The sequence below is a fragment of the Heterodontus francisci genome, chromosome 18 (genome assembly GCF_036365525.1).
Source record: "Heterodontus francisci isolate sHetFra1 chromosome 18, sHetFra1.hap1, whole genome shotgun sequence".
NCBI lineage: Eukaryota > Metazoa > Chordata > Chondrichthyes > Heterodontiformes > Heterodontidae > Heterodontus > Heterodontus francisci.
The window spans coordinates 47,876,713-47,932,325 of NC_090388.1; the positions used below are offsets into that span (position 1 = coordinate 47,876,713).

The following is a 55,613-nucleotide window of genomic DNA, read 5'->3' on the forward strand; positions in this document are numbered from 1 at the left end:
TGTGCTGTCTGTGGGCTTCACGTCGTACAGCCCAGCATAAAAGGATTTGCTTATCCTTAGTATGTCGGACTGCGACGACATTACCAAGCCATCCTCTTCCTTCAGGCTGCTGATCACAGAGCTCTCTCTGTGTACCCTTTGGAAGAAGTAACACGAGCACGTCTCATCCTGCTCAATGGAGCGGACTCTGGACCGGAAGATGATCTTGGAGGCCTCTGTGGCAAAGAGGCCTGCTGGCTCTTCATCTCATGGAGGTCCTCCTTGACCTCGACCCCCATCGACTGCAGCCGGAGCAGATTTTGCATTCTTTTCTGGAGTCGGGATATTTCCCTCTGTCTCTCTCTCGCCCTCTGAAACCCTTAGAAGATAAAGAACCTCTTGATGTTTTCCTTGATCATCTCCCACCAGTGAACTGGAGACTCAAAGAGGGGTTTCACGGTTCTCCAACCTTTGTAATCCCTTTTGAGTTCCTCAACGTTCTCTGGGGTTAGCAGTGTAGCATTGAGCTTCCATGTCTCCCTGCCAACCCATTGGTCATCCTGTAAGTGATAGTCGGCCAGTAAGAGGCAATGGTCGGAGAAGAACACCGGCTTGACGTCGGTGGATCTGACCGTGACAGCACGGGACACAAACAGGAAGTCAATCCTGGAATGGGCAGACCCGTCCGATCTTGACCAGGTGTATCTACGGTGCGCTCAATCTGCAGGTTTGCTGAAGACGTTGTGCAGCTTGGCATCTTTTACTGTTTCCATTAGGAATCTGGACGTAGCGTCCAGTTTGCTGTCGTCACTGCCGGATTGTCCAGCTGCATCAATGATGCAGTTGAAGTCACCACCTAGAATGACCGTCAACTGTGGGAGCTGCTGGAAGACGGTCAGCCACTCACTGCATTGAACTGGGGCATACACGTTGATTAACTGGAGCGAAGTATTGTTCTACATTACATCTGCTATGAAGAGGCAACCACCCACCACCTCCTTAACTTTGGAGATGGTGAAGTTACCTTCCCACAGCAGAATACCCAGGCCAGAGGAATGGGAATCATCACCTCCTGACCAGATCGATGGCCCGTGGGACCACCATCGCCTGCAGGTGCTGAGGTGTGGTATTCCACACTCCTGCAGAAACAGTAGATCGGCTTTGACCTTGGCGAGGTCGTTCAAGGTCGAAACACATCGCGTAGTGGATTTAATGCAACGCAAGTTAATTGAAGCAATCTTTATACCCATATTTAAGTTAGTTGGGTGCTTCCCGCTAGTCCCAGTCCTTTGGTATGTTCCTGCAATCCCATAGTGTACGCAAGCTGTTGCACATTCATTGGGCTCAGAAACCCCTCCTGGTTTCTCATGCAGGGTTTGTTCTCGGAGCTGGAGTGCGCCTGACGCTTCTCTGTTCTCGGTGTTCCGGATCCACCACCACTGCCACCATATTGTATTATCTGTGGTTAGATCAGTACAAACTCAGTCCAAGAGTCAGCGTAGACATTGTACTTGATACTTTATTGAGAACCTTCTTACATCTACCCTGCAATGTGGAAAATTGCCCTGGTAGGTCCTGTACGCAGGACAAGTCCAACCCGGCCAATTACCGCCCCATCAGCCTACTCTCTATCATCAGTAAAGTGATGGAAGGTGTCATCAACAGTGTCATTGAGTGGCAGTTGCTTAGCAATAACCTGCTCAGTGACGCTCAGTTTGGGTTCCACCAGGGCCACTCAGCTCCTGATCTCATTACAGCCTTGGTTCAAACATGGACAAAAGAGCTGAACTCAAGAGGTGAGGTGAGAGTGACTGCCCTTGACATCAAGGCAGCATTTGACAGAGTATGGCATCAAGAAGCCCTGGCAAAACTGTGGTCAGGGAATCAGGGGGAAAACCCTCCGCTGGCTGGAGTCATACCTAGTGCAAAGGAAGATGGTTGTGGTTGTTGGAGGTCAATCATCTGAGCTCCAGGACAACACTGCAGGTGTTCCTCACGGTAGTGTCCTAGGCCCAACCATCTTCAGCTGTTTCATCAATGACCTTCCTTCAATCATAAGGTCAGAAGTGGGGATGTTCACTGATGATTGCACAATGTTCAGCACCATTCATGACTCCTCAGATACTGAAGCAATCCGTGTAGAGATGCAGCAAGACCTGGACAACATCCAGGCTTGGGCTGATAAGTGGCAAGTAACATTTGCGCCACACAAGTGCCAGGCAATGACCATCTCCAACAAGAGAGAATCTAACCATCTCCCTTTGACATTCAATGGCATTACCATTGCTGAATCCCCCACTATCAACATCCTAGGGGCTACCATTGACCAGAAACTGAACTGGAGTAACCATATAAATACAAGAGCAGATTAGAGGCTAGGAATGCTGCAGCGAGTAACTCACCTCTTGACTCCCCAAAGCCTGTCCACCATCAACAAGGCACAAGGCAGAAGTGTGATGGAATACTCTCCACTTGCCTGGATGGGTGCAGCTCCAACAACACTCAAGAAGCTCGACACCATCCAGGACAAAGCAGCCCGCTTGATTGGCACAAACATTCACTACCTCCACCACCGACGCACAGTGACAGCAGTGTGTATCTTTTTTTTATTCATTCATGGGATGTGGGCGTCGCTGGGGAGGCCAGCATTTATTGCCCATCCCTACTTGTCCTTGAGAAGGTGGTGGTGAGCTGCCTTCTTGAACCGCTGCAGTCCATGTGGGGTAGGTACACCCACAGTGCTGTTAGGAAGGGAGTTCCAGGATTTTGACCCAGCGACAGTGAAGGAACGGTGATATAGTTCCAAGTCAGGATGGTGTGTGACTTGGAGGGGAACTTGCAGGTGGTGGTGTTCCCATGCATTTGTTGCCCTTCTAGTTGGTAAAGGTCGCGGGTTTGGAAGGTGCTGTCTAACGAGCCCTTGGTGCGTTGCTGCAGTGCATCTTGTAAAAAAAAATGTGCTCATAGCTGAACATCATGCCAACACCACGTAGGTGATTACATATCACTTCTAGTTATGGTGCGTACAAATGCATAAACATGTATTCAAATAGCTTAGCTTACTTCCACTATCACAACAGTCTCTAACCCAGAAACAATGTAATATCAATAACTCAATAGTAACCTCGGTGCTTCGTTAACAAAAGGGCAATATGTCCTTCCCAAGATGGCGCTGCGCTGCTGCCGCCGGCCTGACGCCATGTCCGGTTCTCTAGCTGTTTCCGGCTACGGCCAGCCGCACATCCTCGTGTGAAAACACTAAGCGAATGTTCCCGGCGCTCTGAGCCCAGTCAGGATGGCTGACCGCGCCCCGTTGCTAGAGTATGAGGAAGGTCCTGCTGTCACATTCCCTCCCTGGGATGGCTCTAACCCGGGCCCCGGGAACGGAGCCGGATCAGTGACTGGACCGCACAGCTTCTCCGGCGGTGTTGCGGAGAGCTGGAGCCCGGGCCGGGGCCCATGGGGATCGGAGACAGAGCGGGAGGCGGCGGCGGCTCAGGGAATTCGGCAGCAGCAGGAAGAGGAGGAGCAGGTGGTGGCCGTATTTGTGGTGACTTTTGACACCAGAGCAGGTGAGACCGGGCTCGCAACAACACCCCCCACCCATACAGAGTCTTCACAATTAAAATGGCTGCAGAGTCAACGGGAAGATGGCGGGGTATCCGTGGCACAGGAGGCAGTGGGAGGAGGAAGGTATCGGTGGTACTGGGGAGGGTATTGGTACTCGAGCTAGGAGGAAAGGGTTCCGAAGAAGGGTCACTGACCCGAAACGTTAACTCTGCTTCTCTTTCCACAGATGCTGCCAGACCTGCTGAGTGATTCCAGCATTTCTTGTTTTTGTTTCAGATTTCCAGCATCCGCAGTATTTTGCTTTTATTATAGGAGGAAAGGGTATTTGGTACCCGGGGGAGGGGGAGAGAAATGGTCTGCTCCTCTACTTCTGGTCGCAGTGATTGATTTTGATTTGTGGGAAAAGGATGCCGGATTGATGTGTTTTTTATGGTATTAAATTGCATTGGGATATGGTTAGATACCAGTACAAAAGTTCACTCTGGGAACCCAGTTCTTGAGTTGTTGGAGTGCTGCTTATTGTTTGTTTCTGTGAATTTGGTCACGTGAATAGCCAGCCGTACAGTATGGCATCGAAGAGGAATGATTCTTCCATTCTGGTTTAGTCAAAGCAATTCGTCAGATTAATGGGAATGAAAACCAGTTGGATTGGCTTTGATACACTTATGTTGGCAAGTGGTATCTGCTGTGTACATTCTGCTTGGATAATTGAATTAGTCTGAAGTTCACAGACTAGATGGAAAGGGAGTATTGCTGCCATCCTTTCGAGTTATGGTTGTGGTATTGGTTGACTTGGAAGTGTCAGTTTCATTATGTAACAACTACTGTTCTGCGTGCAGGAGTGAAAATACTGGAGTAAGAGGACAGTATCTCACTTGCAGCATCAGGTTAAGAATGCAAGACTAGAGGTTGTAACATTGGGCAGAAGACCAATGCTCCATCGAGTCTTCTCTTCCAAATCCACCATCAGTTTCCTTACTGTGATTCTAGGACAGTATTGCTGTATGCACTTTCCTAATAGGAATTCATCTGGACTTTTTTAAGTCTTACTGTGTTTTGCTGTTCCACTACTATTCTGCAATTCTGTCAGCATTACTTATCTTTCTTCCCTTGACACTCCAATAATTCCACATCAGTTGTGTAATAAACTGTAGGTTTATTCCCATATCTTATTGCCAACTCGAGGATAATTCTTGGAATTGGGAATCTGAGTCCTTGGAACTGTTTTCATCTGAAACACTTTTTCCTAATGAAATGTAATCCGGACCGAAATGTAATCCGGACCTTAATGTAGAGGAATGGATAAGATAGAGGTACTTTATTTAATTTTGATTAAATGGATTTAATTTAAAAACCTTGTCTACAAATTCTTCCAGCATTTCCATACCCCTTCTCTGCAACCTTCAGCCTTGTATCATCTTCTGTAACCTCAGGTCCTCTGACTCTGGCCTCCTGCGCATACCCCCCACCACCACCATCTCTACTGCATCTTCAGTGGCAGAGATTTCAACTGTCTTCTTTTGGAACACCCTTCCCATACTCTTACACTTCTAGCATTCTTCTCTCTTAATTGTCTCTAGTATCCCTCATACAAAGACTCTCTGTCTGCTCTGAGGTACTTTCAGGTATTTAATATTGAAGTTGCTGTAGAAGTGCAAATTTTTGTCAAATAACAGTCCTGAGCAGGATCTGATCAGAAGGTATTTGTGAATGTGTGGAACAGATTCTAGGACAGTGCTCTTCCAATTAAACAAAAGCAAAATACTGCGGATGCTAGAAATCTGAAACAAAAACAAAACGGAGTCTTTCCTGACAATGCAGAGCATGTGCAGAGCGATCGCCAATGTCATCAGTGCATTCGAACATTTGCCAGCTTGCTAGTATGGGTTTGCGTATGCGTGTGCAATGTCACTATGTAATGACGCAAGACGTGATGACGTCCAAATATTGCTACACCCTCAATGGCCACGTTAGCTGCCTCCCATCCCCTCTAACAGTACCTCGCTCCCTCCCACAATTGGCGCCTCAGTCGCTGCTTCTCTTCCCTGCTTCCTCACGCTATTCTCTCTCACGCCCGCCTGCTCGAGACTGCTCCTTGCCGCTCCCGACTCTTCCCGTTCCATTCCCCCGCTTGCTTCTCGCCTCGCAGCTAGCAACCTCCTCTCACCACACCTCACCCCCACCGCTTGTCTGGAGAGCACAGCGGGAGGGAATGGCGAGCAGCTGGGCGCGGTGAGAAGGCGATCGGGGGAGGGAGTAGGAAACTGAATATGGCAATTGAGGCTGCGATTGCACGAGGGAGCAGGGTACTGTTGTGGGGGGTGGGGTGGGGCGGTGTGGAGGTGACGATTGCGGCCATTGAGGAGTGAGGGGGGTTGTCTTCAATTTGTTTTTGTCAAATTGAGCAGCACCATTTTTTATTACTGGCAGCTGTCTGAGATGTTGCAGACAGTGACATTTCAGTCGATGAGGCTGCATTTGTGCAGTGCCAGTACTACACAACCAGCAGATGTGACTTATGATGAGAGGCGGAATAAATTGGGCCTATATTCTCTGGAGTTCAGAAGAATGAGAGGCAATCTCATTGAAACATACAAGATTCTGAAGGGACTTGATAGGGTAGACTTGGAGAGATTGTCTTCTCTGGCTGGGGAATCTGGAACATGGGGGGGGCACAGTCTCAGGATAAGGGATCGATCATTTAGGACTGAGATGAAGAGAAATTTCTTCACTCAGAGGGTGGTGAATCTTTGGAATTCTCTACCCCAGAGGGTTGTGGATGCTCCATCGTTGAATATATTTAAGACTGGGATAGTCAGATTTTTGGTCTTGGAATGGAGGGATATGGCAAGCGGGCGAGAAAGTGGAGTTGAAGCCTAATATCAGCCATGATCGTATTGAATGGTGGAGCAAGCTCGATGGGCCATGTGATCTACTGCTCTTATTTCTTATGTTCTTGTGCAAAGCCAAAGCCTTAAAGTCTTTGTTCTAAGTGCTTCCGTTTTTTGATTTTGTTTTGGTTTTCCAGCTTTTTTTAAGCAAATAAGATTTAAGATCTGGAGTAGGTCATTTAACCCTTAGCCTGCTCTGCCATTCATGGTTTATCTACCTCAAGTCCTTCTTCCTGCGCTATTCCCAATCTCATAATTCCTTTAGTATCCAAAAATCTATCAACCTCTGTCTTGAATATACTCAATGACTGAGTCTCCACAGCTCTCTGAGGAAGAGAATTAAAAGATTCAAAATCCTTTGAGTAAAGAAATTTCTCCTCATCTCAGTCCTAAATGGCTGGCCCCTTATTCTGAGAATGGACCCCTCGTTCTAGACTTCCCAGCCAGGGGAAACATCTTCCCAGCATTTACCCTATCATGCCTCTTAAGAATTTTGTTTTTCATTCTTTGACATTCTAGTGAATATAGGTCAAGTCTATTCAAATCTGTCCTCGTAAGACAGTCCCCCAAGGAATTAGTCTAGTGAAACTTTATTGCATTTTGTTTGTGAATAAATGTTCAGAAACAGAATTTATGGTTATGTATGTAAGTACAGACAGAAATGACCAAATGTTACTTATAATGCAATAGTTCCTGGGCTGATGGGATTATGGAATTGTCACACCTGGATGGAAGAATCAATTTACACAGATGCATTCATTTGAGCAGAGCTGTCACTTTGAATCAGGTGGTGTTCCTGATGTTTTCATAGTTGATATCAGCCTTGGGTTAGGTCTATGGATACGTGGAGCAGGACAGCTGGGGTCAGCTTCCTTTTCATTTCTGGAGGCAGACCCATGTTGGGTTTAGTGTGTAATAATGCAGTTATAGATATCACTGTGGGACTTGACCCTTTCCTGCCCCCAGTTTTCTTCCTGCCTGAAGACAGTGACAATACTGGAGTACAACACTCGTGACACTGGCACCATAGCTGTCTTAATTTGCTGCTCTCAAATCTTAGTCCATTCCTCTGTAATTCTTAAGACTCATACAACAACTGTTAATGAAACTTATTAAATTAAACTTTTAAGTTTCAGCTTGGCTGAGTTGGTGGTACTTACGCCTCTGACTCAAGGTCAGGGTTCTTTCTTCATTCTAGGTCTCAAACACATCATCTAAGTTGAGATTTCAGTACAGTACTGAGAGAATTCTACATTGGTGAAAGTGCCATCTTTTGGATAAGATATTTGTGGTATTACTTGAAGAATGAATTCTCCAACAATTGTCCCTTGTTGACTGTTTGTTAGGATCTTGCTGTGTGCAAATTGTCTACAAATCACTACAGACGCTGCTTTCAAAGCAATTCATTGGCTGTGAAGCACTTTTGAATGTTTTGAGGCTATGAAAAAAAGATTATGAATACAGATTTGCTCATTCTTTCTTGAGTCCGATTCTATTATCTACTATTTACTGCTGCGGAGATGGAAGGAAATGGTTCTTGTAATCTGCTTGTGAAATGATAGATTGTTCTTTCATACGTGTTCTTTGTTTTTTCTAAAAAAGAAAGGTACACTTTCACTTATGTTAATCCTTCATGACTAGATTTTCAACAGGGTCTTTATCAAAGGCTAGTTAACAGAATTTGCATTTATATAACATCTTTAATGTAGAAAAACTCTTGAGCTGAGTATAGCCAATTTCAGCTGGGATAACCAATGGAACATTAAATTACTGCAATTTGGTTTTCATCCCTGCCACAGCACTGAAATGGCCCTAATCAAAATCACAAATTACATCCTCTGTGACTCTGACCATGATCCACTATCTCTGCTCATTCCTCTCGACCTGTCTGCAACCTTTTCTGCTTTTAGCTATTCAGTGGTAGCCACAAAATCTCCTGCAATGGATTCTCTTCATCAGTCCTGTACCAGTACCTCTGGAGTCCCCAGGATCAATCCTAGGCCCACTCCTATTTCTCATCTACATGCTGTCCCTTGGCAACATTACTTGAAAATACAATGCCTAGTTCCACATGTATGCTGATGATGCCCACCCTATTTCACTACTGCGCCTCTCAACCCCTCAACTGTCTGTGTTGTCAGACTGCTTGTCGGACAAGCAGTCTTAGATGAGTCAGAATTTCCTCCAATTGAACATTGAGAAGTCCAGAGCCATTGGGCTGGATTTTAAAGGCTCTCCGATGCCAGGAACAGTGGTGGGGGTAGAGAGAGAGAGATGAAGACTGCAACAGATGAGACCTGCCACCAACACCAGCAGGGCCTATACCGATCTTGGCGGTGGCGAGGCCTCGTGGCAGCCACCCTGCCACTCGGCGACGGGACCCGCATTAAAAAATGCAAATAGATACTTACCTTTCGTTAACAAGCTGGCCGCAGCGATTCTGAGAGCAGGTTCCGATCTTCATTCCGGTGGCCGGCAATGCCGTGCCTTCGAATCCCCATTCGGGGAAACGAGGCAGGGGGAGGAGGAACCTTTCTCCATGTGGAAGGGGGAGGAGCGGGGTCAGACTCCTCAGATTGGTTGGGCTGGGTGATGGGAAGGGGTAAAGGACAAAAGTTCTGAACTTTGGGGGTGGGGGGGAAGGTCATATTTTCACGGTAGGTATTCTTGGAGGTGGGGTGGGGGGAAGGGCAGGAATGATGTGTAATGCCATTGGAGGGGTGGGAGAGGGCATGGAAAGATGCTTTTATTCATTTTTATTAACCGTAATGTGACTGGCCCTTTAAAAATGTAACCTGTCATTTAGGGCTCTAAGCCCTTTAAAAATGGCACCTGTGCATTGGCACCAGATGCCTTTGTTGGGGACAGCTCGCCTGCCCCCTCCACATCATCGGGGTGGAGGGGGGTGGCGCCCCTGTCATGCAAATGAGCCGGCGCATTTGGAATTGCGCTGACTCCGCGACGTGCAGGCCTCTATTTTGGCAGTGTGCTTTTAAAATGCAGCCCATTGTTTTTGGCCCTAGCTGTTAATTCCATCCCCCTCTGGGGCCACTGTCTCGGTGAACCATACAGTTCACAATCTGGAGCTGTGCTTCTGATGGTGATCTTCATCACCAAGACCACCTATTTGTACATCTGTAATATTGCCCGTTTCCACTCCTGCCTCAGTCCATCTGCTGTGGAAATCCTCATCCATGTTTTTGTTGCCTCCAGACTTGACTATTCCATTGCTGTCCTGGCTGGTCTCATCTTTCACCCTCTAAGCTTGAGCTCTTCCAAAACTGCTGCCCATATCCTAACTCGTGCAAAATCCTGTTCGCCTATCACCTTTGCTGACCTACGTTGGTTCCTGATCCAAAGTCTTGGTTTTAAAATCCTCTGCCTCATTTTCAAATCCCTTTATGACCTCACCCCTCCTTAATGCTGTAACCTCCTCCAGCCCTACAACCTGCGAACTCTCTTTCCTCTGACTCTGGCATGTTGTGTATCCCTTACTTCCTCAGCCCCACCAATGGTGGGTTTACCTTCAGCTGTCTAATCTTAAACTCTGGAAATCTGTCCCCAATCTCTGTGCTTCTCTACCCCTCCCTCCTCTTTTAAGAGGTGCTTTTTAAAATTTGCCTATTTGAGCTTTTGGTCACCTATTCTAATTCCTTGGCTCATGGTCAATTTTTATCTGATTATCCTCCTATGAAGCCCCTTGGAACATTTTGTTACATTAAATACACTTTAAGTGCAAGTTACAGGAGCATGAGAAATAGGGTCCCTCGAGCCTGCTCTGACATTCAGTGGGATCATAGCCGATTTTCAACCTCAACTTCACTTTCCTGCCCAATCCCCAGAGCCTTTAATTCCCTCAGTGTCCAAAAATATATTAAATGACTGAGCATCCACAGCCCTCTGGGGTAGAGAATTCCAAAGATTCGCAATCCTCTGAGTGAAGAAATTTCTTATCTTAATCCTAAATGGCCGACCCCTTATCCTAAGTCTATGGACCCCTAGTTCTGGACTTGCCAGGGGAAACATCATCTCAGCATCTGCCCTGTTGAGCCCTCTAAGAATTTTAAACATTTCAATGAATATCATCCCTCATTCTTCTAAACTCCAGTGAATATAGGGCCATTCTACTTAATCTCTCCTCCTTGGACAGCCCTCTCATCCCAGGATTTAATCTAGTGAACCTTCTTTGCACCCACTCCAAGGCAAGTATTGTACCAATAGTAGAACTATGGAGCCTATTTCCCCTTCTGGTTACAGCCCTGTAATTGCCTGTGAAAAACATGTGTAAGGTGGCTATTGGGTAAAGATGGAACAGAGCTTGGTGGTTGTACAATCTGTTAAAACTTGCAATGGATGCTCACACAGGTAGAATAGTGATATGGATGCAGTGCTGAAGGGTTGCTAGCAATGTTCCCACTAAGGTGCGTGATCATGCAGCAGCCTGGAAGGTACCACGCAGGCCTTGCTACATGCTAAATAACGCGTGTGTTTGGCCGCACAAAAAATTTAAAGGACCTACGCATTTAAAAACTGGCCACGCACAAGAACTAAATTTTATAAAGGGAGCATTAGTTGCCAGTAGCCTCGGACTACACCCCAGCATTATTTGCTGTCTTCTGGAGTGGAGAAAATGGGGAAGCAGAGAAAAGATTGAACTCTTTAGCCATCCATAATTCTGCATATATGTACTGTAGCTAAAGATCAATTAATGTCAGTGATTTTTTTTTTAAGAGTGCGAATGTGGCCCTAAATGAAGCTGAACTGTTGGCCTGGTTCTTAAATTAAAGTCACATTGTTGCCCCAGGGGATTTAATTCCTCTGCTAAATATCTACGAGTGAGCAAAAGGGTGGTAGTGAAGGAGCGGGGTTATGAAACAGCCCCAACAGAGAAATTCTGAAGTTCCTCACATAGATTAGTCATTCAATGTGCAAACTGTTAACCAAAAACCCTAGCACCTGAGTTAGAAATCTTTATTTATACAGGCCTCTTTGGTTAGGATTTTGACTGAATAGACAGAAAAACCATCTCTTGGAAATTGAGATGTAGCCATTGCTAGCTTGTACTTGTGTTCAATGATGTGCTGCGGAACTGCAGTATGAATTGACCAACATGCTCTGCCCAAATGATAACTGACATCCTTCTCCACAGGTAACATTGTGGAATGGTGTCTGCCACACGAAGTGGATTTAGAAGGGGTGGAATTTAAATCCATGGCCAGTGGATCTCACAGAATAAACTCTGATTTTGTGTAAGTAATTTTCTAGATTTTTATTTCAAAACTCTTCCAATACCGACCTGAATGAATGTGTATGGGACTGATTCTAACTTGTATCGTATTGGTACTTGGATTTCAAGTGTGATGATGGGGATGTAAAATGTTCTTATTGTCCAAATTTGGACTGCTAAAATGCCCCAGCAGAAAGTGTTCTGGATTTCTGCAAAAGCAAAATATTGTAAATGCTGGAAATCTGAAATACTGGATTTCTGCTGTTAACTTGGCTTGTAGCTGGAGAGAGCATTTTGGACTATATAATATTATGGTCAGTTACTGACTGTTGCTCAGGGTATGATTTGTAGTTATATTTCTGGGCTAACAGAAAACACTAATTAAAATCCCATCATGGCAGTTTGAGAATTTCAATTCAGTTTATAAAAAAGGCTGGAAATAAAAAGCTGGCATTTAAAAGTGACCTTGAAGCTGCCGGGCTGTTGTCATCACTCATCTGGTTCACTAATATCCTCCTTAAATTTGAGTTTGTACATTGAGTGTTACACAAAAAATGTGATGGCACATTGCATTGTCTGAAGTGCAGTGTTTCTTCCAGCATATTTGTACCACTACACAATAAGCCAAAACCTTCTTGGTTGTACAGCAACACCAGAATAGCTGATTAACTTACTGGCTAAATGTTATAATTGCAATTATCACTAATCTTTGCTCTTTATGCTTCTCCCCAAGGGGTTGGATCTTGTTTTATGCCATGTTTCCAACATTAAAACTGAGTAACTTGATTGAATTTTTTCAAAAAGTAACAAGAATGATTGATGAGGGTGGTGCAGTTGATTGGTCTGCATGGATTTTAGCAAGGCTTTTGACAAGGTCCCTCATGGCAGACTGGTTACAAAAATAAAAGCCTGTGGGATCCAGGGAAATGTGGCAAGGTGAATACAAAATTGACTCAGTGGCAGGAAACGCAGGGTAATTGTTGACGGGTGTTTTTATGACTGGAGGGCTGTTTCCAGTGACGTTCTGCAGGGCTCAGTACTGGGTCCCCTGCTTCTTGTGGTATAAACGATTTGGATGTAAATGTAGGGGGCATGATCAAGAAGTTTGCAGACGATGAAAAGATTGGCTGTGTGATTGATAGCGAGGAGGATAGCTGTAGGCTGCAGGAAGATATCGATGGACTGGTCAGGTGGGTAGAAAAGTGGCAAATGGAATTCAACCCAGACAAGTGTGAGGTGATGCATTTGGGGAGATCAAACAAGGCAAAGGGATACACGATTAATGGGAGAATACTGAGAGGTGTAGACGAAGTGAGGGACCTTGGAGTGAATGTCCACAGATCGCTGAAGGTAGCAGGACTGGTCGAGAAGGTGGTTAAGAAGGCAGATGGAATCCTTTCCTTTATTAACTGAGGTATAGAATCTAAGAGCAGGGAGGTTATGTGGAACTATATAACTCATTGGTTAGGCCACAGGCTTGAGTACTGTTCTGGTCACTTCATTACAGAAAGGATGCAATTACACTAGAGAGGGTACAGGGGAGATTTATGAGGATGTTGCCAGGACTGGAAAAATGCAGCTATGAGGAGAGATTGGATAGGCTGGGGTTGTTCTCCTTGGAACAGAGAAGGCTGAGGGGAAATTTGATTGAAATGTACAAATTGTGAGGCGCCTGGATAGAGTGGATGTGAAGGGCGTATTTACCTTAGCAGAGAGGTCAGTGACTAGGGGGCATAGATTTAAACCGATTGGTAGAACGATTTGAGGGGAGATGAGGAAAAATGTTTTCACCCAGGTGGTGGGGGTCTGGAACTCACTACTTGAAAGGGTGGTAGAGGCTGAAACCCTCAACTCATTTGAAAGGTGTCTGGATATGCACCTCAAGTGCTGTAATCTGCAGAGCTACGGACCAAACGCTGGAAGGTGGAATTAGACTGGGTGGCTCGTTATTCGGCTGGTGCACACGTGATGGGCCAAATGGCTTCTTTCTGTACCTTAAACTTTCTATGATTCTACAACAGTTACTACAGTTCAGAAGTCCTTGTATCTCTGTGCCTTTTGAATCATTGAATCTTAAAGCATGGAAGTAGGCCGTTTGACCCATCATGCCTGTGCTGACTCTTTAAAAGACCATTTGTGCTTCGTCCAACACCCCTGCTTTTTGTCTGTAACCCTATAAGTTCCTCACCTTCAAATATCTGTCCAACTCCCTTTCAAAATAATTTTGGAATTGGCTTCCACTACCATTTCAGTTAGAGCACTCCGGAATCCTGCCACTCTGAAAACATTTCTACTTATCTCTCCTCTAAGTCTGTGACCTCTGGTTATTGACCCTTTTGAAAGAGGGAATAGTTTTTCTCCATCAAAACCTCTCGTCATCTTGAAAACCTCTATTAGGTCATCCCTTGACTTTCTCTGTTCCAAGGAGAACGGTCCTAACTTTTCCAACCTTTCCTCATAACTGAGCTCGCTCATCCCTGGTAACATTCCAATAAAGTTCTTTACCCTTTCTAAGGCCTTGCATCTTTCCTGAAGTGCGGTGCCCAGAATTGTCCATAATCCAGCTGAGGCCTAACCAGTAATTTGTAAAGTTCTAACATGATCTCTTTGCTTTTATATTTATAAACCCAAGTAACCCATATGCTTTTTTAACCAAAGTATCAACTTGCCTTGCCACCTTCAAGGATTTGTGTATATGGACACCTAACTGTTGATCTACACTTTTCAAAATTGTCAGTTATAGTACACTGTCTTTCCATATTAGTCCTCCCAAAGTGCACTTGTCCGCATTGAGATCTGTCTGCTGGTTTTGCATCCTCTGTGTCACCCTGATGTCTATAACTAACCTCCTCACTAGCTACTACTTTGCCATGTTTCGTATGATCTGCAACCTTTATAATGCTGCTTCATACACCCAAGTCTAGGTCGTTTATAAAATTTAAAATAGTAACGAACCCAAAACTGACTCCTGGGGAGCACCACTGCAAACCACCTCCGAGCCTGAAAAACATCCATCCACCACCATCCCTTGTTTCCTGTCACTGAGCCAATTTTTATATCTGTACTGCTACTTTCCGCTTAATACCATGGGCTTCTAGCTTCTTAATAAGTTTCTTGTGTGGCACTCTGCTAAATGCCTTCCATTTATAAAACGAACAAACTACTGCGGATGCTGGAACTCTGAAATGGGAATAGAAAGTGCTGGTAATAGGTCTGGCAGCATCTGTGTAGAGAGAAACAGTTAATGTTTCAGGTCTGTGACCTTTCATCAGAACTGGCAAAAGTTAGAAATGTACCAGACCTGAAATGTTAACTCTGTTTCTCTCTGCACTGATGCTGCCAGACCTGCTGAGTATTTCCAGCACTTTCTGTTCTCATTCCATTTATATAACATTATTTTTAATGTGGATGTGTTTGTCACTGGAAAGGCTAGCATTTATTGCCCATCCCTAATTGCCTTTGACAAGGTGCTGGTGAGCTGCCTTTTTTAATACAGCTGAGTGGCTTGCTGGGCCATTTTAGAGAGCAGTTAAGAATCCACATTGCTGTGGGTCTGGAGTCACATATAGGCCAGACCGGGTATGAACGATTTCCTTCCCTAAATGACATTATGGAACCAGGTGGGTTTTTATGACAGTTGGTAGTTTCATGGTCATCATTACTGCTAGTGACTTTTTAAGTTCCAGGTTTATTTAAATTTAAATTCCCCAGCTGCCATGGTGGGATTTGAACTCGTGCCTCATTAGTCCAGGTCTCTGCATTACTAGCCCAGTAACAAAACCACTATGCTGCCATACCCTTGCATCTACTGAACTAGCTTGATCAACCTTCTCAGTTACCTCATCGAAGAATTCAATCAAGTTAGATATGATTTGCCTTTAACAAATCCATGCTGGTTTACCTTGATTAACCCATGCCTTTCCAAATGAAAGTTTTATTTGTCCCTGATAATGGATCCTGATAACACTTTCATCACTGATAGGCTGAATGGCCTGCCGTTTCCTTGCTTAAACCATTGTCCTTTCTTGAACAGTGGTTTAAGATTAGGAACCCTTCAGTCCTCTGTCACTACTCCTGTATCCAATGAGGATTGAAAGATTGTGACCAATGCCCCTGCTATTTCTACCTGTTTCTTCTTTCATTCTGTCTGGACCAGATGACTTATCAATTTTCAGTAATGCTAATCCTTTTAGTACATCTTTTTCAATACTATCCTGTCCATAATTTCCCTCTTCTCTTAGTGTAACCTTCACATCATCTTCCTTTGAGAAGATAGATGCAAAGTATGCATCTGATGCTTTAACCATGTCCAAAGCCTCCATATGAAGATTTTGTTTTGGGTCCTTAATAGGCCCAACCTTTTTCCTAGCTAATGGTTAATGCTTTATATGCTCACAAAATATTTCAGGGTGCACTTTAATGTTGCCTGCTAGTCTTTTCTCGTAACCTCTCTGCCTTCCACAGTAGCTTTCCAAATTCCCTCCTGTACTTTCCATAATCTTACTGGTTATTGACTAAATCTTGCTCCTGACATTTGGCATAAGCTGTTCTTTTCTGTTATAACTTTTATTTCCTTTGTCATCCAGGGTGTATTAGCTTTGCCTGCTCTACCTTTTCCCTTCAAAGTTTAGTTTGCCTAGTTTGTACCTGAATGGCTTCCATTGCCCTGCTAGTGCTTTATCCTGCAATCACCTTTTCCGGTCACCCTGTGTTTGGTCCCTTCTGTCACCAAAGTTATCTCTTCCCCAGTTGAGCATTTTTACATTCAATATTTTCTGGTCTCTTCCATAATTCCTCTAAACCAAATTATGTTGTCACTTAGCTGTAACATATTCTACTCGCACTACTTCATTTCTCAAGCAGATCCAACATTTCTTCCTTCCTTGTTGGACTGAATATATTGATCAAGAAGGTTTTTCTGTACATATCAGAAATTCCTCTCCTTCCTTACCCTTAGTACTATGTTTTTCCTGGTCTAGATTAGGATCATTAAAAGTCTCCTAATTTCACTGTTTTTGTTACATGGCATGTCACTGTTTGAATCTCCAGTTTAAAAAAAAATTCCAACAAAATAATAGCTCTGCCTCTGTTCATTAGCTTAAGCCAAATAGGTTCAGTCCTAGTGTCATCTAATATATTCTTTCTATTTAGAGCCATAATATCATCCTTAATCAATACAGTCATGGCCCCCCTCCTCTTCCTGCTTTATCATTACTGAGTTTTTGGCAACCAAGAATCTTAACCCATTTCTGGCCTTGTTTGAGGCTTGTTTCTGCTAATGTAACCATGTCACAATTCCATGTAGCAGCTTCTGCCCGCAGCTCACTACCTTATTAGTTATATTATGGACATTGACGCACGTTCAATCTAACACCTCTTTGTCACTTTTACTATTTTCCTCAATCTGGTCACTGCAGTTTTTCATTTTTCTTTTTTTTCTTTTTCTCTCTCCATTTTTCTCTTTTCTTTCCTCCTTCAGTATTGACTATAAGTGTTTAGTGAGAGCATCATCGATGAGTCTGATCCTTGTCTCAGCTGGTTCACATTACTGAATAGCTGTTCAGACTTGAGGTAAATAAATTTCAGGGCTCGGATAGGATGTATCCAAGGATCCTTGAGACTGAGAGGACATTATAGGAACTATAATGTTCCAGAATCACTGAATACTGGAGCAAGGCAGATGTTACTCCTATTTCACAGAATTATTACAGCACAGAAGGAGCCATTCGGCCATCGTGTCTGTACTGGCTCGTCAAAAGAGCAATTCACTTAGTGTCATTCCCCTGCCTTCTCCCTGTAACTCTGCACATTCTTCCATTTCATTTAACTGTCTAATTCCCTTTTGAATGCTTTAGTTGCACTCAGGCAGTGCATTTCAGACCTTAATCACTCGCTGCGTGGAAAAAGTTTTTCCTCATGTTGCTTTTGCTTCTCTTACCCATTACTTTAAGTCTGTGCCCTCTCGTTCTCGATCCTTTCACAAGTGGGAACGGTTTCTCCCTATCTACTCTGTCCAGACCCTTCATAATTTTGAATACGTCTATCAAATCAACACTCAGCCTTCTCTTCTCCAAGGAAAACAGTCCCAACTTCTCCAATCTATCTTCATAACTGAAGTTCTTCATCCCTGGAATCATTCTCATGAATCTTTTCTGCGCTCTCTCCAATGCCCTCACATGTTTCCTGAAGTGCGGTGTCCAGAACTGGTTGCAATATTCCAGCTGAGGCCGAGCTAGTGTCTTATACAATTTCAACATAACTTCCTTGCTCTTGTACTCTATGCCCCAAGATACTGTATGCTTTATTAACCACTCTCTCAACCTGACCTGCCACCTTCAATGACATGCACATATACACCCAGGTCCCTCTGCTCCTGCACCCCTTTTAGAATTGTATCTATTTTTAAATAAAAAGCTAGCAAAAGTAACCTAGGAAACTATGGATCCATTGTGGGTAAAGTTATGGAAACCGTTACTAAAGGTAAGATCATGGAGCATCTGGATAGAAATAAAATCATAAAAGATAGCCAAAATGGGTTCATGAAGAGGTCTTTCTAATCTAATTTACTGGTTTTCTTTGTGTGACAGTGGAGCTTGATGAGGGTAAGACAATGGATGTGGTAGTATAGTAGTATATTTCAGGAAGTAGTATATTTTTGGGGCGGCGCAGTGGTTAGCATCGCAGCCTCACAGCTCCAGGGACCCGGGTTCGATTCTGGGTACTGCCTGTGCAGAGTTTGCAAGTTCTCCCTGTGACCGCGTGGGTTTTCGCCGGGTGTTCCGGTTTCCTCCCACAGCCAAAGACTTGCAGGTGATAGGTAAATTGGCCGTTGTAAATTGCCCCCAGTGTAGGTAGGTGTTAGGGAATATGAGATTACTGTAGGGTTAGTATAAATGGGTGGTTGTTGGTCGGCACAGACTTGGTGGGCCGAAGGGTCTGTTTCAGTGCTGTATCTCTTTTTAAAAAAAAAAAAGGCCTTTAATACAATTCCTCTAGAATGGCTGGTACTGAAAATAAAGTGGGAATCAGTGCAAATACTTTACAGTGGTTGACTGATAAAACACAGATTTTAGGAAAAGATTTTAAGTGGAGAAGCTGAAGTCCCTGCTAGTTGACGGTTGGGTGGGGAGCATGTTAACAGTTCCGAAATTGAAGATCCGACCATGCTAGCACTTTGGGCTGGAAGAAATTGAAAAGAGTGGCATAAGAGTGTAGAGATATTTGTAAAACAGGAATTTGAATTCTATTCTATGAGGGGAGCAGGATAGAGTAATATAAGAAATAGGAGCAGGAGTAGGCCGTACTGTCCCTTGAGCCTGCTCTGCCATTCAACAGGACCATCATTGATCTTCAGCCTCAATTCCGCTTTCCTGCCCAATCCCCATATTCCTTCAGAGTTCTGATGCAAGGTCACTGACCTGAAACGTTAACTCTGCTTCTCTCTCCACAGATGCTAGCAGACCTCCTAAGTATTTCCGTCACTTTCTGTTTTTATTTACCCCATATCCCTTGACTTCCTTAAGAGTCCAAATATCTATCAAACTCAGTCTTGAATATACTCAACGATTGAGCATCCACAGCCCTCTGGGGTAGAGAATTCCATAGATTCACAACCCACTGAGTGAAGAAATTTCTCTTCATTTCATTCCTAAATGGCTGAGCCTTTTTTCTAAGATTATGACCCCTAGTTCTGGACTCCTCAGGCTTAGTCTACTCAATCTCTCTTCATAGGATAATCCCCTTATCCCAGGAACTCTCCCTCTAGGGCAAGTATGTACTTCTTTAGGTAAGGAAACTAAACTGTACATTGGTGTAGTCTCACCAAAGCCCTGTAGAATTATTTCAGTAATATTTCCTTACTCTTGTACTCAACACCCTTGCAGTAAAGGCCAACATACAATTTGCCTTCCTAATTGCTTGCTGTATCTGCATGTTAATGTTGTTTCTTGTACAAGAACATCCAAATCCCTTTGAGCACTAACATTTAATAGTTTGTCACTTTAAAAAAATATATATTGTTCCTATTCTTTCTACCAAATGAATAACCTCACATCTCCCCACAGTGTATGCCATCTGCCACAAATTTACAAGAATGGTTCCGCCGTGGTTGCGAGATAGATTGGAGAAACTGGGATTGTTCTCTTTAGAGAAGAGAAGGGTGAGAGGAGATTTGATAGAGGGTTTAAAAATCATGAGGGGTCTAGACAGAGCCGATAGGGAGAAACTGTTACCTTTGGCAGAAGGGTTGAGAACCAGAGGGCATGGATTTAAGGGGATTGGCAAAAGAATCAAAGGTGATCTGGAATACATTGCCTGAAAGGTTGGTGGAGGTAGATTCAATTGTGGCTTTCAGAAGGGAATTGAATAAGCACCTGAAGATTTTTTAAAATTGCAGGTTTGTGGGGAAAGGGCAGGGGAATGGGACTAGCTGAATTGCTCTTGGGATGCCAGCACAGACTTGATAGACCGAATGGCCGCATTCCATGCTGTTACCATTCGATGATTGCCAGAAAAACTGTTCATATTTTCTTGAATGCATTGAACTTGTGCCTAATACTTCACTTCAGCTGTCAGCATTTCACCCAGGGGCACCCAATGTACATGTACTATTTGGATTTCAACCTGTTGGGAAAGTTTGCTTCACTGTCATTCTGTCTTGCAGTTTATCTGGCTTTAAAATGTGTGTATCCTTGTCTGTTTTTGGCTTTAGCCCATGGATGTTAATAGCCTATCAGGTAAGTCCTGAAACTGGGAAGGTTTGATCTGATCATTACATGTATTGTATATTTTTCTAATAAAGTTCAAAAAACTTAACTCTGAAGACTGCTTCCAGATAAACTATTGGTGTTGATTGTGTTTAGTATATATTCCTGATCAGATAGCTGTCGTTTGTGTTTTCAGCTACTTTCGTAAGGGTAACTACTTTGGCATGGCGTGCTTTGCCAATATGCCTGTGGAGAGTGAACTGGAACGAGGTGCCCGAATGAAGTCTGTTGGAATTCTGTCCCCATCGTATACACTTCTGTACAGATACATGCATTTTCTGGAGAATCAGGTCAGGTGAGGGCTCTTGTGTTAGTGGCCCTTAATATGTGGTGAATCATTTCATGAGAATGGTGTAAACATTCACACGTCATAAAAGCATTTACACTTTAAGCAGTTATCTTACTAAGTGTTCCTCTTATAATAGACAAATCCTCTCGCTGATTCCTAACTGATGCACTCCTGCTAATCAGCCTTAGGGATTCAGTGCTACTCACTGAATATGCTTCCTGATATAATGGAGAATCTAACAGCCATTAATGGATTTGTTGTACTGATGCGTTACTGAGGAAAACTCTTGCAATAATTCTTAGCTGGCTTACAGTGCCGATGTACCCATTCAGTGACAATTGGTGGATTTCCACCTTAGATTTTTCTTTCCCCTTTATTCCCCTAAATAGATGGATTTGTCTTAGTGTTGAGTCATTCGCTTATGTTTTTGGAGAGTTTTGTTTATCTTTCCAGTGCCTTTTCGCCGACTGTTAACTACTTTGTTGTAATGTATGGTCTCACCTACCAGTTACAGAATTACAAAAACCTGTTTTTTGACCATTTAACTATTCATTCTCATTCCTGATTTTTATTTTCTTTCTTTTGCAATTTTTTGTTTTTGTTCACATTTTTAAATTAAACTCTTGCAGTTTTTCAGTTCTGATGAAGCATATACACCTAAAACGTTAAGCTGTCTTTTCTGTTTTCAGATGCAGACATTGCAGCTGTGTAGATTCATCAGTTTCCAATTTGATTTCAAACTTGTGCTTGGATATAATTTTTTTTAGACATAGGCACCCTTCCAACAACTTGCTATACCTTGTGCGAACCAAACACCATTGAATAGTATGCTGAAACTCACTTTGAGGACATCACATTTAATTCTGTGCTTGCCTGAGCTCTATGTGGACACTTCCTAGCCATGCTTTCGGAAAAAATATCTGGAGCCTTAGTTTCCTCTTGCCCTCCGATACAAAAGCTAGCCCTACATAGACCAGAATTCAAACCCAGGACCTTCCTCAATGTCAGTATCATACAACCTTTGTATCTTATTGAATTAAGAGAACCACTGTCAGAACGTGTAACTAACATTGTGTCTTTTACATTCTGTTTGTCAATCCTTATGGAACTGGATTGTCATCTGTTCCCTTTGGCAATGTATTGCCACCAGGTGTACTAGAGACTTTCAAACTGAATTTTCTGGGCACCAGGGAGTCTGTTGTTAGATTTCTGTCTATTATATTTTTGTATTTTCTTTATTTTTGTCCACCCTCAATTAGAAGAAAAATAAATATGTAATAGCTTTATATAGCACCTTATCACTCATCAGCCCATACTTCAATATTATCGATTCTGGGCCCAAAAGTAACAGAGTCCTGTTGGCATTCTTTTTGCCCCTCCATTTCAGTCTTGCTAAATTGAATGATTATCTATGGTGGATCTCAACGTTCGGTTAGCAAATTAGCCAAACTCTGCAGTTTGGTGTTACGGACACAGGACAATTAGGAAATAGAATGAAACTGAACCAAAATCTTGACCATTATAACTTGTGCAGGGAGAAGTGACTTTCATCATATCATACCTGATTTTGATCCAGAAGCAAAAGGTTCAGGTAACCATTGAATGATTCAGGCCATGTGCTATGATCCATTCTGATGGAAGCACTTGGATCTTGACAGAGAGATGGTAACAACAAGCTTCTGAAATCTATATCCAAGAAAGGAATATTGCAAACCTTTCCTCCCCTCTACATCCTGGTTAAAATCCTGCCAAATGTGGGATATGTTGATTGGGTAGAACTGTATTTAATGAATGGGGTGTCAATTCTCATTTTTCGAATCGGCTAAGTTTTAATCCCTCCACCCAGCAAATGAATTGAGAGGTGAATCCCAAATTGATACAATCCCTAAATAACTCACAGAATATATTGTATATTTTTAGACACCAACTTGAAATCCCTGGGCATTATGCACAATTAGAAGCTTTTTATGAAGATAAAAAAGGCATTTTACCTGCTGGAATAAACAACAAAGGAATTCCTTCATCCTTTCAGCCCCTTCACTGGTTGCCACCTGTGAATAAGTACATGTATCCAGAGATGAAGGTAACAAAGTATGCAGCTGTATAAAGCATTTAGGTATACTGTGCCATTGTGAGAAAGTGTAGCAAAGGCAATGCAGTTGTTCAAAGAGATTGTACAAACTCAAAATGTTGATGTAGTAACTGCCTGTATGAGGTGTCATCTTCCTTGCCGAATTCTGAACCAATACTGATTTGGCACAAGATGGGATTTTTAATTATTCGAAATTTAAGTTCATTCTCAAATTAGTTGTCTTGCCTTTTAAGCACAATTCCATCCACAAATGCCTTTTGTATTAAGCTTCTATTTTAAAAGCTTTCAATTTATAATGTACAATGCAAGTGGAGATTTGCATTCTCCACTGACATTTTTATAGGAAAAAAAATTTGAATGGACTAAGCAGAAAATAATTTGGGCATTTAGGCTGATTGGCACATTTAGCGCCTAAGCTGTAGCCTCAGGTTTCCCCATCATTTTAAAAACAACTTCTGCAAAGCTGTTTTCTTTTGTATGTCTAGCATTGTAACTTGTATAGCAAGTTCTGTGGGAATAGATACATGTGGAACACCGTTTGAAAATGTAATGTTGATTAAAAATGGTGACAAACTTGTATTTATATAGCACCTATAATGTCGAAAATGTTCCAAGACACTTCACTAAGGCATAATCAAAAAAAAGTGTTAGTAAGCGGAGTAGCCAAAAGCTTGATTGAAGAGATGGGTTTTAAGGAGTGTCTTAAAAAAGACAGTGGGAAGACAAAGGGTTTATGGAGGGAATTCCAGACTTTAGGCCTAGGCAGCTGATAGAAAGACCTCTAATGATAAAAGGAGGGGAAGGGTGCACGAGAAGCCAGAATTAGAGAAGGCCATATTTGCAAATTTTGTGCACAAATGTAACAACATTTTTTTGATAAAAGATTTGGTAAGGTGACTCAGTATAATCCAGTACTGAACATGAATACTCTATGGTGGCTAAATGCTACATTGATAGGTCAAGAAGAACAGAAATTATGTAAACCCAATTAGGAATAAGATTCAAATGTTTTACAGTTGCCAGTCTTGCTTTCCCCCACATCTGAATTCCATCCATTATGAAGAGCAAACGCTCTTCTGGTATGGTGTCTGCTTCTCAGAATGGACAGAATTCAGATGTAAGCGGGGAGTGAGCATGAGTGAAATTACCTCTGTTTGGTCAACACGGTCGAGTCCAGGATTGGACAACCTTTTGTCAAAGCGTGGGTTTTGCCTGCGATGGGCTAATTTCACGTTCCTTGCTCCGTATTCTATTGTGTTTAGGATAATTGATCTAACTTCTCTGACACAATATGGTGTATCCAGGATCGACTGTGGTCCATGAAGGGTATTTATAGTAAACCAGGTCTTGGCGTATTAACACCGACTCCCATTTAAAACCTGCACGGTGATATGTCACAAGGTTGGGATTGGTCATTGTTTGACAATTTGCTGCCAGATGCTTTATTCAATTAATTAACTAGCAAGTCATGTTATTGAAATGCTGCTGAAATTCTTATCTTTGAAACAGATCACTCATCCTGCAGGATGCATGTCACAGTTCATCAAGTTTTTTGGGGAACAGATAATGGTTCTTTGGAAATTTGCACTTTTAAGGAAGCGGATTTTGATTTTCTCACCGCCTCCGGTTGGAGTGGTCTGCTATAGAGGTGGGTGTTTTAAATGAATTTATTTTTTAACTTAGCTCACACTTCATAGTCTCTGTACTGCTAAGAGATGAGCATGTCTGCCACTTGTAACAGTGACTACTTGCCCCATAGTTGCCCTAGTTATTAACATGAGTCACTTTGTTACTGCAAGGTGCCTGCTGAAACCATCCAACAGAAAGCCAGAAAATTGATGTGCATGTTTTAAACATGGCAGGTACTGTTCCTACCCGCAACCAAAGCGAGTAGTCATTTTTATTTCATTTTTGTAGGTAGAAATAAAAGTATTCATGTTTAAAGATGTGTAATGTATGCAATATTGTAGAGAACCTACAATGGGTATTCCTTAATCTTGATAGCACAGTGGCTAAACTTGCACTTGTTGTAGTCACGCAGACCAGAATGGTTCGACATTTGTTCCATGATCTGTGTTCACATCAACCTAGCAATGGCGAGGATGTTGAAATTAACTCCAATGTCTCTACGTTGGGAGTTGAATGTTCAGATACCTGATGAGTGCTCAGTGACCCTTTTATTATCCAGACAGGTATGGCCCAATGTTCTGTGCCCTCCTCATTGTCCCCTGCCTCACCCATTCAAACTGACAACTGGACTGAATTATCTCATTCTGTGTCTGTTTCTTGCTCCGCCCGCATCTATTCTAGTTTACTGCTGTTGCTGTCTGGCGAATGTTTCACTGCCTGGGATTGGAGGATTCCCTGAATCCAAGCCTTACTTTTACATCAGCGTAGCAGATATAGAAACCCTGGAGACTGAGGTGTCTTATGTGGCCTGTAAGTATATGAAAAAAATCTCCCAATGGCTCTTGGCATATCTGAAATCACCTTTGAAGACCAAACAGATGGCAGCATTCTAGCATATTATACATTACAACATCCACTTTGTTCTATTTGATTGCAAAGTCTCAGCATATGTCTAAAGTTTTCACACAATATGAGGGAGAATTTTTACTTTAAATGCAAGTTAAATTTTCAGGAGGCCAATTTTTTTTTGAGCAGTGACTCAGATTGCATTTTATATTTTAAGGCACAACAGAAAAGATATTTGAGGAAAAGAAAGATTTGTATGATGTTTACGTCGATAATCAAAATGTGAAAACAGACCGCGAGCACCTGCAGCAGTTGCTGAAGGTAAACAGTGCAGATAAGGACAAGTATCGCAAGCTCAATGACCAGAGGTAAGTAGAAATTCCTTTTTCCCCCCCCCCAGTTTTTTTTCTCCCCTTTTCCTCAAATCTAGGGATACTTTGTTTAATTGTAGCACTCCCTACTGCTGCCTCAGGAAAGCCTAGGGATTGAACAGGAATGCTCCTGATCTGTATTGCTCAGTGTATTACTTCACATGCTCTATAATTCAGTCAGCTATTGGAGTGCCTTTGCCCCGTGGATACTTTTTATTGCTCTGAATTGTGTATGCAAATCTGCTGAAGTGAGGCTGCTATTTACATGCTATGTAAATCTTTCCAACAGGCAAATGCTACTTTATTCTCAGGAGGTGGGGGGAGACTGCAGTTCCAATGAAGAAGACCTGTTCATTATGTAAGTAGCTAACAATGCGCACTTGTTGGGAAGAGTGGGGGAGAAGAAAGTTTGAAACCTGAATGTGCAAAGAAAGACAAAACTCCAGTACAAATTAATTCCAGCAATGCATTGAACAGCAAATAAAATTGACCAGCCCCAGACCATTTCAACTATTAAATGGCCCATACCCCACTCCTGCGCCGTGGCAGTCACCCGAGCCATTTTCCGCTTCGTCTGGGGATCTAAAATGGACCGGGTCCGGAGGGACACGATGTTCAAATCTCTGGACATGGGCGGGAAAAATGTACCCAACGTGGCCCTCATCCTGATGACCACCTTCGTGTGCGGCTGCATCAAGCTATGTGTCGATCCCCAGTACGCAAACTCCAAGTGTCACTACGTGCTGAGGTTCTATCTGTCCCCGGTGTTGCGAAGGATGGGCCTGGTCACATTGCCGCGGAACGCACCATGCAGTTGGGCGGCGCCGTACCACCTATCCTTCGTGGAGCAGTTTCTGCGGAAAAACACCTTTGACCACCGGTCCATCAGGCAGTGGTCTGCACGGAATGTCCTCAAGGCCCTACGGGAAAAGGAAACGGTGGATCCTGTCGGATGGTTCCCCGAGCAGACCGTCAAAGTCATTTGGCGGAATGCCTCATCACCAGAACTTTCAAACAAGCACCAAGACGTAGCTTGGCTGGTGGTGAGAAGGGCCCTCCCCGTCAGATCCTTCATGCACACCCGAAGTCTCGCCCCCTCCGCACAGTGCCCCCGCGTTGGCTGTGGTGGGGAAGAGACGGTCGCCCACCTCTTCCTGGAATGTGCCTTTGCAAAGCAGGTGTGGAAAGAGATGCAGTGGTTTTTGTCAAGGTTCATCCCAAGCAGCTCTGTAACACAGGAGTCTGTGCTCTACGGGCTGTTCCCAGGGACGCACACCGAGACAAACATCAACTGCTGCTGGAGGACTATCAATTCGGTGAAAGACGCCCTTTGGTCTGCCCGAAACTTGCTGGTCTTCCAGCGCAAAGAGTTGTCCACCACCGAATGTTGCAGACTGGCACATTCCAAGGTCCAGGACTACGTGCTGAGGGACGCACTAAAGCTTGGGGCAGCCGCAGCAAAGGCTCAATGGGGAAAGACCACAGTGTAAGGTTCCCCCACCAAGCTAGACTGAGGGGCTGGATCCATGGGAATCCCCTCGAACTGTATCGTTAATATTCTCAATTGCTGTAAATGTAAAACTGTAATTGACATGACAATTGTGAAACGGAAGGGTTGAGAAGAAACTCATGACAGTATTGAAGGAAACTGATCTCTTTTGCAATGTTTGTATTTTTTGGTGCTGTTTGGAAACTGTTTGGCAATGTAATTTTTACAGATTTTTATGAATAAAGTATATTTTGGAAATAAAAAAAAAAAATTTCAACTATTAAATTGAAGCTGCTTTAAATTGAATTCCGGAAAGTGTGGTGACTTAATAGAAGACAAAGGGTTGATTGAATCCGTGTAGATCTAAAGCTTCAATAATTGGGAATATTACAATTATATTAGGATTCGGCATTTATATTCCAATTCAGAAGTTATTGCTGCATAAGGATGAAGATAGAATAAAAATGCACAAATTTTGGGATGAGAAGAGATCTGTTGTCTTCCAGGGATTGAAGGAAGTTTGCAAGACTTGGTGTCTGTAATCTATTCCTGCTTACCTAGATGCTGACCTAGAGGGATTTGCTTAGTATAGTCTGTGACTCTTAAGAGCCCTTTCAGAAAGAGAAAAATTAATCAGAGCAAGTCTCTAACAACAAAGAAGTCAGTTGTGTAGCAGGCATCCCCTTAAGGACTTGTTACTGCATCTTGCCTTGAGGCTGTTTAACCAGTAAGTTAGCTAATATTGTCCCTGATGGGTTATTTTGCTTGCAGGTTTTTCATGGAACAGAACAATCGCATCTTCCAGATGTTGTTGGAAGTTTCAGCTTGCCAAGATAAAACGCTGACTGCTGACCATGTGAGGAGTATGGGGCTGGATCCCCAGGGGGATCGTATCTTCCTGATGGACTTGCTTGAAGTTTATGGGATTGATGTGATGTTGGTTATTGACAATCCCTGTTGTCCGTGATCCAAGGATTGCAACTCGTGAACTCCTATATGAGCTGAGCAGGACCATGACAGGAGGAATGAATGGGATGCATAGGTTTAAAAAAAAAAAGATAGAAACCAAGTGCACTTGTACCATGGCATGCCACAATTTCTTGAGTTGTGCCCAGGTCAGTTCACAGGTCGCTTGTTTTCTTGCCTCATCAGTTATCTGTATATTTATAGATTTTGGAGAATTACCCAATGGGAGAAATCAGGACAGTTTCACTGGAAGAAACACTAATATGAAGGTTTTTTATTGATGTGTTATTGATTTTCGCCTTCTGAAAAAGGTTTTTTTTTGCCATTTGTGAATGTGTTGTATAACTAGCAGCTGTGAATTAGTGCGCATGTGTGCATTTACCTGAATACATTCCCAGTACATCAGAGACTCCATACTGTAGACAGCCTTCTGTATATATTATTTTTAAGCCAAGCCTGGATTCTATTTTTCAGGCAGTCCTCAGGTTGATTTCATGAGCCCCTGTCCTTAAAGCCCCACTTAATTTTTTTTTTTGGTAATGGCCCATTCCTTTTTAAATGCTTATTGATCATTTTGCCCCTCCGATACTGAGACGTAATGTGGCCATAAGAAAGGAATCCTCTTACTTTTCCCTTGAACTGCCATATTGAAATTATACTATACCATCAAACTGACAATTGTTCTTGTGCACAGCGTCTTAAGTCCTGGTCTTTTATTACTTGGCCTGTTGCAGATGCCTTGTGATCCCACATTCAAAACAAGTTTTACCGTCTACTACGTTTCCCAACATTGTAAAGTACTGTTAGTAATTTGCTTGAAGCCTTAGTATTTCAGATGTAAGGAATAAAAGGCTTTTGCTAATCCAGAATAGTTCTGTCTGGTGACAGAAGCTTCTTCAAACTTGCTGTTAAACACAAAATCAGCAATTATAGGTCTGACTGTGTTTCGCATTTTGTTGCTGAATAGAAACCACAATGGAATGTTGGAGCCTATTTATGTAATCACTATTTTGGTCAAGTTAGAAAAATGTTTCTCAATGCTACCTGCAAGGAAGTTACAAGGAATAAGTTGCATACGTTTTAGTAAGCATCGGCGTCTTGATCTGATGGTTCAAGATGAGAAGTAGTGCTGCTGTGCTCCAAGCTGGTCTCTTAAACTTGGTTTAGAGTTGTTTGCAATGTTTGTGCTGCTTTTGATATTCATTTGACGTGTAGAGAAATTAAGGTTAAAATTAAAGCAACATCTGACAACAGAAAATCTAAATTGTGCGTAAAAGGAAAGTGCAAAATAGAAAGGCTAAGGAAAGATTTGAAGGAAGACTGTTGGGTAACAAAGAGAAATGGTAAAGGATGGTATAGTTGAAGAAAGGGTAAGGCCTAGTATAAAAAGAAATATGACGTATGAAGGAATGGTGGAGATACCAAATGAGTACTTTGTCTTTCTCTCTCTTCGCAGAATGTTTTGGTAGGAATGCAAGGGAAAGATGAGAAAGTGGTCGAGCAATTGGAGGGGACAACTATAGATAAGGAGGTACTAAGAAAAATTGGTGAAACTCAATAATAAATCAAGTTATTATAGACCAGTCAGGCTAACATCGAATGCTGGTAAGTTTCAAAAGTTATTATGAGTTAAAATTATTAATCATCTAGTTAGATTACAACCCAATTTGGGATGCCTTATTTAAGACATATGCCTAGTCCATGTCGAGGATGCCGATGAGATTCACTGAAGCGAAACAGAGAATATAAGATTAGTTATGAGAGACGAGAGAAACTAGGACTTTTTCTTTCTCTGACTAAAGCAAAGAAAGTTGAGAGGAAGTCTGATAGATGTGCTCAAAATTACTGGGTTTTGATGTGGTAAATTGGTGAAAACTGTTTCTGCTATTCAGTGAATCCATAGCTAGAGGGCAGCAAATTAAGATCATCAATAAGAATGAAGGAAGGGATAGGGACTAGTGTTAATGCATAGAATCCCCGAATGGAAACAGAATCAAAAATATTAAACTTGGAAGTGGGTAAATATTTGAAAGGATAAGGGAATAGGAAAAAATGGGTACACAACTGGCACAGGGACAATGGGAGTGGTTTCCTTCTGTGATGTAAAATATGAATTTAATATGGAGATTGAGGAAAAATAGTTGACCACTTGCAGACATGGGTATCATCCTTTAAAAGTACCGTACTATAATAGAAATTACAGCATAAAAGGCTATTCAGTTTCAGTTAGTTATCTAATTTTCTTCATTTGAAAATGCTTATTTCATTTCCCTTCAAATGATAATGTATGCTTTACCACAAGTGGCTATTGAGGTGAACCTGAGAGGGTGGGTAGATTTCTTTTAGATTTCTCTTTGCCACTCTAGTGATGACCCTGAGTTTATGCTTTATTTACAATGTGCCAGCCTGTCAAAACAATTCACTCTTTCACTATTTACTCTCAACCTTTCAGAATTTTGAAAACATCTCTTCAATCTAATCGGTGTTTTAACCTCTCCGTTACACTGAAAAAAGTTCCCAATTTTTCAAGCCTGTCTTAATCAACATAATCTCTCTCTCACTGGTGTAATTTTAGTGACCTTTTGCTTTAACCTTGCCATGGCTCTAATATTTTAATGGTTGTATCCAGAACTCCAGCTTTGGCCTAATGAATGGGTTTGTACAAACCAAACATAAATTCCTTGCTTTATAGTCAATGCTGCTATGTATAAAACCCAGATTCTCATTTATTTTTTAGTGGTATTGTTCTGTATGCACTTCCGCAATAAGCAATAGGTTATGTCTTACAAATCATCTGGAACTCTTTGAGAAGGTGCCTGAATTATTGGACAGGGTAATAGATATAATTTTGAATTTTCTGTATCTTTTAATGACTGTTGAGGCTCATGAAATTAATAGCATATTAGCTAGAATGATTGAAAATTGGCAGCAGAAGAAATTGCTGACAAATGAAAAGTGTTCTGGAAGAGTGCAGTGTGGTGCCCTGTTGACACTATAAGAAACAGTATGGAGGAGGGTACTGTAGTCATTACATTTCCCAGTGACACAAAGCAATGTGATCAGGTGACTAATGTAAGAGAATTAAAGTATTCAAAGGGCTGTAAAAAAAAAAGAAGTAAATGGGGGTAATGAATGTCACTGATTTTAATGTCGATAAAGTATTGCACATTGGAACATGGAAAATGTCTACACTGTAAATGTCCATTAGCAAAACTCGGAGTTGAGCAAGATTTTCGTGTAATTATTGACCTTGCTTCAATTAGGTAATCGATATGAAACTGTTATGAGTTCTAAGTACAGGAGAATTCTCAAGGGCATTTGTGTAACTTGTTACAGTCATACTTAAAAATATTAGTAGTTTTAGTACCCTAACTTCTAGGAATTGACCCTAGTGATTCAACCCTTTTATTCAGAACTCCATTTTTGTTAATTTGCTGGGGAATATTAGCACTTCTTGAAGCTTCAGTGAATATACAGCTATGCTGCCACACATGTCACTGACATTTCAATTTTAAATCTAGAATTTTATATGAAGTGATGAATAAATTTTTAATATTTTACCACAGGCATTGTAGTATGGAGTGTCTCGTGCAATTTCTCACCAATCTCTTTTGAAAGCAAGACTTGCATTTTTTTTTTTTTTCAAAATTCGATTTTAGAAATGATTCTATTATCCAATAATATGCTGTTTAAGTAGTGAAATTTTGCTTCAGGTGTTGCGTGACCAAGATTATGTTCTATTTTTGAAACTGTGAGGGATCAATACCCAATAGGTTAAAGGTCCATTCCATTACAGATCTGTTCTAATGGTGAGCTGCACTCAATACATTCCTATCTGGAACAGTAATGGGGGGCGGGGGGGAGGCGAGCAGGGGAGGTTATTTTTAATGCTGGATTGATGTTGATAGTACTTTGAATTTCGTGGTGCTGTGCTTCACCTGCCATCAGTATGGGGCCTACATCCCATTGTGTAGCTAATCTAAGTGATTATCTTTGAGTTAAATTCAGAGTCGACCTATTAGCTCTCAGTTTGTGTGTATTGCAGTGTTAATTTTCAGGGAGTATATAGTTAACCTGTTTGTGTGTGCCTGTTTGCTGGTTTAGGAACATTTTGTGATCAAGAATGGGCACTGAATGAGTTTCCCTACCTCTGTCTCCCAGCCATAATAGAGTGGATTTTTCCTTAGACACAATATTAAGTTAATATTGGGAATTATAATTAAGCCTTGTACATATCAGAACTATACCTACCCACTATGTCTTTATTGGACCATTGGTGATGTCAACACCGATCACAACACATTTCATCTATTCAGTCATTTCTTTGAGCATTAGCATGTTCTGATTGGGTTTTGGCTGTATTTGTAAGTCTTTTTGAAGATATCTTTGACACCTGGCTGTGTCTCCTGGTGCTGCTAACATCAGTAGCATTTTCAGACAGTAAAACATTTACTTTTTTATTCCTTTGTATTCAAATATTAATCCTTAAAGTTAAAAGGATGCAACTAAGCAGCAATAACTAACTTACGTTAACAAGAACAATGAATGACCTAATTAAAGGAAGTAGGGGTGAGAGTGTGATTACAACAAACTACTGCTTTGGTAGTTTATGTATAACCTGCACTGGAACAAATGTTGATGCTGTGTATAAGATTCAAACTAACACTGCTATTGTACAGTATGCCCATGTATTGCACGTGTAACCAGACTCTTGTAGTCTTTTGTATTGTGTTCCTGGTTTCTCTCACCTGTACACTTGGAAAAGTTCAGCAAAATTTCATGGGCATGAGGTGGATGGCAAGTTTACAAAACATGATCCATGTTCTGGGCATAGCAATTGTGTTCATTCTCATATCATTTTAAACCACCACATCTTAATTTAAAAAAAATTGATGTTCTTAAATTTGAGAAGAATGGAGCTCATTTTTTGTTCCGACAATAGATCTTTTATTTATGGCTATGAAATAGACAGTTCCTTTTGGTTAGTCTGTAGATGTAAAATATCTACTTTGGCACATTTTTAAGTGCTTTTCCACCCAATTGCTCTGGTATGATGTGTTCAGCTGTGGCGACTCCACAAAGGCACTAAATCAGTCTCAGACACTACTCCACAGAGATCAGCTTTCAAATCATTTCAACTGATATTGTAATTCAATAATTTCCAAACGTGGAAAGGCACCAACATCCATAATATCTAACTGCTAGAACTCTACTTTTTTGCCTCTTTTACCACATGATATTAAAAAAAAACTTGCTTCAATCTGATTTTTTTAATGAAGTACAGTCTTTAATAAATCTAGAAAGCTGAGTCCAGTAAATTGTTTCGTAACTTTTTGTAAAGTGTTTCTGTCCAGCACCAATGCACTTGGATCGATCTCACTAGCATTCAGAATTGGTGCTCCTTTCTGTGCTGGCTTCTTGTAATCATTCTTCCTCCTTTGCTGCAGAAGCTAAAAGCCTTCAGCCAGTGCCCTGTGGAGAGATGGTAAGTGACTTTGTCCTAGGATATCGATTAGGTTTATAATGGCAGACATTTAGTATAATTTGTCTAAGTATGTCGATGGGGAAAAGGAAAAGATGATGATGGTAATCTGTATTTTTATTTTTATACATTGGGAAGATGTCTGATCTTTTTCTCACTGCCTCCACTTTTTTTGACACATCTGACAGATTCATAAAAAATATTAATTGCTGTAACCTGCTCAGTTTTTGAATTGTTGATTATCTGTAAAGCTGCACCAGTATTAGTTTATTTTAACATTAATCAAAGTGCAAATCGAACTCAGTAAAGAGGAGAGGGACAGGGAGAAATCAATACTGCCCCCTGTTAGTAGTCTGTCGGGATTTTGGTGGAAGCCAAGGCTCTTCACCTGATCCCGTTATTAAATTGTGCATACTGTTTTGAAGGACTTTTGTTAACTTGCTAGATTCATGGTTCTATGTTATGCCAGAGGTTAAGAAATACCATACCATTGCTGCAGAGAGAGAGCCTTAAAAAATGTTTTGTGAGGTGCTGTATGAAACTTATGTATTTTGCTGATGCGGTTAGGAGAACATAGAATGGAAAATTTGGATTTAAAAAAAAACTGCTGTTGGAATAACTAAAAGGGACTTGGATTTTTTAAAATAAAAGGTATATGTGAAGGGATGTAAATTTCTCAATGTCTTCTGTGGATAATTTTGTACTATGTAAATCTGGATAGATGTGCCTAATATATTTTCTAATTAAAAGTTATCTGCAGCCAATCTTGTGTTTTTATATCAGATGTGATCTATTCCTGTCATGCTATTCATATTTGAGCCATATTATACACCTGAAAACCAGCTTGGATTAAAGACTTGGATTGTAAGGAGGGTCTTAAGGGTTCAAGGATTGAATTGTAGGGCATGGGCCTGAAAGCACAGCTGATAGTGGGGTAAAGGGAGGGTGGGGTGTACAAATGGGCAGAGTAAGGAGAATGATTATAGGGCTGGAGGAGGTTAGAAGGGTGGGGGGGGGGGTTGCGAGTGATTATGTAGGTCAGCAGGGACAGGGTGATGGGTCAGCCTACAAGGAGAAAAAGGATGGGGTTCACAGGGATGAGTATAGGCATATGTAGAAACATGAGGGGCAAAGAGGAACACGGGGAAAAGCATAGTTGCAGGTGCAAAATAACGAGCAGAAATACTTTTCGGTACTTCAGCAGTAAGAGTGCAGTTGGAGAAGAGGTGAATTGTGATGAGCTTGAATTGGAGGATAAGCATGGAGGTCAGTAGAGGTTAGAGATGGGGAGGGGTGAGGCTGTAGAAGGAATCCTACATTACAACAGTGATTACACTTCAAAAGTAATTTGTTGGCTGTAAAGTGCTTTGGGGCATCCTGAGGTGGTGAAAGCGCTATATTAATGCAAGCCTTTTTTTTTAATAACACTGATGAGAATTAAAAGTTACATTACGTTATATTCAGGGCCCTCTGTTCCCTCTGAGGTATGCAGCCGCATAGCAATCTGCAACATACAACACATTGAAACAAATAGGCCGCACGCAACCAATGTTCCTTGTGTGCAAGTGTGGTCACGCAGTAATCTTAAAGGGACTGTGCAGTGCAACAATCAGACTGTGCATAACAAAGAAAAATTAGAGGGAACATTGACGGGGCCTAATAGCTGATATAAGATGGCAAAGACAGAAGTGATGGAAAAATGACACTCAGTAGGAATAGTATTCAGGCACTGGAGTTTTAAATGAGCTGAAGTTGAACCCTTGTAAAGCTCTGTTTAGGCCCCAACTAGAGTATTGTGTCCACTTCTGGTCACCACACTTTAGAAAGGATGTGAGGGTGCAGAGGAGATTTACCAGAATGTTTCCAGGGATGTGGGATTTTCGTTACAAGGTGACGTTGGAAAAGGTGGCGTGGTTCTCCCTGGAGCAAAGAAGATTGAGGGGAGATTTGATAGAGGTGTACAAGAGTATGATCAGCTTAGATAAGTTAGACAAGGTCAAAACTGACTAGAGGGACACAGGTTGAAGGTTTTGGGCAAGAGATGCAGAGTTTTGACAAGGTGCCACATGGCAGACTGGTTAGAAAAAAATCCCATGGAATTCAGGGAAATGCAGCAAGGTGGATACAAAATTGGCTCAGTGGCAGAAAACAAAGGGTAATTGTTGACGGGTGTTTTAGTGACTGGAGGGCTGGTTCCAGTGGCGTTCTGCAGGGCTCCGTACTGGGTCCCCTGTTTTTTGTGGCGTACATTAACGATTTGGATGTAAATGCAGGGGGCATGATCAAGAAGTTTGCGGACGACACAAAGATTGGCCGTGTGGTAGATAGCGCGGAGGATAGCTGTAGGCTGCAGGGATATTGATGGTCTGGTCAGATGGGCAGAAAAGTGGCAAAAGGAATTCATTTTGGAGAAGTGTAAGATGATGTATTTGGGGAGGTCAAACAAGGCAAAGGAATACATGGTTAATGGGAACATACTGAGAAGCGCAGAGGAAGTAAGGGATCTTGGAGTGAATGTCCACAGATCCCTGAAGGTAACAGGACAGGTCAATAAGGTGGTTAAGAAGGCATATGGAATCCTTTCCTTTATTAGCCGAGGTATAGAATACAAGAGCAGGGAGGTTATGCTGGAACTATATAAAATCATTGGTTAGTCCACAACTTGAGTACTGCGTGCAGTTCTGGTCACCTCATTACAGAAAGGATGCAATTGTACTAGAGAGGGTACAGAGGAGCTTTCTGAGGATGTTGCCAGGACTGGAAAAATGCAGCTATGAGAAAAGATTAGATAGGCTGGGGTTGTTCTCCTTGGAACAGAGAAGGCTGAGGGGAGATCTGATTGAAATGTACAAAATTTTGAGAGGTCTTGAGAGAGTGAAGTTGAAGGGTCTATTCACCTTAGCTGAGAGGTCAGTGACAAGGGGGCATAGGTTTAAAGCGATTGGTAGAAAGATTAGAGGGGAGATGAGGAAAAATGTTTTCACCCACAGGGTGGTGACGGTCTGGACCTCACTACCCAAAAGGGTAGTTGAGGCAGAGTCCCTCAACTTATTCAAAAGGAGTCTTGATATGTACCTCAACTGCCGAAAGCTGCAGGGCTACAGACCAAATGCTGGAAGGTGGGATTAGAATAGGTGGATCGTTTTTCGGCCGGCACAGACACAATGGGCCAAGTGGCCTCTTTCTGTGCTTTAAACTTTCTATGATAGTTCCAAGTCAGGATGGTGTGTGGCTTGGAGGGGAACTTGCAGGTGGTGGTGTTCCCATGCATCTGCTGCCTTTGTGCTTCTAGTTGGTAGAGGTCGCGGGTTTGGAAGGTGCTGTCTAAGGAGCCTTGGTGCGTTGCTGCAGTGCATCTTGTAGATGATATACACTGCTGTCACTGTGCGTCAGTGGGAGTGAATGTCATGTGTGGTATGCTAATCAAGCAGGCTGCTTTGTCCTTGATGGGTGTCGAGCTTCTTGAGTGTTGTTGGAGCTGCACCCGTTCAGATACGTGGAGCGTATTCCATCACACTCCTGACTTGGACAGGCTTTGGGGAGTGAGGAAGTGAGTTACTCGCCACAGGATTCCTAGCCTCTAACCTGCTCTTGTAGGCATGGTATTTATGTGGATACTCCAGTTTAGTTTCTGATGAATGGTAACCCCCCAGGATGTTGATGGGGGCTTCAGCGATGGTAATGACATTGAATGTCAAAGGGAGATGGTTAGATTCTCTCTTGTTTGAGATGGTCATTGCCTGGCACTTGTGTGGTGCAAATGTTACTTGCCACTTATCAGCCCAAGCCTGGATATTGTCCAGGTCTTGCTTCATTTCTACACTGACTGCTTCAGTATCTGAGGAGTCGCAAATGGTGCTGAACGTTGTGCAATCATCAGCGAACATCCCCACTTCTGACCTTTATGATTGAAGGAAGATCATTGATGAAGCAGCTGAAGATGGTTGGGCCTAGGACACTACCCTGAGGAACTCCTGCAGTGATGTCCTGGAGCTCAGATGATTGACCTCCAACAATCACAACCATCTTCCTTTGTGCTGGGTATGACTTCAACCAGCAGAGAGTTTTCCCCCTGATTCCCATTGACTTCAGTTTTACTAAGGCTCCTTGATGCCATACTCAGTCAAATGCTGCCTTGATGTCGAGGGCAGACATTCTCACCACCTCCTGAGTTCAGCTCTTTTTTTCCATGTAAGCTGTAATGAGGTCAGGAGCTAAGTGGCCCTGGCGGAACCCAAACTGAGCGTCAATGAGCAGGTTATCACTGATCAAGTGCAGCTTAATAGCACTGTCGACGTCACCTTCCATCACTTTACTGATGATAGAGAGTAGACTGATGGGGCGGTAATTGGCCGGGTTGGGCTTGTTCTGCTTTTTGAGTACAGGACATACCTGGGCAATTTTCCCCATTGCCGGGTAGATGCCAGTGTTGTAGCTGTACTGGAACAGCTTGGCTAAAGGCGTGGGAAGTTCTGGAGCGCAGGTCTTCAGTACTATTGTTGGAATGTCGTCGGGACCCATAGCCTTTGCAGTATCCAGCGCCTTCAGTCGTTTCTTGATATCACGCGGAGTGAATCGAATTGACTGAAGACTGGCATCTGTCATGCTGGGGGCTTCAGGAGGAGACTGAGATGGATCATCAACTCAGAACTTCTGGCTGAAGATGTTGCAAATGCTTCTGCCTTATCTTTTGCACTGATGTGCTGGGCTCCCCCATCATTGAGGATGGGGATATTTGTGGAGCTGCCTCCTCTAGTTCGTTGTTTAATTGTCCACCATTCACGGCTGGATGTGGCAGGACTGCAGAGCTTAGATCTGATCCGTTGGTTATGGGATCGCTTACTCATTGCATGCTGCTTAAGTTGTTTGGCACACAAGTAGTCCTGGGTTGTAGCTTTACCGGGTTGACACCTCATTCTGAGGTATGCCAGGTGCTGCTCCTGGCATGCCCTCCTGCACTCTTCATTGAACAAAGGTTGGTTCTCCGGCTTGATGGTAATGGTAGAGTGGGGGTATGTCGGGCCATGAGGTTACAGATTGTGGTTGAGTGCAGTTCTGCTGCTGCTGATGGCCCACAGTTCCTCATGGATGCCCAGTTTTTCATTGTTAGATCTATTCGAAATCTATCCCATTTAGCATGATGGAGGATATCCTCAATGTGAAGATGGGACTTTGTCTCCACAAGGACTGTGTGGTGGTCACTCCTACCAATACTACCATGGACAGATGCATCTGCAGCAGGCAGATTGGTAAGGACGAGGTCAAGTATATTTTTCTCTCGTTGGTTCCCTCACCGCCTGCCGTAGACCCAGTCCAGCAGCTATGTCCTTTAGGATTCTGCCAGCTCAGTCAGTAGTGGTGCTACCGAGCTACTCTTGGTGTTGGACATTGAAGTCCCCAACCCAGAGTACATTCTGTGCCTTTGTCACCCTCGGTGCTTGCTGCAAGAGGAGTACTGATTCATCAGCTGAGGAGGGAGCGATAGGTGGTAATCAGCAGGAGGTTTCTTTGTCCATGTTTGACCTGATGCCATGAGATATCATGGGGTCCACAGTCGATGTTGAGGATTCCCAGGACAGCTCCCTCACGACTGTATACCGCTTTGTCACCATCTTTGTGGGGTCTGTTCTGCTGGTGGGACAGGACATGCCTGGGAATGGTGGTGATGCTGTGACATTGTAAGGTATGATTCTGTGAGTATGACTGTCTGTCAGGCTGTTGCTTGACTAGTCTGCGGGACAGCTCTCCCAACTTTGGCACAAGCCCCCAGATGTTACTAAGGAGGACTTTGCAGGGTCGACAGGGCTGTGTGTCTGAGTATCACCAAGCACCGAATAAAATGAAATATTTTGTAGTGCGATGAATAACGATTTATAAATCAAACACAAAATAGATTTAAAGATAAACAATGTTTAAACAAAAACTTATTTGTGTTTCGACCATAATGAGAAACATCAAGCATATTCCACTGATTCAACAAAAGTATAATCAACAACAACTTGTAATAAAACGCCACAGGAGCGTTATAGAGCAAAATTTGACATCAACCGCATAAAGTGATATTCTGGCAGATGGCCAAAGGCTTGCTCAAAGAAGTAGGTTTTAAGGAGCATCTTAAAGGAGGAAAGAGAGGCAGAATTCTAGAGCTTAGAGCCTTGGCAGCTGAAGACACAGCCGCCAATCATTAAACAATTAGATGAGCGTAGATTAATCGGAGTGTTATGAGGCTGGAGAAGATTAGAGATAGAGTGGGGCAAGGCTATGGAGGGATTTGAAAACAAGGATGAGAATTTTAAAATCGAACTGTTGCTTGACCGGAAGCCAGTGTAGGTTACCGAGCATAGGGGTGCTGGATCAATGGCACTTGGTGCGAGCAGTACAAAGGAGTTTTGGATGACCTCAAGTTTATGGAAGAGTGAACATGGTCAGCTGGCCAGGAATGCATTGGAGTAGTCAAGCTTGGAGGTAACAAAGGCATGGATGAGGGTTTCAGTGGCAGCTGAGCTGAAGTAGGGGCATAGTAGGGAAATGTTAAGGAGATGGAAATAGGCAGTCTTAATGATGGTGCAGAAATGTGGTCGGAAGCTTAACTCTGCCAAATCTGACTCCGAGGTTGCAACTGGTTGATTCAACCTCAGACAGTTGTCATGGAGAGGGATGGCGTCGATAAGGAATGGAATTTGTAATGGGGAATGAAGACAATGGCTTCAGTCTTCCCAATATTTAATTGGATAAAATTTCTGCTGATCCAGTACTGGGGGGTTAGACAAGCAGTCTGCCAATTTTGCAACGGTGGAGGAGTCGAGAGAGGTGGAGCTGGGTGTCATCAGCATACAGGTGCAAACTAACGTTACGTTCTTGGATGATGTCGCCAAGGGACAGCATGTAGGTAAGAAATGGGGGGGGAGTGGGGTGGGCAAAGATAGATTCTTGGGGGACATCAGAGGTAACAGTGTGGCAGAGGGAAAAGAAGCCATAGCAAGTGATATGCTGACTGATTAGATAAGAATGGAGCCAGGCGTGTACAGTCCCATCAAGCCAGATAACAGATGAGAGAGGAGGAGGAATAGTTATTTCTATCTAAAGTTTTGGTACAATTCTATGTCATAGAGTTATACAGCACAGAAACAGGCCCTTCGTGTCTATGCCGGCCATCAAGCACCTAACTATTCTAGTCCCATTTTCCAGCACTTGGCCCGTAGCCTTGTATGCGATGGCGTTTCAAGTGCTCATCGAAATACTTAAATGTTGTGAGGGTTCCTGCCTCTACCACCCCTTCAGGCAGTGCATTCCAGATTCCAACCAACCTCTGGGTGAAAACATTTTTCCTCAAATCTCTTCTAAACCTCCTGCCCCTTACCTTAAATCTATGCCCCCTAGTTATTGACCCCTCTGCTAAGGGAAAAAGTCTCTCCTTATCTAACCTATCAATGCCCCTCATAATTTTGTATGCCTCAATCATGTCCCCCCTCATCCTTCTCTGTTCTAAGGAAAACAACCCTCGCCTTTTCAGTCTCTCTTCATAGCTGAAATGCTCCAGCCCAGGCAACATCCTGGTGAATCTCCTCTGCACCCTCTCTAGTACAATCACATCCTTCCTATAGTGTGGTGCCCAAAACAGTACACAGTACTCCAGCTGTGGCCTAACTAGCGTTTTATACAGCTCCATCATAACCTCCCTGCTCTTGTATTCTATGCATCAGCTAATAACGGCAAGCATCCCATATGCCTTCCTAACCACCTTATCTACCTGTGCTGCTGCCTTCAGTGATCTATGGACAAGTGCACCAAGGTCCCTCTGACCTCTGTACTACTTCGGGTCCTACCATCCAATGTATATTCCCTTGCCTTGTTAGTCCTCCCAAAATGCATCACTTCACACTTCTCAGGATTAAATTCCATTTGCCACTGCTCTGCCCATCTTATCAGCCCATCTACATCGTCCTATAATCTAAGGCTTTCCTCCTCACTATTTACGACACCACCAATTTTCGTGTCCTCTGCGAACTAACTTATCATACCTCCTATATTCACGTCTAAATCATTCATGTACATTACAAACAGCAAGGGTCCCAGCATCAATCCCTGTGGTACACCACTGGTCACAGGCTTCCACTCGCAAAAACAACCCTCAATCATTACCCTCTGTTTCCTGCCACTAAGCCAATTTTGGATCCAATTTGCCAAATTGCCCTGGATCCCTTGGGCTCTTACCACCTTAATCAATGTCCCATGCGGGACCTTATCAAAAGCCTTACTGAAGTCCATGTAGATGACATCAACTGCTTTACCCTCATCTACACATTTAGTCACTTGCTCAAAAAATTCAATCAAGTTAGTTAGACACGATCTCCCCCTGCCAAAGCTATGCTGACTATCCCTGATTATTCCCTGTGTCTCCAAGTGGAGATTAATCCTGTCCCTCAGACTTTTTTCCAATAGTTTCCCAACCACTGATGTTAGACTCACTGGCCTGTAATTACCTGGTCTATCCCTGCTACCCTTCTTGAATAATGGTACCACATTTGCTGTCCTCCAGTCCTCTGGCACCTCTCCCGTGGCCAGAGAGGATCTGAAAATTTGTGTTAGCGCCCCTGCTATCACCTCCCTTGCCTCACATAACAGCCTGGAATACATCTCATCTGGCCCTGGGGATTTATCCCCTTTTAAGCCTGCTAAAACATGTAATACTTCCTCCCTTTCAATGCTAATTTGTTTAGTATATCACAATTCCTCCTCCCTGATCTCTACACCTACATCGTCGTTCTCCACAGTGAAAACAGATGAAAAGTAATTTAAAACCTAACCTATGTCCATTGGCTCCACACACAGATTGCCACTTTGGTCCCTATTGGGCCCTACTCTTTCCCTGGTTATCCTCTTGCCCTAAATATACTTATAAAACGCCTTAGGATTTTCCTTTATCTTGCCCGCCAATGTTTTTTCATGTCCCTTCACTCTCCTAATTATTTTTTTAAGTACCCCCCCTCCCCTACACTTCCTATACTCCTCTATTGCCTCCACTGTTTTCAGCGCTCCGAATCTGCCATAAGCCTCCTTTTTTTTTTGTGATCCAATACTCTATATCCCTTGACATCCGGTGTTCCCTGGACTTGATGGTCCTACCCTTCACCTTAATGGGTACATGTTGGCTCTGAACCCTCACTATTTCCTCTTTGACTCCCACTGGCCTGATAGACTTGTCGACTTTCCTACAAGTAGCTGCTCCCAGTCCACTTTGGCCAGATCCTGTTTTATCAAATTGAAATCGGACTTCCCCCAATTCAGTACCTTTATTTTTGGCCCATCTTTGTCCTTTTCCATAACTACCTTAAATCTTAGAGTTATGGTCACTATCCCCGAAATGCACCCCCACTGATACTTCTACCACTTGTCCAGCTTCATTCCCTAGGATTCGGTCCAGTACTGCCCCTTCTCTTGTAGGACTTTCTACGTACTGGCTCAAAAAGCTCTCCTGTATGCATTTTAAGAATTCCTCCCCCTTTAAGCCTTTTGCACTAAGACTATCCCAGTTGATAGTCGGTAAGTTGAAATCCCGTACTATTATTACCCTGTTATTTTTACACCTCTCTGAGATTTACGTACATATCTATTCCTCTGTCTCCCTGACTGGAGGCCTGTAGTACACGCCCAGCCAAGTGATTGCCCCCCTTTTGTTCTCAAGTTCTACCCATCTGGCCTCATTTGAGGAACCTTCGAAGATATCATCCCTCCTTACTGCAGGAATTGACTCCTTGATTCAACAGTGCAATACCACCTCCTCTTTTATCCCCTCCCCTATCACGTCTGAAGGTTCTATACCCTGGAATATTGAGTTGCCAGTCCTGTCCTTCCTCAGCCATGTCTCTGTGATAGCAATAATATCGTAATCCCATGTGCTAATCAATGCCCTCAATTCATCTGCCTTATTAGTAAGATTCCTTGCATTAAAGTAGATGCAATCCAGCCTTACATTTGTGCCTTACAGGTCTATATTTGCTCTGCCTTCCAGACTGACCTAGTTTCTCTTCTATATTTGGCTGTGCCTCACCCCCTACTGTACCTCCACTTTGTATGCCATACCCTGCCAAATTTGTTTAAACCCCCCACCCCAACAGCACTAGCAAACCTCCCAGCAAGGGCAAGGATGTTGGTCTCATTCCGTCCAACTTGTACAGGTCCCACCTTTGCCAGAAACAGACCCAGTGATAGAGGAATCTAAAGCCCTCCCTCCTGCAACATCTTCTCAGCCACGCATTCATCTGCTCTATCCTCCTATTCCTATACTGGCTAGCACGTGGCACAGGGAGTAATCCAGAGATTACAACCTTTGAGGTCCTGCTTTTGAATCTGCCACCTAGCTCCCTAAATTCTTGTTGCGGGTCTTTATTCCCTCTTTCTACATATGTAATTGGTACCAATGTGTATCACGACCTCTGACTGCTCACCCTCCCCCTTCAGAATGTGCCTTTACAATGCACAGCAAGTTATAAAAACATAAATGAAATTTTAAAAAATGAAACAAAAAACAAATTTAATTCACTGACTCCCAAACCCTAGTGATGAAATCCAGTCCCAGGGAGGTGAGCATTAATCTTCGAGGAGAAGCGACAAAGCTGCCTGATTCTCCTAATGAAAACACATTATGCAACAGTGCATATGACATACTTACGTGCATTCTCCCTCCCTCCGGTTTCTGTTGCTCTCTTCCTCCTTACTCCAGTTTATTTCCTTCCCTCTCCAGTTTATTTCCTTCTCTTTTCCTCCCTCAGTTTGTGAGACTCTTGGGCTGAATTGTTAGGCCTCGCCATGGGCAGGAATGGAGGTGGATGGGTGATGAAAATAGCACCACCAACTAGCATGTCAGTTTCTCATTGCCATTCCCGCCATCGGCGAGATTTATCAGGGCTGGTGGAAGGCCGGCAATGAGAACCTGCACAATTCCCAAATGAGTTCAAATAAGTTAGTTCGTTGAGGGCTATGTTGAGATTTTGGTGGGGGTGCATGGGTTGCACACTGGGTCAGGGGTAGACCAGGTGCATGGAGGAGGCAACACAGCAGGGAACCAGTCATGGCTGCCCCAAGAAATTAGTTGGGCACATAAAAGGGAGAACGGCTCAGAGGGGACTCAACCATTTGCACGCTGGTGCTATCAGTTGTGCGCAGGATGTGGGCCACGTATTCTGTCACACTCAGGCACTGCAGGGGGCCGTCCCCTTCCTGGTATTGTGTGGGCAATAGAGGAGGAGGTAAGGCTTCCAGACACAATTGGGAGGCCACCTGAGCGCAAGGAAGGCAGCAGCTGGCAACAAGGTTTTGGGCACAGTGGTGACTAGGAGCAACATGCCCTGCAGGAAAGGCAGAGGGCAAGGGGAGGAAGGCAATGAAAGCCATACCCTCAGCAGAGCTATACCGTCGAAGACTGAGCTACCTGGAGATGTCGAGAACCAGTGCCGCAGGAGACTGTGACTCTCCAGGCCGATGGTCACAGGGATTTGTGCTCTTATTGCAGAAGACCTTACACCTCACAGCATTGCTCGCCATACCCTGCCAGTAGCTGTCACAGTCACTGTAGCCTTGAAATTCTTTGCCATCTCACAATGGCTGTATATCACTGCACCTCACCGGTTACTGATGCCCTATTTACAAGAGCTGGGCAGTACATGCAATTCCAGACAGATAGGGTCTCTCTGGCACAGAGGGCAATGGGTTTCGCCTCCATTGCTGAATTCCCCCAGGTTCAGGGTGTCACGGATTGCACCCTGTGGCCGTCGAGGCCCAGTGACCAGCCACTGTGATTTATCAACAGGAAGGGCTTCCAATCTCTCAACCTTCAACTGGTCTGCGATCATAACGAGCTTCCTGCATGTGTCCATGTATGTTCCTGGCAGCTGCCATGACTACTTTGTCCTGCAGCAGTCCAGACTACCACAGCTCTTCACTCTACCCTCAAACTACGTGGTTGGATTCTAAGGGACAGGGGATATACCTTGAAGAGATGGCTTCTCGGTCATTTACGAGACCCTGAGACAGCACCATAGAGGCGCTGCAACCAAAGCCATCTGTTCACAAAGATCACCATCGGGCTTTTTAAAGGTGGCGCCCTGCAGTACACCCTTACAAGGGTCTCGCGCATTGTGGTGGTCTGCTGTGCTCCCCATAACATGACCCTCCAGATAGTTGTGGAGCTTGAAGAGGATGAGGCTCTGGAATGGCACAGTTCATTGGAGGTGGAGGGGGGCTGCCCACAGCTGCCTCTGTCACCACCTCCTGCTCACTTGTGATGTGCTGATCACGTGGTGTCACCCTATCTGCGCGTGCAAAGACTCAGTGAGGTGATTGTATTTGTGCTGGTGGAGGGTGCTCTTGTAAGGTGCTATGGTGATTGCTCAGGTCTCTTCTGGCAGCGTTTAGCCCAGTGCAGAAACGGGAATCTGTCCTTCCGCCTTAACGTTCAAATCTGTGGGAGACACAAGAAGAGATTGAGAGATAAAAACAAAGTGCTGCAAATACTCGGCAGGTAAGGCAGCATTTGTGGAGAGAGAAGCAGAAGAGAATTTGAAAACTAGCCTTTGGGGACAGTGCTGAGACTTCCCAATGCGGCTGAGTCTTTGGCATGCTGTTAGACAGGCTGGAGTGCACTGCACCCCCTTAATCTATGCATTTCAGTTTCTATTCACCCTCTCCACAAGGGATGTCCATCTTGTCTTCTCCGACTTGTTCATGGTCAGCCACCCTGGCAATCTCCATTGCTCCCTCATCCATGGCGGTGACTATGTGTAGCATGGGAACCCCTCCTCTAGTCTGCACCCTTTCACTGGCGTTATGTGCCCAGTTCTCTTACAAGGACAAAAGAGAGAGATGAGGCACTACTTGCCTCTTATGGCCAAATGCCAACAGTTCACTGAGATAGAAAGCTGCATGTATCAGTGCTGGCAGGTCCTCAGCAGCACTAGGGCTCTGAGCCTTGCTGAGGTGTCAGTAAGTGCCCTGGGCACACGTTCCTCCCATGTTCAGGAGCAGCATACACCCTCAGCTGGAGTGTGTGCTGAAGGTTGAATACCCAGAGGCCGCTCCTGAGGGTCTGGCTTTCCACTCACCTTGCCAGAGTGAATCAGGCCAATGAATCCTTTCCTGCGCTGCATCCGGTTCCTCTTAACCACACTCCTTCTGCTCACAGTCTCATCCACCTCTGTACAGACCTGCTTGGTTTGAGGGGGTGGCCTTCTGCCATCCTCTGGAAAGAGGACCTCCCTCACTGCCTCAAGATGGACCTCCAGGGCTGCATCTGCAAAGCTTGGGGCTACCCTCCATCGCATTCCACCCCTCTGCTTTTTCTGCTCCAGGAGTAAGACAGTAATGGCTGCTGTGGTCTGTTTAAATCAGACTGGTTCTCTTTCAGTCCCACCTCCATTATACCCCTGCAACTGCTAATTGGGTGCCCAACCTGCCCTCCAGTCAATTAACAGGCCGTCCTGTGAAAATCAGAGCCTGTGACTGCTTCACCCCCAGGGGCGGGATCGGGACTAGGAAACAGTTACGGTGTCCATTTCTGACTTCAGTAAGAAAATCAGGCCTTTAGTCTCTCTCTCTGTCTGTTTCGCTCTCTCTGTCTGTTTCGCTCTCTCCCCCTCCCCCTCCCTTAAATGGAACAGCCATGTCAATACTGTGGAATTCTGCAGAGAGTAACTCTATTCCAGACTCCCTATAAAGCCTGTCCAAGATACAAGGCACAAGTCAAGAGTGTAATGGAATTCTCTTCTGGCTGGATGGGTGCAGCTCCAATAAAACTCAAGAAGCTCAACACCATTCAGGCATAAGCAGGCTGCTTGATCAGCTCCCCAACTATCACATTAAACATTTACTCCCTGAATTGCTGATCCACAGTGGCAGCAGTGTCTAACATCTCCAAGATGCACTACAGCAATTCACCAAATCTCTCAACGGCATCTCCCACACCTGTGACCCCTACTACCTAAAACAAGGGCAGCCTGCGCATGGGAACACCACCACCTGCAATTTCCCTTCCAAGTCACACACCATCCTGACTTGGAAATATATCACCATTCCTTCACTGTTGCTGGGTCAAAAACTCTCTCCCGAACAGCACTGTCGGTGTAGCTACATCACATGGATGCAGCAGTTCAAGAAGATAGCCTACCACCACCTTCTCAAGAGCAGTTAGGGATGGGTAATAAATTCTGGCCTTGCTAGTGACGCTCACATCCCACGAATGAATGAAAAAAAATTTGATAACCAACCCCAATGCTGACATCCTCACAGCCGGTAAAGAAGGTGGTTTTGAACGGTGCACAAACCAGCCATGTCCACACAAGGTAAATTGGCTGCAAGCTAGGGCAGCCAGTGAACAGTACATGTAGGAACTGCAATGACCAGGACTGTTTCTCCCGAGTCAGCTACAGCAACACTTGAGACTAGAAATAGCCTCCCATTGTCATTTGGTGTGGCTGTGAGTAAGGAAGGCCAAAACCCCCAGGGTACGATTCTCAGTTCAAGGACCGAGCAGGAAGCAGACTGAACAAAAAGCTGGAAGCAAACTGGGATAGCAAATTGACGAGGAAGAAAAATCAGATTAGTAAAAAAAAATTAATTAAAAAATATAGCATACCTGTAGGCTACAGAGCCATCTAGCAGAATAATGTAGATGATAGAATTTTGAGGAGTAATGGTGTCACCTAGTGTTGGAATGATAGACAATTTTAATAGTAAATATAGTATAACTTCACTTGCTGATAATGATTGCTTGGTTTTAATGATACTAATGACAAAATTTGATTTTTTTTTTCCCAATGGCAATCTGCCCAACTTCAACAAAACCCTTAAGCAGGATTTGTCTAGATTGACCTGAATGCAACAAAAGAGCTGAAGCTAATTGAAAGATAACCTATTGTGAAATTCCTGCATTATGTATGTATTCGTTCCTACCAAGAGAGATAAGAAGAGTGTATGGACAGTGGTTAAAAATACAGCTGCCATTATCTGAACAGCTATGAGCGATGTGGACATGATTAAATTGGTGGCATTAAGTCGGAGAGAGGATGAGGAAACATTTGGTGACAAGAATGTGGAAAGCATAGAACCGAATACCCTTTCACTGGAAAAGTTTAGGAAGGCAATCGCAGCTCTTCACACCTGGAACTGAAGATGTTTTTGGACTGGTTAACACGATACAGGCAGCATGCATTGAGACAGCACACATGATATAAACAAATCTGCTGTATAGTTTTTTTTAAAAAGCAGAATAAACTTCAATTTAAATTGGTCATTTATTCATTTATCTGCAGTAAATTGCCAAATCCTGTATATAAGTGAACAACCTGGTATAATGATTCTTTCTGCCATTCCTGAGGAGTGTTATCATGAAGCTCAACTGTATAATATGTTTTATATAGGTTAAACTCAGGTGCTATTGACATATAGACTTGACAGCATATAGCAGCAAGTGAAAGTCATGACACAAGAAGTTCAATCTGTACAAGAAGTAAATGCCTTACGCAAAGCTTGTAATATATTGCTAGCAGTCACCTGTGGCCATTCTCTTGGTAATTTGGTGACAACAGCTATTTCATGCAATGTAACCCACAATGCATTATCAAGGCTACAAATCTGTGGTGACCAAGTTGGTGTAATTTTGACTGGTTATCACCTGTTTTACACTATTGCACAATTGAGGGCCCATTTTACATCTCTTCTGACTTTCTTTTTCCAAATGGTAGCGAACCCCACTTCATCTACATTTGGACCTGACTTCTCATGTGCAACCCATAGCAGATTGCATATTAGAGTAAAATATTTGGAGATTTTAATATTTGTATGTCTCTAAGCTAGTTGAAATCCAAGTGTGAAGTTGGATAAGTGACAATCTGGTGGGAGTAGGTTGCGGGGTTTAAGCTGAGTGTTGCTGAGGTATGAAACATTAAGGGGGGAAAATTTGGGCTTAGAGTTTGTTGGTTGTGAGTGAGTGTAAAATGTGGAAAGATAGTGAAAGATCTGGGAAGGAAACAAGAATAGAGAAATCAAAGCAAATTACTGCAAATGTTGGAAATCTGAAACAAAAACAAAATGCTGGAAACACTCAGCAGCTTTGACAACGTCTGTGGAGAGGAAAACAGAGTTAAGGGCTGGAAGTTTACAGGCACGCAATGGATCTCGACGTCTGGATCGAATGCGGGTGGGGAAGAGGACATTGGAGGAAGGAGAGGACAGTAGATTGGGGAGGGAGGAGAGCTCAGAAGGGAGTGGATAGAACATTGGGTGGGAGAGGAGTTTGGAGGGGGGGAGAGGAGAGCTTGAAGGAGAGGGGGAGGAAGAGGAGCGCTGAGAGGGAGAGCTTGGAGGAGAGGAAATCGGAGAAATTCAGGAGATCGAGGGGAGGGATGATCGAAGGAAGGACAGGAGATCGGAGCAGTGGAGAGGAGATCAGAAATGGGAGAGGAAATCAGGAAGGAGAGGTGATGGGAGAGGAGAGAGAGAGAGAGAAGTTCGAATCTGGGAGAGGAGATCGGAAGGAGAGGACAGGAGATGGGAGGGGAGCTTGTGGGGGGATGGAAGAGATTGGGGAAGGGTGCAGAGGTCAGGATGGGGAGAGATAGGAAGGAGAGAGGGGATTGAAGGGGGAGAAAACAGGAGATGGAATGGGAGAAGACAGAAGCTAAGGGAGGGGGGTGGGTGTGTGGTCAGGAGCTGTGGCAGGGGAGGTCAGGAACCTGGTGGGGGTGGGGGAAGCATTTTGAGAACAGTGGTGGGTGAATGTGATCCAGGTGGAAAGGGAGGGGATGAGAGGGAGAATGATCCAGGTGGGAAGATGAGTCACATTTTCCCCTCCTTCTGTTAGACCTGGATCACGTTCCTCACCCCTACATCCAACTTCCTTTACAATGCACGCATTCTCCCTCTCATTCCCCACCACCAGATCTGGGCTACATTCTTCCACCAACCCAGCTTGCACCTGCACCATGTTCTCCCCGTGTAGACCTCTTGCACATGAATGGCAGTAAATTGATTCCTCAGAAAGCCCGGCAAGTGTGCAGTAAATTATATCATTGGACTGGATGAAATCTGGAATTCATGATATGAAAGGTGATTCCCAATCCCCCCTCCCACCGCCCAATCCTATCCCTAATCCCCACACCTTCTGCCCAATAAGCCACTATCCATGACCCACACACAAAGCCCTATAACTCACCACAGCTCTCACCCAATGTATTTAGGTTGGTGGAATTATTAGCAGAGTGGTTTTCAGTTTACCCATGATGACATCCTGCATATGAGCTGGGCCATTCAATGATGTCATTCTCAGGACATGCTAAAAATCTCTAGCTCTGCTAGTGATGTTACTTGCAATGACCTCACCCTCATCCATTCTCGTTGAATGAAATGCGCCTCACTAAACCAGCCTTGCAGCTCAAATTATGTAAAATAGTTATGTGGATTTGTCAAATAAGGTCTCAGAGAAATGGCTACTTCACCCCACGTGATCTTGCAGTGCCCATTCATGGGGTTACATCTTTGTAGGGGGCCCACAAGACTACTCGAAGTAGTGTTGGTGAACACCTCAGTGGAGTGCAGTTATTGCTGATTCCTGCAATCATTCTGCTGATTCAAAAACAAAATACTGCAAATGAAATGCTGACAACACTCAGCAAATCAGGTAGCATTTATGGAAAGAAACAGTTAACGTTTCATGTTGACAAACAGCAACCTGAAACATTAACTCTGCTTTCTTCCACAGATGCTGCCTGAATGGCTGAGCTTTTCCAGTATTTTATGTTCTGTCACTTGACTGATGATTGAGAGGAGGTCAGCAGGGCACACCATGCATGGCTGCAATAGAGTTACCTTGTTTTCTTCAGTGACCCTCTACATTAACAGGTAGATAGCATTGTCATGGCTGCATTGGAGCAGTTTGGCTCATGGTGCGGCAAGCTCCAATGCATTGGTCTGCATATTACCTCGGATATTTGCAATGTCCAGTGCACTGGGCCACATCCCTGTGCATGTGAATTGAAAGTCAGCATGGTTGTGTGAAAGGCAAATTGTGTTGGACTAACTTGAGTGAGTTCTTTGATGAAGTAATGGAGAGGGTTGATGTGATGTATCTATGGGACTTTCAAAAGGCACTTGATAGGTGTTATTTTAACAGACTTGTTAACAAAATTAAAGTCCATGAGATTAAAGGGCTGCATGAATACAAAATTCCAAACAATTATTGCTCAATCAGTCTGCTCTTAATCATCAGCAAAGTGATGGAAAGTGTAGTTTGACAGTGCTACCAATTGGGTTTCTTGGTATTTCATTTTTTGTCTTTTTTTGTTTTCTGTCAAAGAAGGAAAATGAGATATAGGATAGCACACATGTACACATTCATTCCATGCATTTCTCAGGCTTCCAGTCATGAGTTCTGTACAGGCTTTTTGGTTGTACAGTGTATTACATTCTAGACAAGGCATCTGCTATAATGTTGTTCTTCCCAGCTATATGTACAACTTTCAGGTTGACTGGCTGGAGGAGCAAGCTCCATCAAAACAGTCTGGAATTTTTAACTTTGAATTTTTCCAGGAACGTTAGGGGGTTGTGGTGAGTATAAATTTGAATTTCTTGATGTCCGTTATTGGCATAGACTTGGAAATGTTGAAGGGCAAGTAGGAGCCCTAATGCCTCCTTTTCTATGGTGCAATATTTTCTTTGATGGTTGTTTATTTTTTTGGAAAAATAGCCATTTGGCCTTTCTAGGCCTGAATCATCATCTTGGAGTATGACAGTCCCCACTCTGACATTATTGGCATCAATAGCCATTTTAAAGGGCTTTTTGAAATTTGGGGCTGCCAATACTGGGTCATTTGTTAAGATTGCCTTCACTTTTTGAAAGCTAGCTGGCACCACTCTGCCCTTTTCTTGAACAAATCAGTTCAGCACCATAGCTGCACCTTTATATGTGAGAAAACAATTTCGGTAAAACCCACACATTCCCAGGAAACAGATTATTTCCCTCTTTGTTTTGGGAATGGGGAAATCTACCAGGGATTGCACTTTTGCTGCCCTTGGCAACACTCGACCTTGGCCTATGATGTGACCTAAAAAGGTTACTTTAGACTTAGCAAACTCACTCTTTGCTAGATTGGCCACTAGGTATGCTCTCTGCAAACCCTTAAAGAGTTCCCTAAGATGGGTCAGGTGGTCTTCCCAGCAATCACTGCAAAATAACAGGTCATTCAGTTGTTTAACCAGCTACCACCTGGTTCATGAGACTTTGGAAGGTTGCTGGGACATTCTTTAAACCAAATGGCATTACTTTACATTGATATAAGCCATCAGGTGTGACAAATGCTGAAATTTTTTTATTCATTCGTGGGATGTGGGCATCGCTGGCTAGGCCAGCGTTTGTTGCCCATCCCTAATTGCCCCTGAGAAGGTGGTGGTGAGCTGCCTTCTTGAACCACTGCAGTCCTTGGGGGGTAAGTACACCAACAGTGCCGTTAGGAAGGGAGTTCCAGGATTTTGACCCAGCGACAGTGAAGGAATGGCGATATAGTTCCAAGTCAGGATGGTGTGTGGCTTGGAGGGGAACTTGCAGGTGGTGGTGTCCCCATGCATCTGCTGCCCTTTTCCTTCCAGGTGGTAGAGGTTGCGGGTTTGGAAGGTGCTGTGGAAGGAGCCTTGATGTGTTGCTGGGTGCATCTCGTAGATGGCACACACTGCTGCGTCGGTGGGGAAGGGAGTGGTGAATGGGATGCCGATCAAGTGGACTGCTTTGTCCTGGATGGTCTCGAGCTTTGTGAGTGTTTTTGCAGCTGCACACATCCAGTGGAGATTATTCCATCACATTTCTGACTTGTGCCTTGTAGATGGTGGACAGACATTGGGGAGACAGGAGGTGAGTTACTCGCCTCAGAACTCCCAGCCTCTGACTTGTTCTTGTAGCCACACTATTTATATGTCTGGTCTAGTTCAGTTTCTGGTCAATGGTAACCCCCAGGATGTTGATAGTGGAGAATTCAGTGATGGTAATGCCATTGAACATCAAGGGGAGATGGTTAGATTCTCTCTTGTTTGAGATGGTCATTGCCCTGCACTTGTGTAGCGCGAATGTTACTTGCCACTTATCAGCCCAAGCCTGCATGTTCTGCAGGTCTTGCTGCATCTGGACACAGGCTGCTTCAGTATATGAATAGTCACAAATGGTGCTGAACACTGTGCAATCATCCACGGAGATCCCCACTTCTGGTCCTATGTTGGAGGGAAGGTCGTTGATGAAGCAGCTGAAGATTGGTGATCATAGGGACTTGCCAGTATCCTTTCAATAAGTCAATTTTACAAATATAGGTGGAGCTTCCTACCAAGACAATGCAGTTCTGAATACAGGGGATTGGATATGAGTCTACTTGGGTTGCAACATTTATTTTTGGGTAATCATAGCAAAGTCTGGTTGATCCATCAGGTTTGGGTACCAGTACAATAGGGGAGCTCCAGCTGCTTTGGCTGGGTTCAATTAAATCGTTGTCCAGCATATATTTGATTTCTGTCCCTCCGAGCCAATTTGTCAGGGCTCAGTCTCTATGCAATTTGTTGTATTGGTGGGGTCTCGCCTACATCTACATCGTGTATTGTTAAGAATGTGTGACCCAGTTTGTCCCTGAAAATTTTCTCAAACTCCCTAGCAGTGTTGCTCGGTCCTGTCTCTGTTGGTCAGAGAGATATGGTGTCTAGTCTCTGTAATATTTCTGTATTTTCCAATTTTATGGTGGGGAGTTTTCAATTTGAGTGTTTTCTGGGCTCTCTTCCTCACTTATTTCATCTTCACTAGGGCTGTCTTCCTTTACTGCACTTACTGTTTGGCATACCCTTACTGGTCTGTCTTGTTCCCAGCTGTGGTATTGTTTTAGCGTATTGATGTGACACAGTCTTTGCTTTTTTCTCCGATCTGGGTTTTTAATCAAGTAATTCATGTCATTGACCTTTTTCCCCCACTCAGTCTGGCTTTTAGCAGTTTGCCTTTGAATGATAACTACTAGAACCTGGTCCCTTGTTTTGAATTCTCGGGCTGCAGCTTTTCTGTCTGCTTGCTTTTTCATGTTTTGTTGAGCTGCTTTTAGATATTCTTTTTACTACAGCACAGGCTTTAAAGAGTCTCTCACGAAAGATGGACATGTAATTTAGTAGTGAGGTTTCCTCCCTTTGATCCAGGAATTTTTCTTTAATCAGTTTCAGGGGGCCACTCACCTCATGCCCAAAAACTAATTCAAATGGACTGAAACCTGTGGATTCATTTGGTGATTCTTAGTAGCAAACAGCAAGAAAGCTATTCCATTATCCCAGTCGTGGGGGTAATCTCCACCTATGCCCTGATCATGGTTTTCAGGGTTTGATGGGGTCATTTCAGAGCCCCTTGAGACCGTGGGTGGTATGCTGAAGATTTCAGCTGTTCAGTACCAAGGCTCTGTACTACTTGGAATGTTCGGGACATGAAATTAGTATCTTGATCAGACTGACTTTCTTTGGGCAAGCCGTATCGTGTAAAAAAAATTGGGTCAGCCTCTCGATTACGGCTTTGGCAGTAATATTCCTTAAAGGCATGGCTTCTGGGAATTGGGTGGTCACATCCATGATGGTGAAAAAGGTAAATGATAACCTGTCCTGGTTTTGGGTAGGGGTCCCACATAATCGATTAGGACTGTACTGAAAGGTTCTTCGAAAGCAGGAATGGGGATCAGTGGAGCAGGTTTGATTGTAGGTTGTGGTTTCCCAACAACGTGTCAGGTATGCCAGGTCTTGCAAAAGTTAACCACATCTTGTAGATTTGTGGCCAGTGTTGCGACCAAGTGAGAAAAGTATCTAGGGGTCCCTCTCAGCCATCACCTGGTCTTAGCGTAACAGGGTTTTATTTTTAAACACACTATTTTTAGCTCCCCTTGGTGAATCCTTGTTCACCGCTTTCTAATTATAAGGCAAAGAAACAAGCACAAACAGTTTTGCTTGGGTTTAAAGAAGAAAAGTTGG

The 55,613-nt window shown here is 43.5% G+C and overlaps 1 protein-coding gene across 6 annotated transcripts; it reads left to right on the forward strand.

Moving 5' to 3' along the window:
* The first annotated feature begins 3,195 nt into the window (after positions 1–3,195).
* On the forward strand, positions 3,196–48,830 carry dennd11 (DENN domain containing 11). 6 transcript variants are annotated; one of them, XR_010976871.1, is made up of 11 exons: positions 3,196–3,551; positions 11,590–11,689; positions 20,569–20,727; positions 22,642–22,804; positions 24,323–24,461; positions 25,124–25,252; positions 25,506–25,656; positions 25,949–26,017; positions 27,920–29,719; positions 33,562–33,599; positions 48,442–48,830. XR_010976871.1 is itself a non-coding variant. In XM_068050668.1 (9 exons), the coding sequence occupies exons 1-9, from the start codon at positions 3,275–3,277 to the stop codon at positions 28,113–28,115; spliced, it is 1,383 nt and encodes a 460-aa protein (XP_067906769.1). In that variant the 5' UTR covers positions 3,196–3,274; the 3' UTR covers positions 28,116–31,312. The 6 variants fall into 6 exon arrangements, 1 of the variants encoding a protein (XP_067906769.1); XR_010976870.1 differs by having other exon boundaries at positions 48,445–48,830; XR_010976869.1 differs by lacking the exon at positions 48,442–48,830 and having other exon boundaries at positions 33,562–34,372.
* Positions 48,831–55,613: the final 6,783 nt, after the last annotated feature.

Coding starts and splice junctions, on each gene's coding strand:
- dennd11 (XM_068050668.1), top strand. CDS start 3,275: ATGGCTGACCGCGCCCCGTTGCTAGAGTATGAGGAAGGTCCTGCTGTC. Junction 11,690..20,568: donor AGAATAAACTCTGATTTTGT/GTAAGTAATTTT, acceptor TTGTGTTTTCAG/CTACTTTCGTAAGGGTAACT. Junction 25,253..25,505: donor TGAGGTGTCTTATGTGGCCT/GTAAGTATATGA, acceptor TTATATTTTAAG/GCACAACAGAAAAGATATTT.